General features: G+C 36.8%; 5 protein-coding genes across 5 annotated transcripts; 1 reads left to right on the forward strand and 4 right to left on the reverse strand.

Annotated features, from left to right (window-relative positions):
• Positions 1-16445: 16445 nt before the first annotated feature.
• LOC128195812 (protein FAR1-RELATED SEQUENCE 5-like) lies at positions 16446-20740 on the reverse strand. Its single transcript, XM_052874494.1, has 4 exons — positions 18587-20740; positions 18400-18494; positions 16808-17141; positions 16446-16721 (listed from the first exon to the last, which is right to left on the reverse strand). The coding sequence occupies exons 1-4, from the start codon at positions 20738-20740 to the stop codon at positions 16446-16448; spliced, it is 2859 nt and encodes a 952-aa protein (XP_052730454.1).
• A 907-nt stretch (positions 20741-21647) lies between these two features.
• LOC128195813 (uncharacterized) lies at positions 21648-23709 on the forward strand. The gene is made up of 6 exons (XM_052874495.1): positions 21648-21906; positions 21992-22128; positions 22225-22326; positions 22424-22489; positions 22580-22620; positions 23502-23709. The coding sequence occupies exons 1-6, from the start codon at positions 21648-21650 to the stop codon at positions 23707-23709; spliced, it is 813 nt and encodes a 270-aa protein (XP_052730455.1).
• A 2280-nt stretch (positions 23710-25989) lies between these two features.
• On the reverse strand, positions 25990-28859 carry LOC128195814 (uncharacterized). Its single transcript, XM_052874496.1, has 11 exons — positions 28827-28859; positions 28386-28741; positions 28115-28298; positions 27902-28027; positions 27309-27802; positions 27134-27215; positions 26957-27046; positions 26533-26661; positions 26364-26467; positions 26176-26266; positions 25990-26091 (listed from the first exon to the last, which is right to left on the reverse strand). The coding sequence occupies exons 1-11, from the start codon at positions 28857-28859 to the stop codon at positions 25990-25992; spliced, it is 1791 nt and encodes a 596-aa protein (XP_052730456.1).
• Positions 28860-33887: 5028 nt separating this feature from the next.
• Positions 33888-35650, reverse strand: LOC128195815 (uncharacterized). The gene is made up of 4 exons (XM_052874497.1): positions 35519-35650; positions 34262-34365; positions 34074-34164; positions 33888-33989 (listed from the first exon to the last, which is right to left on the reverse strand). Exons 1-4 carry the CDS (start codon positions 35648-35650, stop codon positions 33888-33890), a joined length of 429 nt encoding a protein of 142 aa, XP_052730457.1.
• A 29066-nt stretch (positions 35651-64716) lies between these two features.
• Positions 64717-65847, reverse strand: LOC108324670 (pectinesterase/pectinesterase inhibitor U1). The gene is made up of 3 exons (XM_052874498.1): positions 65484-65847; positions 65263-65359; positions 64717-65011 (listed from the first exon to the last, which is right to left on the reverse strand). Exons 1-3 carry the CDS (start codon positions 65845-65847, stop codon positions 64717-64719), a joined length of 756 nt encoding a protein of 251 aa, XP_052730458.1.
• Positions 65848-72089: the final 6242 nt, after the last annotated feature.

A 72089-nucleotide genomic window follows, 5' to 3' on the forward strand; every position in this document is an offset into this window, starting at 1 on the left:
TTTATAAACTTTATAACTTTCATTCCAGTAACTTCATATTCAACATCAACATACAGATTTATTTCATACACCATAACATCCATTTTTCATACGTATCAAACCAACATGCAGATCAAGCAAGATCAGAAATCATTTTCCATAACAGTAGTCGTCCATACAGCTCAAACATCATACAATTCATACATGCACATCAGATCATATAACATACAGTATAAATTAAACATATAAGCTTCCCTTACCCGGATTGGCAACCGAACTTGTCCTAGATGCAAAAGTGGCTTCGCCCAACTACGCTTTTCTTACGTTCTTGACTCTTCCAAAACAAATCTAACCACAGAATACAGAACACTGAGACTACAAGCTTGCATGCAACTATGAACCCTAGTTTTTCCAGAAACCTAAGGACGAGCTATGGAAGGGGACTTACCAGTTTCAGTCCTTGAAGCTGTTCGGTCCAGTGGATAGCTCTCAGTGCAACGGACGTTCCTACGGTGCTGGAAATAGGATCGGAGGAGAAACGTGAGGATTACAGTAGAGAGAAGTTTAGGGTTTCTAGAGAGAAGTTGGAGAAAACGAAAGGTTGGGTTCTGAGGAAGAAGATGAATGATGCAGGTGAGTGGAAGGGTTTTCGAAAAAAAGCTCTTTTGTTCCTTCCATTTCCAGACGAACGAGCGTCTCATTTTCGGACACCTGCACTCCCATCCTGACTTCAGAACCTTCCAACGTGACAAGTGGCATGCGTGCATGCAGAGTTTAATGCGCTTTTAATTCCTGCGCGTGTGATGTGGTGCTTTTTCAGTGCACAGCAGAGATCAAATCAGAGTTGGGAGTGGGTTTTAATGGAATTAACATTGATTGTGGTGCGTGCTAAGTGGTGAGGTGTCAGAATTTTCTTTGCTTAATTATCCAGGGTTTCACAATTTACCTTTCATTTACATTTAGAAAGAGAAAAACAAATACAGTGATAATAGGAAAGATAAAAAAAGTAATTGTATAATAAATATTTTAGATAAAAAAGAGCATGAATGTGTCATTGTCTTAAAAATTTATGTATCCAATATCAAGATAAATAATATCCTTTATTTTAAATAACCAACTAATGATATTACATTAACCAGTATAATAGATGAAACCATAATGATTATCAATTAATTTCTGTTTAATTGGGACGCTAATCCCATAGTTTCTTGTAGTGGGTGTCTTTGATGGTTTTGGACTAAAACGTGTCAATTATTTACTTAAACTTTGTCTCATAAGAATGAACCAGTTTATATGGTTAACATGAAGTTTTTCAATTAAGTTTGATGTATGGTCAATTTTGAGAATTTTTAATTAAGTCTATTAAATTTTTGTGATATATTGAGTCCTTAAATTTTTCAACTAAATCTGTTAATATTTTTTTAAAATTTAAAACATTAACTTTTCTATATTATATTTTTCAAAGGTATAAATAATAATATTATTGTAATTTAAATAATTAATATATATAAATTAAATTCTAATTATTAGTTATAAAAAAATTAACATATAAATGTAATAATTATTTTTAATTTATTTAATTGAAAATATTAATTAATTAATTAAAAGTTAAAAAAATACTTTATATAATTAAATATATTTTTAATATTAATTTATATGTATATACAAATAAACTTTAAAAATAAAAAATTTTTAAAAATTGAAACCAAATTAAAAAATAAAAATAAAAACTTTTTAAAAAAAGTGATGAGCTAACCCAGCCTAGACTGTCAATCCGTGCTGTGTGAAGCAAATTATCACTAATGGTCCGTTTTTGTTTCAAGGGTTAGTTCGACCATCCTTTTTTAGGAACCAATTATAAGTCTGACTTGCTTGTTTTGCCACCCTTAGTTTTTTGGAGCATTTATTGGTTTTGGATTTATAGAGTGATTACATCGAACATATGCATTCAATGATCATTCCAGAATTGGTGATGCATAGACAAAGGAGAGTGACTTGAATAGAAGAGGTGATTAATGTGTTTTGGTGGATGTGTACTGAAGTAAGGAGGATGAGGAAAGAGAACTCTCGGTGATTGGAAGGTAACTAGAAAAGGCCCCTAGTTTAGGCCAAGGATTGCATAGTAGGGTTGACATGCAAATTTTTGGTTTTTAGGAAACACCCTTAACCTATAAATAGAGGTGTCTCCTCTCTTGAAATAATCTTTAATGTTGAGTAACGTTATGCTGCCCATTTTTTGTCATACTACTTATCTTAAGATCAAGACTAGAGTAACTCATGAGACCTTTCCAGTCACCTTCCTCTTAAAGTTGACCTAACCTTTTTTTAAACTTTCAAACACCACACTACCACCACAACACCACCCTAGGTTGTGAGCTTTTTACCCTTGTCCATCCATAGCTTCCACATTTTGCCCATAATTTCCACACCATCATCACTAAAGGGACCATCTTCCATAACATCTCTTCTAACCTAGCTTGATGAGGTTTCTATTAGAAAGATCATTGGACTAGTCATTGCTTGTTAGTTTTGATTAACATCCACTCCACAATTGTGGAATGTGGTAAGTAAATATGTTGATATAATTAAAGGTTTAGGAAATATAGCTTAACTGAAATTGGTATATATGCTATGCATTGAAGTAACTAAAATAATGTTGATTAACAATTATAGAATCAAGATGAGTTGAAATAAGTTTCACACAGAAAAAAGATAAATAATTTAATAAATGAATACAAACTAATAGAAATTATGATTGTTAACTATATTTATTGCTAAATTTATTATTTTAACATCTCAACCTCTTCAAATATCCCTTCCATATTAATTTTTACTAAATTTCAATTTACATGAATTAAAAACATTAATTTCCTATTTTCAAAAATAATATTCCATAATGGTTCTTCAATATATCAGAACATAAAGTCCGTAAGTGAAAAATTTTCTCCCGAAAAGTCAATTTTGGATTACAATTTTTTTTTTCGAACAACTAATTCCGGAAATCAAAATTTTGTTGCTTCGGAATAGAATTTCCGAAATGTAAATTTTCACTTTGGGATTTTATTTTCCGCTACACAGAAGAATCATTATAGAACTTAGTTTCCGCATCACATTTAAATTACTATTATGTTTTCCATACTATTTGGGATAATGTTTTTGGGAAGTATTTTTCGGAAATCGATTTTCGGTAACGTCGTTACCTTCAACAACGAAATAACACCACAAAAATACCCATACTTAACTCACTTTCGCAAATGCCCGGAATGGAATTAAAATAAACGATGGGGTGCAGCAAGCAATAGTGTCTAAGTTGAATTGAATTCAATTGAAGTTTTACATAGCTATTTCACTCTTTTACATTCTGCGGGCAAGGGATACTATCTGGGCTTGAAGTTTAGGCTCAATTTTGTGAATATGTGAACCCAATTTATAATTGCATTTGTAACCCATTTTTAACTCTTCACACCCCCAATATTCAAAACTATTACCCTTCCTTCCCCAACTACATTACCGTTTCTTCATCTTCATTTTCAACCACTTTCATCTTATTTTCACCTATGCTTATCTATGTGAATTTTCAAATCCTTTCACCTTATCCATGACTTCTGCAATAATTGTTTCATTGCTTTTTTTGGGTGTGGTTAATTTGATAGAAACTTTCTATCTCTACAAGGGAAATTTCTTCTTCTCACCTCTTTTGTATTTCCTCACCCCTACGACAGCCATTGTTCTACCCTACCTTGCCCTCCTATTTTCCCATTCACCACCTTCATCTCTTTTTTTTAACCTTTCCAATTTTTTTCTGTTTGCCTTTGGTACTTTACAGTCTATATCTGCCTTCTTTTTTATGACACATTTGAAAATCTTAGACCCATTACTATTATTCCTATTAATGAGTGAAATATGAAGTTAATGGCACTACGTTCAAAGAATTCATTGTAAAATGAGAATTTGAAAAACATTATTTATTATGTCCATATATTCCAGATTGCTAATATATTTAGTTTTGGACATGCGCCTAAATGTTGTTGTGACTGGAAATTAACTATAATAAAAGTAGATTTTGAGTATTAGGGTTAGCGGAAATAAAAAGGATAAAAGTGTTTGCAAAAGTTATGAATAGCTTTATGTTATTTTTTCCCGCTTGCTATATAAATTAGAAACAACTATGTAAGAATAGTCATGGAAGTGTTTAGTAGTAAATAAATTTAGGGTAAATAGTTTATTAGTATTAACATATTTGTATATAGTACAAAATAAAAATAATTACAATTTTAACTCAAAAATCTAATTTCATTGTTTAATTTCTGTTAATAATCAAGCTAATTGAACACCTATTCGACCTTTAATAATTGTCATATACGTTTGTTAAAGTAAAAATTAACCACAATATACAATTAGCCTTGAAAGAAAAATTGAAGATTTTAAATTTACAAGAAAAAAAAACAAGTTCCTTTATTATTATTTACATGTTAATGTTAATTTATATAAATGGTAATCACTAAAAAAATATGTGTTTAATTACTTTAACAATTAATGGAGATCAAATAAAATTAACAAAATTAATATTTTTGTACTAAAATTGTGCTTTTTTTTTTCTTATTATATTAAAAATGACATATTCCAATTATGATTATATTCAACTAACTATTTATCGCAAAATTTAGACACAAGTCACTCTCATAGAAACATGTTTTATCTTATGCACAGAGAATTTATCATTAAATTAGTGTTATATCATTTTCACTATATTACATGTCATTCTTTAGAAGGCCTAAGTTAAATTATATCATTTTTCACTATATTATATGTCATTCTTTAGAAGGCCTAAGTTAGTTGTTAGAAAGGTAACACAATGCAGGACATTTTTTTGGTGGGATGGAATGGAAAGGGAAAAATATCCTAGGAGTTAAGTGAGATAAAGTGTGTTAGCCAAACGAAAGAAAAAGGTATAAGGTCAAAGACCAAGCATTATGAACATAAATAACATATTTAAAGTATAGGGATTGGAGAAATGTAGTAATAAAACTGGTTCAATGGTTAAGAAGTTTCACTGCATGTTTGAATGAGATTATTTTGAATTTTTTCATTGGTGGTGAAGCTTGTTAGTGTTAGGCTTATTTTCTATTAGTACTTACAAACAAATTTTCTATTTAGTATAGTGATATCATTCATGCAATCTTAAATGACATGCTAGAATATGTTTACATATTTCAATCCCCATTAACACAAAAAAGACATTTTACGTTTGATATTTTTAGCCTTTAACATTTGGTTTAGATTGAACGCAGATTTGAGAGACGTAAATTTACATTTGTTAAATAACATACCTTAATTTATGTTTGGTGGTAACATAACAAACGTAAAGGTTCATGTTTCTTTGCATGCCACCACACATACTCACCAAACAATCATAGACTAGATATGTATCTCAAAGAGCAACAACCAAACAAATATGCGTCACTAAAGTCGCGTAACTACCGTGCCTAGATTTGTAATACAATTGTGCCATCACTGTTTGAGCAATTACGAGATCCATTGAGTACACCTTGCCGAAAATGTATAGTAGTAACACTCATCATTGCGCAAGCTTCGTCAATCACCATGTAAGAAATAAGCACCAATAGAGGCCCTCCAAGATTCGTGGTATTCACATGATGTGTTCTCAAGGTGGTCTGCAATGTCTTCCCAAGATGGTTCACAAGCTTTGAAGAAGAAAGGGAAAACGAAAGTGGCGCAAGTGAAGGTTTGATATTAAAAGAATAAAAAGCAATAAAACAAGCACTAGTGGAATGCTCGCAATGGTCGTTAGCGTATTTTTTTCATGCTACTATGAAGAAGAAAGGGAAAATAAAGTGGTTTAAGGGTTACATATGAAGGGATTTACGTTTGACCCCCCTATGTGAGAGGTAAAATTTAATTTTTACATCTAATCATCTTTGGTCAGACATAAATTTATGTCTAAACCCTACCTACCACACATAAATTTATGTTTGACCAAAGGAAGTGAGACGTAAAAATCAAATTTTACATTTGACCTAGGAGGGTCAAACGTAAATTTTGAGAACTTATTTACAAAAATATCTCCGTGCTTTTTTGATTCTTGACATTCACTGAGTAGACATAAATCACATTATGTAACCTATTTTGTGTTAGTGCTACTAGCTTTGAGTCTTCACATTTCACTCTTGTTCATAAACCTCAAAGGTTCATTTATGATTACAATAAGCATTAAAAGACTAAGAGTGCATTCTTATAATTTGCATGTTAAGTTTTATGTATTGTGAGTTAAGTCTTACTTGATCGATTCTTGCTCTTATTGTTTTATTTTGGCATTTCTTATATTCATTACTTGTGATTGTATATTTTTAAAAATAATGTGTGTAGTCTTTTCTATGTTTTTTTAACTTATCTCTTCTGTTGTTTAATCTCCTTATGTAGCTTTAGATGCAATCTTGATTTTACTTTGATTTGATTTTGCACATTGATGCTTCTAATGTCTATACATCTTTCCTTTTAGACATCTTTTTTCATGTTAAGTGGGCAACTAAATGTTTTGTGCCAAGATAATTCTATGATCTTAATTTTCTAGTTGTTTAGACGTTTTATCTTTTACATTTATAAGAGAGTGTAATTTGTTCTATCATTATGCTCTTTTATATCTTTTACATTTATAAGAGAGTGTAATTTGTTCTATCATTATGCTCTTTTATATCTTTACATATTTGATTACCCTGGACTTTTTTGTTTAAGGTTGTTTATTAAACTTCAAAACCATAGATGCTTTAGACGATCCTAGAAACGGTCTTGTCATCATAGTGGCTAGAGGAGGCCACTTTGGTTGCTCTAGCCTAGGGTGACCTAATAAGAGTAATATGGTTCAAATTTGGTAGCATAACAATACTCTATTTCAAAGGTAATTACATGAAGGGGAGACACCTCTATATATAAGCTAAGTTGTCTCCAGATAGGCAAAAACTTAGACTTAAAAGAGCTACCTTGTCTAGCTTGGAGAGTAAAGAGAAATCCTCTCAAATAGAAGGGAAACAAGTGGTGAAAAATTCTCTCCAATGAGGGAGTAACATATGGCCACTACCTATGAAAATACTTTCCATTCTTAGAGTGACACGTGGCCATGAACGAGGAAGAAAAACTCTTCACTGGTAGGAGGGCACATGTCTTGACCATCCACCCTTCTCTTGTCTACCAACTTAGCTAAAAATGTTGATCCCTTAGTCAACCCATGGCTTGGACATCCCACCTTGATCAACATTGGGCCTTGATCCTTTGTTGACTTGGGTGGTCAAAACCCTATTCTACTTGGCCCAAAATACAAGGTCCAAAATAAATCCTACACTAATAGGCCCATAATACAAAGTCCAATTAAATCCTATACTACTTGGCCAAAAATACAATACCCAACATTATTCTTACTTTACTAGAAGCTTCATGATGCCCAAGATGTCCTAGGAGACATAGATCTATCTTCCACAGATGACTTTAACTCTTTCTGAATGTGCTTGGCCATTACTAGGGGATATGTCATCAGGTGCTCTATGATAGCTTAAGAGAAAGATTTTTGTTTCACCTTGCATAAATGATTGTAGTTCTTCTTGAATGTGCTTGGGCCATGACTAGGAAATATCATCAATAAATCCAACTTATTATGACAGGTGTTGGTAGACCTAACATTGTAAGTTGACATATACAAATCAAACTCTCATATTTGTAACGTTCTAACAAGGATTTCACAGGAGAAACAACTTGTGTTCACGTTCTAACAGGGATTTAACAGGAGAAACAACTTGTGTTCTTGCGTTGTTTTTCATGATAGAAGATTTTGGATCATCGAATGCATATATTGTGAGCCAAACTAACATCACCTTTGGTGTTCCCGAGTTATCTTCATTGTTAATATTGTTGCTTCCTATATTATAAATCCAATGTCAAATTTAACAATGGTTAAGTTTATAGTCTAAGACTTTATCACAAAATATTATTTAACTAAATTTATATATATTATTGTCCTTCTTTCTTGCCTTCAACTCTTTAACGTGTTGGGCAGTGTGTAAGTGAACTCTTGGTTGGTATGTAAAAAATATTGCATGTCTCTTGAGGTGCCTTGCCACATCACGTAGATCTCTCTCTGTCCTAGCTTTTCTGAGTGACGGTTTGACGTGACAACGATGTACTCGATCCAGTTAGATTTGTTGTCTTAGACCTTGCGTAAGTGTTGAAGAGGAAGTCCTTGAGAAAGAAAACTTTGGTTCTGAAAAGGAGGTCTTACCATAGCAACTCAAGTAAAAGAATGGTGAATTTTTTTCATTGTTGAAGGCATCACAAGTGGCTTAGATGAAGTTAATGCAATGATGACAAAGTCATCCACTAGTGCAGAAACGACTTTAGACATTTGTTATTTTGGACTTTTAACGTTTGCTCTATGTCCGACGTCTATATGGGTGATGTTAATGAGACATCAGACACTATAGGTCAGATGTCTATATAAACATCTGATTCATATAAGTCAGACGTCTCTGAGGTTGCTCTTGACTCATGGTGATTCGAGTTTACAACTTTATATTTTAGTTGAAGAGAATGTATTATACATTTTCTTATTGGATGGTTTTAAAAACGTGGTGGAGGGAATTGGAGAAGTGCAAAACGCAAGAAATCGCCGTCGAAGAACGCCGCCCAAGGACACGAGAATAACTGCACCAGAACCCAAAGAAAATGCATTTTAATCCGTTCAAATGAAAGATAATGCATCAAAAAGTGATGTAATCAGAGTAAAATTAATTTAAAACGGTGCAAAAGTGAGAAAACGAACCTGAAAAGCGTAACCCGTAGAGAGAAAATGCAACGAATATGATGAACAATGAGTGCGCGTAACGGTTGTCTCGCGTTCGCGGGGTTTTAATGTCGATATTTAGAAGTTGATTCCCCCATAACTAATAATTAGAATTTAATTTATATATATTAATTATTTAAATTACAATAATATTATTATTTATACCTTTGAAAAATATAATATAGAAAAGTTAATGTTTTAAATTTTAAAAAAATATTAACAGATTTAGTTGAAAAATTTAAGGACTCAATATATCACAAAAATTTAATAGACTTAATTAAAAATTCTCAAAATTGACCATACATCAAACTTAATTGAAAAACTTCATGTTAACCATATAAACTGGTTCATTCTTATGAGACAAAGTTTAAGTAAATAATTGACACGTTTTAGTCCAAAACCATCAAAGACACCCACTACAAGAAACTATGGGATTAACGTCCCAATTAAACAGAAATTAATTGATAATCATTATGGTTTCATCTATTATACTGGTTAATGTAATATCATTAGTTGGTTATTTAAAATAAAGGATATTATTTATCTTGATATTGGATACATAAATTTTTAAGACAATGACACATTCATGCTCTTTTTTATCTAAAATATTTATTATACAATTACTTTTTTTATCTTTCCTATTATCACTGTATTTGTTTTTCTCTTTCTAAATGTAAATGAAAGGTAAATTGTGAAACCCTGGATAATTAAGCAAAGAAAATTCTGACACCTCACCACTTAGCACGCACCACAATCAATGTTAATTCCATTAAAACCCACTCCCAACTCTGATTTGATCTCTGCTGTGCACTGAAAAAGCACCACATCACACGCGCAGGAATTAAAAGCGCACTAAACTCTGCATGCACGCATGCCACTTGTCACGTTGGAAGGTTCTGAAGTCAGGATGGGAGTGCAGGTGTCCGAAAATGAGACGCTCGTTCGTCTGGAAATGGAAGGAACAAAAGAGCTTTTTTTCGAAAACCCTTCCACTCACCTGCACCATTCATCTTCTTCCTCAGAACCCAACCTTTCGTTTTCTCCAACTTCTCTCTAGAAACCCTAAACTTCTCTCTACTGTAATCCTCACGTTTCTCCTCCGATCCTATTTCCAGCACCGTAGGAACGTCCGTTGCACTGAGAGCTATCCACTGGACCGAACAGCTTCAAGGACTGAAACTGGTAAGTCCCCTTCCATAGCTCGTCCTTAGGTTTCTGGAAAAACTAGGGTTCATAGTTGCATGCAAGCTTGTAGTCTCAGTGTTCTGTATTCTGTGGTTAGATTTGTTTTGGAAGAGTCAAGAACGTAAGAAAAGCGTAGTTGGGCGAAGCCACTTTTGCATCTAGGACAAGTTCGGTTGCCAATCCGGGTAAGGGAAGCTTATATGTTTAATTTATACTGTATGTTATATGATCTGATGTGCATGTATGAATTGTATGATGTTTGAGCTGTATGGACGACTACTGTTATGGAAAATGATTTCTGATCTTGCTTGATCTGCATGTTGGTTTGATACGTATGAAAAATGGATGTTATGGTGTATGAAATAAATCTGTATGTTGATGTTGAATATGAAGTTACTGGAATGAAAGTTATAAAGTTTATAAATTGAAAATCATATGAATTATACAGTATAGGTTTAAATGTTTGAAATCTGGAAAATTCTGTTAAGGTTGAAAAATCTGAAATTCATATCATTCCCTATGATAAATGACGCTCGTCACCGTACGGTCTTAGACCGTTCGGTTTTCCTTAAATTAACTTAGAAGGGAATCCTTTCATTTGGAAAGAATTCCGCTCGAGAATGAGCGTCCCCAATTTGGTGTCTGAGCGTTCGGTTCAGCTCAGTTATATAAATATTTGAAACTTTATAAATACGTAACGCTCGGTCTTTAACCGAAGCGTTCGTCCTTAATAGCGTTCGGCCTCATGTCGAACGTTCGTCCTTAATAGCGTTCGGCCTCATGTCGAACGTTCGTCCTTAATAGCGTTCGGCCTCATGTCGAACGTTCGTCCTTAATAGCGTTCGGCCTCATGTCGAACGTTCGTCCTTAATAGCGTTCGGCCTCATGTCGAACGTTCGTCCTTATTCTCAATTCTTTAACGAACGTAAATAGCGTTCGTCCAAATATTCAATATTCATTCTCTTACGTTCGTTCAAATACTGGCATCAGTTCAGTATATACCAAATTTTACAAAGGAAATTTCTAAGTCTTATTGAGTATTCTTCTTATATTAAATCTGGTCCAAGGTATTTATTTTGAAACCTTCTAAGTACCAATACACTTCAAATTGAGTCAGTGCAGTTAACTGGTCAAACAGAGAGTCACGTCTGTCCACCCAGTACTATATTTGAACGTTCGTCCTATTTCTTTAAAGGACTGAACGTTCGTTCTTTTGTACTCTTAAAGTTAAAGATGAGATTGATTATGAATTATGATAAATTACAGTGCGAACGTTATATCAAGTGATTTTATGATTATGGAATTTGAACGAGCGTTCCAAGGAGGAACGTCTCAGATGTATTAAATACTAAATTTGGTAAAGTATGAACATGGATAAGTTAGGCCAGGCTTGGTCCATCCTGATATTCCGTGATACTCATCTTCACGTAGAAGGGGGTAGTCATGCGTGGGAATGGCAGGAGGTTCTTCGTTCATCGCTTAGATATGGGCGAGGGATTAACCTCGAGTGGTAGCTGATTAGGTATATCCCGGCTAGTACACCACTCGGGTGCAAGGACGCTTGTAACTACATGGTTCATACAGTCCGGACGGTCTGTCTTATATAAGTATTTCTATGATTATTATTTGATAAGTTACATGTTGTATGTGTGAATCGAAATGTAAATGTATATGTTAATTGTATAAATTAAATATTATAAGCTTACCCTTGCATTTCCATTGTGTTGTCCACTGTCCATGTACGTTCGTCTTGTCTTGCAATGATCATCCGTGTGGATGTGAGCAGATGGTGGTGCATCTCTTGAAGAAATGCTGGAAGAAGAAAATTTGGAAGATGCAAGTCTGGTTGAGGTGGAAGTCAAGGCCGAGCCTTAGAGCACTCGTAGATGTTAGGGTGTAATTGTTAGCTCGTTTTGGACGTTCGGTTAATCCTTTTGTAAAACCGTTCGTTCTGTTTTAATTCCCTATACATTGTTACGCTCGTTATTTTTGTACTGCAGCCGTTCGGCTTTGAACCCTTGAGTTCTGTTAATACTAAAGACTGTTATTTTACTGTTAATTGTAATTAATCCTGATTTATGGTAATTACGGTATTTTGGGATGTTACATAAATCAATATTTTGAATTCTCACCAATAAAAAATGGACAACGTGACAGTTTAATAGTAAGGGATTGTAAATCCAAAACCTAGAAGCAACATATGTTTGAAGCATCAATTTAAATTATTTTTTTCCTTTTGTATCAACAAAAATTAATTAATACATAAAGCTGCAAAAGCTTTAGATTCAGTGATAACTGAATTTTTTTTATCTTTAAAAAATAATATTTATTTAATAATATAGAGTAGTATTATTGCGAAATTTATTCATGAATGACTTTTATTATTGTTGTTATTTTGAAGAAGGAAAATGATACTCGAACAACCAAATTTGACAACATTTGGACACAGCACACATGTCAGCGTTTGAGCGGTTGACGTTTTGGTTGGAAAAAGCTGCTGCAATCTGAGAAAGTCTGATAGAAACCTGCTTCTCCGCTGACGTGGCGAGGACGGGCACGGGCAGATTGGGGTGTGCGTTTCAAATTTGAATTTTATTTTCTCACTTCGTAGACAGAGAAGCGGCGCGAACAACCAAAACGCGACTTGTGTGACCTAGACAGAGAGACGAGAGAGTTGGAGAAAGGAGGGATCACGAGCGACAGAGAGACAGACCGAGTCCGCGCCGGAGTTCCGCCGTCCACTGTTGAAGGCCGTGTCGGAGAGATCGAACGCCTCCAGCTCCGACGTGGAGCGGTCGACGCGAACACGGCAGCCTGTGTCGTCCGTTCCGGCCCTGCGACCAAGGGAGGCGTTGAAGGTATCGCTTCGTCCCAGGTGGTGTCGTCCCTGTCCCGGAGTGCCGCCGGACGTTCGCCGGAGTCTCGCCGGAGTGTGGGCTGTGAGGTGGACCAAAAAGAGGGGTTTTCCGCACTGTGAGTTCCACCGACACCTTAGGCAACCGTCTCTGTTCCAACCGCCACGCGTCGTGTTCACTGAAGGTTGGTCTATTTTTTCATTTTTCAGTGGAATGAATGTTGAATACATGGATGATGTTGTTTTTGGATTGGATTTGGTTATGTAGGAAACGTCTCCCAAGTGGATGTTGTTTTGTTACTAATTTTTATACAAGTTGTCTGCTTAATCTTACACTGTTGCTGTAATTCTGTTGGATTCGTAGTCATGGTCCTAGTTGGCCTTGCTGTCAAAAAACTTGAACCCAATGACCCACTTCATTCGGGTTTGGTAGCAGTAATGTTGGTGAAGCAAGGGTCCTAGAGAATGTATTTTTATGGGAGACGAATTTGTTAATAAAATGTTAAGAAATTGTTCCGAAATTACTTAGAAGTAGCTGAAATGAGGTACAACAAACAAGCCACCCACAAATCAGAGTGATGGACGTAGTTGGCCTTGGTGTGCAAAAACTGGAACCCATGTACCCACTTATTTTGCCTGAGGTACCAGTCCTGTTCCTGTACCATGAGTGGTTGAAAATGTTGTTTTGTGTGGCACAAATATGTTAAAAAAATGTTATCCTGAGTGTTCCCAGATTGCTTAGAAGTAGGTGAAATGTGGGAAAACAAACAAGCCACCCCAAAATGAGAGTGATGGACGTAGTTGGCCTTGGTGTGCAAAAACTGGAACCCAGGTACCCACTTATTTTGCCTGAGGTACCAGTCCTGTTCCTGTACCATGAGTGTTTGAAAATGTTGTTTTGTGTGGCAGGAATATGATGAAATAATGTTAACATGAGTGTTCCCAGATTACTTAGAAGTAGATAAAATGAGGGAAAACAAACAAGCCACCCGAAAATCATAGGGGTGGAAGTTGTTGGCCGTTGTGAGCAAAAACTGTCACCCAGGTACCCACTTATATTGCCTAAGGAACCAATTATGTTCCTGTAGCATGATTGTTTGAAAATGTTGTTTTATGTGGCACGAATTATATGCATTCATAAATGAGAATTATATTTTGTTGTGTTTTAACATATGCTGACAATGTTTGTTATGATTTCCAATTTTTTGTTTTAGTTCATTGTGTTGGTGTAATGTAATTTAAGTTTTTGTGTTGCTGTAGTGTGATGGAGGAAGAACGTGGTGAACAAAGTGACAAAGGAAGTGATAGAACGAAGAAGGTACGTAGGATTGTATTTGATTTGCATACATATGTTGTTTGACTGTATTTAATTAGTAAGCATGACTTCCTATGCAGTTAGTGTTCAGACACTACTGCAGAAGCAAGATGATAGGTGTTTTGAACGAACGGTTGACTATTGAGCAGAAGGGATACATTGAGAAGAGTGTTTTTGGTTGGTTGTTATACTTGCCAAGTTCTATTAAGATAGGTAGGAATTTGTTATCTAAGTTATGTGGTGAATGGGTAGATAGCATGAGTGGGTTTTATTTTGGGGGCAAAGTTATTAAGTTTACCGAATTTGATGTGTGTCTCTCGTTAGGGTTGCCTGTTGTTGGTGAAGCGATAGATTTAAATAAAGTTGGGCATCGTAGTGTTTGTAGGGAGTACTTCCCTGAGGGGAAAGTGGATGTCAGGATGGTATATGAGTTTTTGTTAGAGGAACATCAAAATTTTCCGATAGAACATTTTTGCAGCTTGTATATATTGGTAGGCATATCAGAGTTCTTGGTTCCGAATCGAAGTTGAGTAGTATTCCCAATCATATTTGACCTTGTTTCGGAGTTTGGGAGTGTGGCTAAGTACAATTGGGGCAGTTTAGTTTTTCAGTACTTTGTTGAAAGTGTGTGTGGTGCTTCAACAACAATGAAGAATGAAACAACCAAAAGCCATATTCATGTTCAAGGATGTGCTTACCTGTTGTAGGTACGTGTTTGTTATGTAATTGTTAGTGAAAGACAATCATTGTTTATTGTTTGAATAATTTTTATTGTCTTAGTTGATGGATTAAACATTTGCAGGTATGGTTTTGTCACCATTTTGTGACATCGAAGTCCATTTACAGTACACGGGTAACAAAATTCCCAAGGTTGTTGAACTGGATTGATATGAATATTGGGGATAAGTTTATGAAAACTGCTTTGGCAAAGGGATCGGTGAGTAGTTGTTGATTACAGGAAGGTGCAAAGTTATTTATGATTTGTGTTATTATGAAACAAAAATTGTTAATGACATTGCAGGTTGTTATTGATGTTGGTGTGTCCAAAGAGGAGCTTTGTTATGGTATGGTGAAAGACGCTTGTGAGAAATTTGGTATTCCATTTAAGAAGCAAAATAGAGGAGATAAGGAAAAATTACTTATTGTTGTAGAAGAACAAACACGGGTAATCGCGGACATGCAAAGTAGTATTAACGATTTAAGAAAGTTGGTTGAAGCAAAAAATGAAGATAAGAATGAAGAATTTGTGGAAGAACCGTTGTGGGGAAGTGAAGATGGTTGTCAAAGTACACCGGTTCAGCATGACCAGCAAACCCCTGTGGTTGAACGTGGATTTCAAATGCAACAAAGCACAATGTATGATCGTATGAAAGCGCAACCCCGAATACGGGTTAAGAGTGTCGTAAAAAGAAGTCCTTATACTGCAGGTGTTAGAAGAAAAAAATGAGTACCTCAATAAGTTGTATTACATTACGAATTTCAGTTTTAGATAATGTTATCATGTTTGGAATCATGTTGAAATAGTTGTTTTAATTTTGAAAACATTGGTAATTATGCCTATCAAAAACGTGCCGTAAACCCTAGGTTCCTCCTTTATTAACATTGGAACTATATTTACTACTATAATATCCTGAGAAGCGTCCCCCGAGTTTCCCGCTAATCCTACTGTTGTCAGTTAGACGCTCGTTGCTGCTGTCACTTGTCCAGGACGCTCGTCCTCGTTCCGCTCGTTCGTCCTTGCTGCTTCCGCTCGCTCAGGACGCTCGTCGTCGGTCCTCGCTCAGGCAGCTCCACTCGCTCAGGACGCTCGTCCTCGCTTTCAAACGTTCGGCCACTGTCCTCTACCGTCCGGTCCCCTTCTCTCCCCCTCCTATATCTTCTTCTCTCGTAAACTCGCAAGGCCCTAACAGTTTTGATGTGTAAAAGGTTAAGAAAATTATAGTAATAAACCTTTTGTTTGTTAGAATGTTTTAGTTCATGTTCCAAAATATTATTTACTTCTCAATATTTATTACTATCTTATTCAGTAAATGGGAAATGTTAGTGATCATTTTGACAACAAATGTTTTATTGCAATGGTTTTAATGAATTAATTAATTTATTCTTTTTTACCTTAACAAATGAAGTTAAGTCAAAATTATTGAAGTTGAAGTACACAATTGTATGAAGACCAACGTGGTTCACAGAAATAAGTAATAATTGCATTTTCATTAGATCATAAAAATTCAAAGACAGTAACATGAATTCGTAATGTACATTATGGTTTACATTGAGATTGGATGTATCACAGTACAGGGACATCCATTAATATAAACTTCAACTAAAATGTCATTTCCAAGATTGTTAACCTCAAAGACTAGCACGTCTCCCTCCTTCAACCCATATTCCGTGCAAAATTCCTTCCATCCTTTGCCAAACTTTGTGGAATTGCGAGTGACAGAAACCAAAACACTACACATGACGCCGTCCTTCTGTCCAAGGAGCATAACCTGTGTCAAGCCTTTGCTCCGGATAAGATTCCCAAATGCAATTTGCAAGTCCTGTGGCAGTAACAAAAATGAAGTAAATCGCATTGTCCAATTTATGACAACTATATATTAGAAAAAAAAAATTAGTGAGGACGTACCAAATGACTTCCCCGTGCTTGTGATTTTGTCAACTTCACCGAAAACAATGATGTATCAGGATAATTGGTACCATCATAAATAAAGGATTCCCTACGCTCTTGGGAGCAAGCACCGAAATATATGGTGATATGGAAATTATTATTACCCACATAGTCGAAGCTTATGTGGGAATCGTTCAATCTTTCAGGGTATATGTTTCTCATTTGACCCCAACCATTAGTTATTCTTGGATTGACGGTATCCATGTTATAAGTCACCACATGCGTGTGACCATTGTTGTCGAGCAAGGACCATGTCGGTCCTAATTCATTTTGAAAGGCCGCAGCAAAGTGCCTATCAACGTACCCAATGTCCCGCACAAGTTTTTTCCAAGTATAAGGTGACTTTCATGAGAAGAAATTAATTAAGAAGAACATGCTTACCGAATGAGAAAAGTGGATGGATCCAAATTTCCACAACACTCGTAATGTTAGAGCGGAGGTTGAGGCAGCCATAACTTGAAATAGCAAAACCAATATGTTTGGCTCTTTCCATTTACCCAACCCTAAACCACAAATATATATACACAATGAAGAGGTTTGACGAAAAGTCAGAACAGTGCACCGTTAGACGTGTCCAATCAATTGGTAGAGTAAATTAATTGGTTGGTTACAAGAACGTTGAATGGCATTGGGAGATGTGGAATTTGAATTCGTTCCACGAAGCAGTAAATGTGTTGAATCGTTTCAACAACCATTTATTTCATAATAAATGAGTCGTAATAATTTATGACGTGGTGGTTGGGGTACATTAAATGGATAACAGAGGAATAAAAACCACATTAAGAACGAACGCTACTAACATTGAGAACGAACGTTGTTAAGGTAATATGAATATTTCGGAACGGGCGCCAAATAAGGACGGTCCTAAGAACCAAGTTCAGAAACCGAACGGCTCTAAAAATGGGCCGAACGGTTACCATGGATAACGAACGGCCTCTTCAGGAACGGCCTGTTAACGAACGGCGTCTTAACCAACGATATAAAAATGCAAAAAAGTGCATGGCAACGGTCAAATCAACGTAAACAGTACGTCAACTGCTGAACGTTCGTAGCCGTCAGGGAACGCTATGGAAGTTACCAACGAGCGCTGTGTAAACTAAATCTGTGAACTCGTTCGGCAGTTACTACGGCAGAGCGTTCGTTAACGCACGTTTTGTAGTGGTCCGCGTAAGTGGAAGCTTGAACTCAAGAGTGGGTAGTGATTTAGCGGTCGGTCGTTGACGGTTGTTCGTTGACGCTCGTTCGTTGACGTTCGTTTTGGAGGACGTTTTCGTTTTGGAGGACGTTCGGTGTCCATGCTTAGCGTTATGCGAATTCATGTGGACAACGTTCGGTATTCAACACACGGTTCGGTATTAAACATTCGTCAGTAACCATATTCATGAAAAATAAATGTAACCAAGTAATACATTAATGTTATTTATTTCAATGTAAGGATACACATAATATTGAACACCTTATACCCACAGTGCATGGGTTAAAGGTGTGTATAAGTATTTGGTGAAAAGTCATCATTGTGAACGATGTATTCTCCGGATGTCAATAAAGACATGAATTCTGATTGGGTGACTTGAGATTCAAACATATCCTCATTTGGAAGTTCCTGAACATTGTGGACGTCCGTTATGTCTTGGTTACTTGTATCCTGAAATAAGAGTAGTAGTTAAGGTTTAAATCAATGAAGTTGATTACTAAGAAAGTACATCAAAACAAACGAAATGTGTGTCTGTTACTGACATTGGAATTCCTTGCATGTTTGGTTTTAGTAGCATGGGAATTTTTCTTTTTTGTAATTTTTTCAACTGTTGATTGCAACCTTTTTGTCCTGGGTCGGCCTTTGCGTTTGACAGCTACAGGACTGCGCACAAGTAAGCCGTCAATTTCAGAACTAGGTCGAACGTCTTCATTACAATGCAGACGTCCATCCATGTGAGAGGCATCATTGACCATCGACAATGTCGTTGATGTACATACACCCAAAGTTTTGGCTATACAGTTTAAATCCGACAGCAAGTTATCAGATGCATTCTCAGAATCACAAGCAACCTCTGCGATGTCATAGAAACGCTTACACAAAGCTTGGTACCTTTGCATCTTACGGTCTTCAATGTTGTTGGTGTAAGATGCTTTAATGAGAGTATGTCTTCTACGGACGTTTTTGCTCCACCTATGCAAAACATATTTTGTTGGTACATTACGCACATCTTCCTGCCCTAGGACCAATAACGAATGTCTACACAAGATTCCCCTAAACTCAAATAGTTGGCAACTGCAGTGAGTGTCGGTTGTCACAGGATCAAAGACTACTACATGAAATTTTGAACGACACTCACCCTCCCATATGACGTCTTCTTTAACAGTGTACCTAGTTATTGTACCTTCTTTTGTCATGTTTTTAATGAAGCAGTTCATGCGTGACCGAAATTCGTTTTGAACTTCCACAAATTTGGCCTGTGTGTACTCGGTTTGGTATTGTCTTTCAATAAGAGATTGAGATCCGCATGGTAGAGTCGTATTCATTGAAGAAAAATCGGCCTCAAGTTCTTTTTGCGCTTTTTGTCGCAGGGCGTTATCGTACTGGTGCACAAATTGTTGAAGTGTTGTACTTGAATTTATGAATCCATCAAAGAATGCATTCATGCCCTCACTTCGTTGGGTAGTTGACATTCCCGCCCAAAATTGATGTTTCATATAACAAGGAACCCATCGTTGTCTATCTGCATACAATGAATTTAGCCAATCATTATTCTCTAACCCTTGACATGACATCAAATTTGCCCAGCCTAACTCAAAGTCTTCATAATTGACTGTGTCATACACAAGCCTCTTAAGTTCACTTTTGATTGCTTTATAGCATTTGTAGCCTTGCAACTTCTCGGGTATTTTTTTCATTATGTGCCACAAGCACCAACGGTGTTTTGTGTTTGGAAACACAAGATTTATGGCATTGGACATTGCCTTGCATTGATCAGTCACGATACCTTCAGGAGCCTTGTTTGACATACATCTAAGCCAAGTTGAAAATAACCATGTGAATGTCCTAGTGTCCTCTGCAGAAATCAAAGCACAACCCAGTAATATTGAATGACCATGATGATTAACACCAACAAATGGTGCAAATGGCATATCATATTTGTTTGTTAGGTAGGTTGTGTCAAACGACACAACATCACCAAAATCTACACATGCTGCGCGACTTCGTGCATCGGCCCAAAAGACACTGCTTATTCGGTTGTCGTCGTCCATTTCCATATCATAGAAAAAATCATTGTTTAATTCTCTCATTCTTGAAAAATATCTTAAAAGTGTTTGGCCATCACCTTCCTTACAAAGAGCTCTTCTCTGCTGTCCAATGTAATTACGGGCATCACATTCCACGAATTGCATATTTTCAAACCCACCGGCCTCATTCACCAAAGATATGAAACTTTTGTTAATGCGAACACCAGAATTATCATTCATATTAAGGGTGTGCTTCGCATGCATATTAATTCTTCGATTACCACGTATAAGGTTGGAGTTATTTGGACACATGTCATGGCTGTGTTCAATAACAACTGTTCTGACCTGCCATCTTCCTTCTTTCATAACAACAGTTATTCCAGCTGGACATTGGTTTTTCTGAGTTGGCTGGGTTTTCCATTCTGGAGCAATGGAAGTTAGGTACTTCCCTTCCCTAGAGCAAACTAATTTAAGGAAGATTAAGTCGTTGTTCTTATTTCTCCTAGAAGTCCTTATCCGAACACCAAAACCACTCCTCACAGCATAGTCAGTGTAAAAACTCTTAACCTCTTCAATTGTATCAAACCACATATGAATTTTAGGGACAATATCGTTCACATTGTCAGTGGAATCGTTGTTCACCGCACAAGGTACTTCTTCACACGCCATAATACGTGACAAACACATTCAAAAGCAACGCCTAGTCCAACATCACATGGACGTCAAAGGTTAATGAAATCAATCATTAAAACATGACAACAACATATTTCATATTCCGGCACCACTAATGTTCATGCCCACACTTTCTCATAACGACAAATTTGTTGTATTTGCAACTTTCAAACAATATTGTAACAAAAGCCAATATTTTTCTTTGTTCAATCAACCAGAAAATAACTGTTTAATACAACGCATAACATTTGAAATCAGTAAAACATTAACTTACTAAGAGAAGGAACGTCCTTTCACAACCGCTTCAATAAATGGCCTTCAATATCCCACCAAGGTCCAACGGCCAAGCTCCTGGGGATTAAATGCTCTTCAATGTCTGAACAACTTCCTGGGATTAAATGCTCTTCAATGTCTTACCAACTTCATACACGGAAGCTGTTGCTTTCGGCCATACACTGTAATTCTTGAATGACAAAAGGTGAGTAATGCGAACAAACAAATTAATGACAAAAGGCCGGGTTTATTTCGCTTTATACTGCATTAAATGGAAGTTCGTGGATGGGCGGGAAACTCCATCGGCTGGAACGCCTAGACATTAATTGCATGACAAGCCAATTAAGGGTTTTAGCTGGACAAACGTCATTTCAAAATAATATAATATTATTATATGATTATTCAATTGTTAAGTTATCCCTGCGTCAGTTGTGTGAAAAAAGTTTGAAGTGTAATTATGGCCATTTAAGTCAATATTATAATATTATATTCCTCTATATAATACAGCTTTCGATTTCCTATTGGCATACCTCTTCAAAGTAGTTTCGACGTCAGGTACAGTTGCTTATCCTTTAACTACAAGTTTCTTGTTTTCCCGTTGGGCCATGCATAACCTAATTCGTTTTCAACGATGCAGTTTGAAAGAATGGAGCCATGGGAGGGACTTGATATAGACGACAGTGATCTCAAAGCATTCTTAAAAAAGTGCAACTCAACTGCAACGTTGATACCAGGACCTGCTGGAAATGTACAAGCGGCCATGCTAAACAGGCAAACAGATGAACCTAAGTCAACACAGGAATTTGTTAATGACATTGCAAAGGCAACATTTGATCGAGATTTCAAATCTAATCCTTGGATATGGGCTGAGAAGTTCATTAAACACCATGGTGAACTTTTTCATAATCAGTGGACACGGTTATATAGTTTAAATGTTTAATGTTTTGAATAAGAATGGTATGATATTGTTTGCAGGACTTGTACAAGATGGCAACATTAACAACGTCACCCAGCTAGAACGCGTTAAGTCAATGCATGTCCTTCCGTTTGTAGCATGCATTGTTAAAGAGTGCAACCCAAATGGATTGGGTGACATGAAAATTGTTGTCAAGGTCTATCACTAACAGGATTGAACTACCACACTGTCTACATTGTTAACTTTGTTAAAAGCGTGGTATGTTAACTTCTTTGGTTTTCCTTCCTAACAGGATCAAAGTACCTCATTGTCTGCTTCGGTTCACAACAAAGTCCTTCTGCATCCAGAGTTTGGGCCCGATATAGGAGTTGGTGCTGTGTTATTATTGCAAAGTGTAAACCAACTACAACTTCTAATTATAACCTTTAAGAATCATGGACCACGTGAACTTATTCGTTGTTTTAAAATGTTATACATGTCTTTACGCACAGGTTGGTGCATTGAGTCCTTTTGGCAGGATTTACTATTTGAATATAACAGTCCGGAACGTTGTTAAGGTAATATGGTCAACTCATAAGTAAATCTTAATTATTTTGTTGTTTACGTACGGGCGTCGTATTGTTAAATTGATTTTAACCAATGTGTAGGTCTTCAAAGCTGACATAGGTGTTACCAATAAGGAGTATTGGTAAATCTTGAAGAAATTTGTTTTGATGATGCTGCAAGAAGTTTTAGTTGAAGAAGATATTAGAATTAGTTAAAAGCAATTTGTAGAAATTAAATGTAGTAGGAAATTCTTGTAAACTTTGTAAACTTGCATTTTTAACTGCAATAATCTATTATGGAATGACAATAATCGATTATCACAGAGTCATACAGGAATAATCGATTATCACATCATATAATCGATTATTACATTTTGAAAACCCTGTAACGGACTTTAATAATCGATTATCACTTTTGATAATCGATTATCAGTGGCAGTTGGGAGATGTCTTTTCAGTTTTTGACCCTGCATGAAACTAGGCTTATAAATAGAGGTCTTCACAGCTCTTAGAAATAACTTTTCAATTGAGAGTATTAGAGCTTTGTGCCTAAGGGAAGCTCTCTGTGAGTGAAAAGGATCTATGCCATTTTGAGAATACAGTTTGTCTGAGGAAGTTCTCAAAGTGATAGAGTGCTCTTGCCTGGTCTTGTGAATAGGAGAAGCTCGCGTTTTGTGTGTCAAAGGTCGGAGCGGTTCTCTTCAAGTTGGCTGAGCAGGTTCTTCCGTTCGTTTGTCGAAGGAAGGTGTTTTCTATTCCTTGCTTATTTTGATTATCTGATTGTAATCTGCAAACTATATTTTTAGTGAAAAAGGTTAATCACTATTTATAGTGATTAACGACTGGACGTAGAATCTTTTGATTCGAACCAGGATAAAAATTTTGTGTTGAATTTTCTTGCTCTCTATACTCTTTACTGTTCTATACACATCAACTGTTTGGAAATTTGTCTCTAAGTAAATTAAATTTCTAAAACTGACCATCTTATTAAGAGTTTGACTAAACACGCTTTCCGCTTTATAAGTTATTCCGCTGTGCAAAATTCTATAACGGTACCGATTGTTCCAACAATAGGTCCTCCAACTGAGGAACTACTTAACGCTTCATCAAGACCTGTGATTCGACCCAACCCATGTGCCGAAAACAACAACAAAGACAAAGATGTTGGTCCATCTGAAAAGGCTTGTCCTTCTCGCTCTAATAATAAAACAACAACCACCATGGAAGATTGATGAGCGTTTACAAATTGACGTTATGTTTGTATTTCAAGCATTAATTAACATAAATATTAGTTATGTTTTGTAACGTACTGTATGCACTTATTTCAATATCAATCAAGGTTACCTATTCACAATTGAAAGAAATGAATAACCATAATTTACGTTCGACATCATTGTCACCCACCTTACCTACCATTGCTTTGCTTTCAGCATTTGCTATTGGATCCATCCGACATCGTTCATGTCAAACAAATTGAGCTGAATTCATATCTAGAAGGTCTGTATGCAAGGACAACATACCCAACAACCAAGTCGTCCGTCCTAATCATCCCACAAAACCCCACTTCATCAAACGAAATAGACGACATACTAAGGAAACTTGTTAGTCCCTGATGCGAACGTTTTCTTGTTAAACATTTACGCACATTCTGTTTTCCGTCATGCTGTTTTCATTAAATTTTGGCTAATGTGTTCGACTTCTACGTAATTTCGAAACAATTTTTTAATCATCTCCACTGGTATCAATGGGTAAATTAGTGGGTACTTAAGTTTCACTTTTTGCACAGACATGCCAACTTCGTAGACCACAGTCATCAATGGGTAAATAAGTGGGTGCCTAATGTCCTCACATATCATTCGTTCTGTTTGTCATGAATTTGGAAACAATTATTTATTAATTTATTAACAAATTCATGCCACTGGAAGCTCAATTGCTAACGCTTATACTGCACCACCAGAACGGGTACCACAGGGTAAATAAGTGGGGACTTACGTATAAGTTTTTGCACACAAAGGTCAACTTCGTAGACCACAGTCATTTATGGGTGCCTAATGTCCTCACATATCATTCGTTCTATTTGTCATCAATTTGGAAACAATTATTTCTTAATTTATTAACAAATTCGTGCCACTGGAAGCTCAATTGGTAACACTTATACTGCACCACCAGAACGGGTACCACAGGGTAAATAAGTGGGGACTTACGTATAAGTTTTTGCACAGAAAGGTGAACTGCGTAGACCATAGTCATTTACGGGTGCCTAATGTCCTCACATATCATTCGTTCTGTTTGTCATGAATTTGGAAACAATTATTTCTTAATTTATTAACAAATTCGTGCCACTGCAAACTCAATTGCAAACGCTTATACTGCACCACCAGAACGGGTACCATAGGGTAAATAAGTGGGGACTTACGTATAAGTTTTTGCACAGAAAGGTGAACTGCGTAGACCACAGTCATTTACGGCTGCCTAATGTCCTCACATATCATTCCTTCTGTTTGTCATCAATTTGGAAACAATTATTTCTTAATTGCTTAACAAATTCGTGCCACTGGAAGCTCAATTGGTAACGCTTATACTGCACCACCAGAACGGGTACCACAAGGTAAATAAGTGGGGACTTACGTATAGGTTTTTGCACAGAAAGGTGAACTGCGTAGACCACAGTCATTTACGGGTGCCTAATGTCCTCACATATCATTCCATCTGTTTGTCATCAATTTGGAAACAATTATTTCTTAATTTATTAACAAATTCGTGCCACTGCAAACTCAATTGCTAACGCTTATACTGCACCACCAGAACGGGTACCACAGGGTAAATAAGTGGGGACTTACGTATAAGTTTTTGCACACAAAGGTGAACTGCGTAGACCACAGTCATTTACGGGTGCCTAATGTCCTCACATATCATTCCTTCTGTTTGTCATCAATTTGGAAACAATTATTTCTTAATTTATTAAGAAATTTGTGCCACTGCAAGCTCAATTGCTAACGCTTATACTGCACCACCAGAACGGGTACCACAGGGTACAGAAGTGGGGACTTAGATATAACTTTTTGCACAGAAAGGTCAACTGCGTACAACACATTCATTTACGGGTGCCTAATGTTGTGTCGGTCCGCTTGTTTAGCCCTTCTTGCTTCCACTCCCTCAGGACGCTCGTCCTCGGTCGTCGCTCAGGATGCTCGTTCAGCCCTTCTTGCTACCTCCACTCGCTCAGGAAGCTCGTCCTCGGTCGTCGCGCAGGACGCTCGTCTGCACTCGTTGTTACCTCGACTCGCTCAGGACGCTCGTCCTTACTTTGGCATAATTCTTTCGACACACAGGACCAATACGTACCTGGATAAAACGTTTTGCACGTTAAAGTCAAATAAGTTCAAATCACTTAATTTGAACTACCAAATATATTTCCTTCTCAAAATTTTCAAATTTCAGATTGGATGTGCAACCAATACATAAAGGAAAATGTATCAACAACTGTTCAAACATCATTAATCCCCTACATTCTACAACATGCCTAAATCTTCCAAGACTTCATTCCTCCGGACGTTGTCCACATCCAAAATCCATTGACATACATAATGCTCCCTAACTTGTTGTAGTTCTTCCTGCCAACACAATAATGCACAAAACATTAATCCAATGCAACATTTTTATCAACGACGCACAACATAGAAATATAGACAGCTTACAGTTGTGTAACTGGGCATTGTCTTTCTTTCATATTTGTCAATGCCATCCCACAACTCCATAATTTTCAAAACAATTACTCCACAATCAAAACTACATCAAAACAAGTCCAACAACGTCACTATCATATTTAACATATGAATTATACAATAAAATATTATACTTAAAAAAATGAAAATTACAAACATACTTGTTTGGTTGGATTGGAGTATGCAAGTGTTGTACCTCCAATGATGGTTTGTTCTCTTCCGCACAATTGAACAAATGTCCAAAAAGCAATGCAAGATTATGTGCCTGGAAACAACAAACTTCCCTTATAAATTTGGAATCACAAAGTAAACATCAATTACTATACATACAATGACATTGTCAATCTTTTGTCGTTCCTTTCTTTTGTGCCCAAAAGAGTCCAGTGCAAACATTTCCAATGATGGAATCTTCACAGCGTAGCACCACCAATGGCCGTCATGGATAATTGGGACAAACAACTACAACAAAAATAATATCACACCATCAACTACTAATAACCAAAAACATACTCTCCAAATAACTTAAATGAAATGTAATTGCACTAACAAATTATGCATTAACAATGTCATCAAATCCGATGATATTAGACTGGAAGTAGTGAGAGTAGTCATTCAATGTCCAAACTTTCCGATTACTCTTTCTCTTTCTTGACTCAATTAAAACATGGGTCTGCAAGGAAGTGACACGGTTAGCTTTTCATTTCTCATGTTAATAGATTATTAGGAGCATAAAACAACTAATATTTTAACCTACCGCATATAATGGACTAAAACATATCCTTTTCACTACTCCAGTGGTCCTTCTTTCAAAGAACATGAACACTGATGTGGCAAACAAAATCCCCTACAGAACCAACAACTTCTTAATACTATACAATTCAAATCACATATAAAATAAATCATAAATTCACACATCAAATTTCAATATTACCGTGTTGCCAACCTGCATCCTAGGTCCAAAAGAATAACACTCTTGGCTTCCAAATGTTTGACCGGAAATTTCAGAAACAACCCTTCAAACAAAAATATGACATAAGTCAACATGTTTCATCATCACACTATTAATAAATGGAATTTAAGAATTGTCAAAGTGAGAAATTCATTACCTCCAAGGAAGTTTAAACGGAATCACCATGTTGTACAACTGTGTTCGATCTACATTCAATAAATTATCATCGTCAGTGTCATCATGTAGTGGCACAGTGCTTACAACAGGTCCAATATCCATAACGTCCTCAACGTCATCCTTCAGTCCTGAGCAACAACCACCCACATCACTATACGTGAATGTTTGAAAACATTGCCCTGCCCCACCATGACCATGAACATCACCATCCTCTTCTTTACCATCATTCCCTTTCTCATAATCTTCCTTCCCAACACCGACCAATGTAGCCAAACTTCTTAAATCTTTATCCATTGCAACCATTTTTCTTTGGTTGTCTTCAATTTTCTTCATGAGCACTTGTTCCCAACTTAACCCTAACTCATCTCCATCATCTCCATCATCTTCCGCTATTGACCCTTCTTCCAAATGAAGGGCCGCACAAATCATTGAGTTTTGACGGTCCTCGTCCCGCAAAAACCACTCCCAACATATCTATAAACATCCTTATGTAAGTAATCATTTAATAACAAAAATACACAATTCATGTACTACATATCAAAAAAATGTCAATTAAAATAACACCTAACTTACCTCTTTCCGTTTAAACAATTCCTCTATTTTGTTACACCTTAACTTAAGCGAACGCCAATTCATTATTCGCGGGAAGACAATGTCATGTGCACCGTCCGCTAAACCCAAACGTTCGACCGCCCATAGCTAAAAAATAAATATTCACCAAAACATTAATCATATAATAAACAAATTATGCCCACATCAAACGTAATAAAATATTGAATTTCTTACCTGCAACACGGCAACATTCCCACTAAGACCGAGGTCCCTTATGTCACCTTGCCTTATCTTCCTTGAAGCATTTCCTAAACTATTTAGGACAAATGTGTGCACAGCTTTTGCCCAATTATATTCGTACAAATTATCAATGTTATCTAATACTCTAAAAGGCATGTTACTAACTGCCTTTGAATGTCTAGGAAAGTAGAAAACAATAAAACAAACTAAAATATACAAACGACAAACACAATCAACATCCGTCTCATTATTTTGTATTAACAACTTTATCCTATTTATGACATCTTTTACAGTGAATGACTTTGACGAAAATTGATGACAAACAACAGCATCAAAGTCATCATCAAAATTTACATCTAAACCACCAACACCCAACCCTAAACCCATGCAAACATCGCCTACTGTAAATGGTACCATTGTTTGCTTCAAAACAAAACATTCGTTGCGGCTAACCCAACGTCTAACCATTTCCTTCAACAAAGGAGTGCAGAAGTCAATTGGACCGTTCATATAAACACACCACTTGAACGGAGTCATTTCGATCCGTGTCCTATGACTGTCGCGTAGTATGGAATTAAGGTCCACTATCGGTTTTGTGTCACTCCATGCCCGCAACCGCAACTACAATTCATTTTCAAACTATTAAAACCATTATACCCTGTTTTGAAAGAAAGGTTAAACTTTTCGTATTGTTAAATATACTTACATTCTTGTAACCTTCTTCATTATTGCAATCCATGACTACCAATCGAACACAATTACAGCAACAATGTAAGATTAACCACAACACTTGTATAAAAATGAGTAACAGAAGAACACCAAATCCAATCCAATAACAACATGATCCATGTATTCAGCATTAATTCCACTGAAAAATCAAAAAGCAAACCAACCTTCAGTGAAGACGATGTGTGGCGGAAAACCCCTCTTTTTGGACAAATGTGTGACAGCCCACACTCCGGCGAGACTCCGGCGAACGTCCGGCGGCACTCCGGGACAGGGACGGAACCACCTGGGATGATGCGACACCTTCAACGCCTCCCTAGGTCGCTGGGCCGGAACGGAGGAAAGACGATGCCGTGTTCGCGTCGAGCGCTCGACGAAGGAGCTGCGGCGCCGTCAAACGGAACGGGCTGGAGGCGTTCGATCTCTCCGACACGGCCTTCAACAGTGGACGGCGGAACTCCGGCGCGGACTCGGTCTGTCTCTCTGTCGCTTGTGATCCCTCCTTTCTCCAACTCTCTCGTCTCTCTGTCTAGGTCACACAAGTCGCGTTTTGGTTGTTCGCGCCGCTTCTCTGTCTACGATGTGAGAAAATAAAATTCAAATTTGAAACGCACACCCCAATCTGCCCGTGCCCGTCCTCGCCACGTCAGCGGAGAAGCAGGTTTCTATCAGACTTTCTCAGATTGCAACAGCTTTTTCCAACCAAAACGTCAACCGCTCAAACGCTGACACGTGTGCTGTGTCCAAATGTTGTCAAATTTGGTTGTTCGAGTATCATTTTCCTTTGAAGAAAGTGAGAATGAAAACAAAAAAAGCAATAAAGAATTATATACAAAAATTCAAAGTTATAGAAAAGTTTAGGGTATTATTAAGTTTTAAGTTTGATGAGATTGATTCGTAAAAATTCTTTCAAAAATTCATTTATATATATAAAAATAGTAATTAAATGTGGACTGGGAATACCTTTCAATAGATAATAGTTTATTAGTTGGCTAGTCTTAAACTTTTGAATAAATAAAATACTTTAATTTTTTTGTTGTCGTTCTGTCAATAAATAAAGCAATTTACGCTTATGAAATTAAATAACTATAAAGTATCTTTCCTTCATTGGCGGTAATAATAATAAACATGAAATAAGATTTTATGTTTTATCAGTAGCAAGTTGAAGTAAAAATTACAAACTGAAGGGAATTTTCTGAGGAAAGTGAGGAAATTATGAGAAGAAAAGGAAAAGGACGTAAACAGATCCGTTTGTTCGTAGAAAATAAGTTATGAATAAAAGATGTGAAAGTTATGATGTTAAAATTGACGTTTATAAGGCAACAATCTGATACAAAAGAAGGTGCAAATGCAAAGAATTGTTAACAAAAATATGCCTATCCTTTATATTACCAGATCTATTGCATAAGACAGTGGCAACAACTAAATGGACAAAAACTAGGAAATAGTTTAGAAATATACAAGTTAGCTTTTGATTTATAGAAAATCTAGTACAATGAGATCAACAATCAACATAGATGCAATGTAAAAAGACAACTTTTGATTTAGCGAAAAACCTGAAACAGTGTTTCCCAGTACACAGTTGAAGGTGGTGTGTGCCCAAAATTTCATCATCAAGCAAGATTTTCAGCTTGTGTTTCGTTTTTAAAATAACTAGCATGTTGTACAACGCAAAAGAGAGAGATATTTGTCACCAGCAAATTATTTAGATGTGTAGTTCTTATTCTTATCATAATTTTAAAAAATCACTCATCTTATGAAATTAAGTAAATATTATGTAAATATGAATTAAGTCTAACTTACATAAAAAATTAGCATTATTTTTAAACAAAAAACTTTTGAGACAATGAATTTAAGGATGTGATATTATTTGTTGTGTTGTATGATTGTTAATCGTCTAAGTTGATTAATAAGACGAATAATTGACTCTCATAATTTATTGGAAAATGATACTTGAACAACCATTCTTGACAACATTTAGACACGCTACACGTGTCTAAATTTGAGTGGTCCAGTTGGAAAAATTAAATGAAAATGAAATATGACGTGGAAAGGGAGTGGTCAGGGTTTGCAGGTTCGCGTTTCAAATTTGAAATTGAATTTGGAACAATTTTAGAAAGAGAAGCGCCAAGGTTCAGAGATAGAGAGTGTAACCTAGAGAGGCCGAACGACTTGGAGAAAGGGAGTTGGAGAGAGAGACGTCCGACGGAGTGCTTGCCGGAGTGTTGCCGGACAACGTTGAAGGCTGTCTGGGAGCTATCGAACCCCTCCAAGCGATTCCGATTCACGGCCGCCACAGGTCTGACGTTGGCGAAGGAAGAGAAGACGCCATCATCTTCCGTCCGGTCCGGCCCAGCGAACTAGGGGCGCGTTGAAGGTCTTGCGTCGTCCCACCTGCTTCCGTCCCTGTCCCGGAGTGCCGGCGGAGTGTCGCCGGAGCATCGCCGGAGTGTCGCCGGAGTGTGGACTGTTCGGTGGACCAAAAAGAGGGGTTTTCCGGGTTGTCAGTCCCACCCACACCTTTATCTTCGTCTGTGTTCCAACCGCCGCACCTCGTGCTGAGTGAAGGTTCGTTTTTTTTTTTTTATTTCAGTGGAATGAAGGTTTCATACATGCATGATGTTGTTTGTGGATGGTTTTGCTTATGTATGAAATGTCTCCCAAGTGGACTTTGTTGTGTTACTGATTTGTATATTTGTTTGCTTAATCTTACATTGTTGTTGTAATTTTTTTCGATTGGTAGTCATGGACCGCGTTGGCCTTGCTGTGAAAAAAAACAGGCCACCTCAAAATGAGAGTGGTGAACCTAGTTGGCCTTGCTGTGAAAAAACTTGAACCCAATTACCCAATTCATTCGGCTTTGGTACGAGTTATGTTGGTGAACCCAGGGTCCTAGAAAATGTATTTTTATGTGACACGAATTTGTTAAGAAAATGTTAAGAAATTGTTCCCAGATTACTTAGAAGTAGCTGAAACGAGGGAAAACAAACAAGGCACCCCAAAATGAGAGTGGTGGACGTAGTTGGCCTTGGTGTGCAAAAATTGGAACCTAGGTACCCACATATTCTGCCTAAGGTACCAGTTATGTTCCTGTTCCATGAGTGTTAGAAAGTGTATTTTTATGTGGCACGAATTTGTTAAAAAAATGTTAAGAAATTGTTCCCAGATAACGTAGAAGTAGATCAAATGAGGGAAAATAAAGAAGGCACCCCAAAATTAGTGTGGTGGTCGTTGTTGGCCTCGGTGTGCTAAAACTTGAACCCAGGTACCCAGTTAATTTGCCTTAGGTACCAGTTCTGTTCCTGTACCACGAGTCTTACAAAATGTATTTTTATGTGGCACGAATGATATGAATTAGTAAATTAGTATTATTTTTTTGTTCTCTTTTTGGTTGTCTTTTAACAAATGCTGACAATGTTTGTTATCATTTCCATTTTGTTCTTTTACTTGATTGTGTTGGTGTAATGTAATTTATCTTTTTGTGTTGGTGTAGTGTCATGGAGGAACTTGGTGAACAAAGTAAAGGACGTGATAGAAGGAAGAAGGTACGCAGGATTGTATTTGACTTCCATAGATTTGTTGTTTGACTGTATTAAAATTTATTTTAACCAATGTGTAGGTCTTCAAAGCTGACATTGGTCCTCCAACTGAGGAACTACTTAACGCTTCATCAAGACCTGTGATTCGACCCTACCCATGTGCCCAAAACAACAACAAAAACAAAGATGTTGGTCCATATGAAAAGGCTTGTCCTTCTGCCTCTAATAATAAAACAACAACCCCCATGGAAGATTGATGAGCGTTTAGAAATTGACGTTATGTTTGTATTTCAATCATTAGTTAACATAAATATTAGTTATGTTTTGTAACGTACTGTATGCAGTTATTTTAATATCAATGAAGTTTAAGTATTCACAATTAAAAGAAAAGAATAACCATAATTTACATTCAACATCACTGTCACCTACCTTACCTAGCCTTTGCTTTGGACGAGCGGCGGAAAAGGGAAATGAGCTGGACGAACGGTACAAGAGAGAAGAGTGATCAGAACGAGCGGTAGACAAGGAAGAGTGATCAGAACGAGCGGTAGACAATGGGAAGTGGTTAGAACGAGCGCTAGTTGAGAAGAAGACGATCGATCGGTCGCACAGTGTAGAGGACGAACGGTCACGAAAGATAGAAAGTGAACGAACGGTCGTGCAGTGGGAGGAGCCGAACGGTTGCATAGTGTGCAGGACGAACGAGATAAAGATATGGAGAATAGGAATGATCAGGACGAGCGGTAGATGAGAGAGAGTAACCGGGACGAGCGGTAGAGTCCGAAAAGCCGAACATCTATGCAGAAACGCTCGTCGCCAGGAGAACGAACGCTCGCCCTCTGGACGCAAAAGAGGACGCTCGTCCAGCGAACAGGAGTTGACGCTCGTCCTTCAAGCAGAAATGGACGCTTGTCTAGCGAGGACGCTCGTCCGGATCAGTGGACGCCCCCCCCCCCCCCCCCCCCCCCCCCCACTCCCCCCCCTTTTTTTTATTTTTTTTTATTTTACACTCATGATGAAAATAAATAAATCTATTTGTCATTCCGGACGAAATTGAGTGTTGATACACAGGCTAAATAAGTGGGTACTTAGGTTAAACTTTTTCCACACAAATGCGAACTTGGTACACCACACTCATTCAGAGGTGCCTAATGTGTTCTCCCTCATTCGTTGTCTTTGTCATTAATTTCGAAACAATTATTTGTCAATTTATTAACAAATTCGTCCCAATCCAACCTCAATTGGTAACGCTCCAGGTGCAGGACCAGAACTGGTACCAAAGGCTAAATAAGTGGGTACTTTGGTATAACTCTTTGCACAGACAGGCCAAGTAGGTACTTGGATAAAACGTTTTGCACATGAAAGTCAATTAAGTACAACAAACTGAATTTTAACTACCAAATATATTTGTCAACAATTTCTGAAATCAGATTGGATGTGCAACCAATACATAAATATGAAATGTAACAACAACTATTCTTTCATCAATAATCCCCAACATTCTACAAAATGCCTAAATCTTCCAACACTTGATTCCTCCGCATGTTGTCCACATCCAAAATCCATTGACAAACATATTGCTCCCTAAATTGTTGTAGTTCTTCCTGCAAAGACAATAATGCACAAAACATGAATCCAATGCAACATTTGTATGAAAGATGCACAACATAGAAATTTTGACAGCTTACAGTTGTGTAACTGGGCATTGTGTTTCTTTCATATTTGTCAATGCCATCCCACAACTCCATAATTTTCAAAACAATTACTCCACAATCAAATCTACAACAACACAAGTCCAACAACGCAAGTATCATATTTAACATATCATTTACACAAGAAAATATTATATTTACAAAAATCAACATTACAAACATACTTGTTTGGTTGGATTGGAGTATGCAACTGTTGTACCTCAAATGATGGTTTCTTGTCTTCCGAACAATTCAACAAATGTTCAAAAAGCAATGCAAGATTATGTGCCTGGAAACAACATACTGATGAATCATTATTTTCTTCACTTCACTTAGTTTATTGTGCTAGATTTAATTAGGGAATTGTGCTTAATTTTCCAGTATTTTCCCATTTTTCTTGATTGTGCTTAATTCGATCAGAAATTCTTATTTTAATTAATTTGAATTATCTGAGCTAATTATTTGCATTAGTAATTGCAAGGAAAATTTTGAAAATATAAATTGGGACATTTGGAAATACATTCACACATTGTATTTGAAAGAAGTTGTACTGGATTGATTTATTTTGTGTGTTGATTAGTATAAATGATGGAATATTTTTCTTAAATTTGTAGAAGCAAAATTTCAATTGGAACTCATAGACTACACGACCATTGCTTGGAATCTTTTAAGAAGTAAATCAATTGGAATGAAAGAAGGGGACCATACGTTGCAAGTGCTCACGGTGTTGGAGAGAATAATGCAAGCACATTTCTTTTGTTTTCATTTTGGTTTCTTGCTTGGAGGGGGCCACCACTCATGGTTTGGCAAAGTCACGGCACATGAAGAAGCTCCAAATTGCAAAGTACTGATTTATTGAAGTATATAGCACATTGCCCCTTCTTCTGGAAAAAAATTATACAAATGCTAAAGGAAACAATGAAACAAGAGTTGGGACCACCACATTGTTTTGTTGGCTGGAACGTGATTTACAATTGGAGAAGTCACCTTAAATAAAGAAGGAAGGGAAGTGGCCACATAGAAAAGAAAGTAATGGCCTATGGGGTCCATCCACTACTCACGGTTTTGCTTGGCAAAATTCTAAATTTTAGCTTATGGCCCACGTAGTACATTCATTTTGGCTTGCATGCTTTGGAATAAAATTGAAATGAAGCCACGGCCATGGACAAATATTTTAGCAAGCATCCAACAAAACTTCTTTTGGAACCAAAGTGGGAGCCGCACACTTTCTTGGTTTGGAGTGTGATTTCCAATTGGCTTAACCATTAAATGGAGAGTAGCTCATGGTGCAGCAAGAAGAAGCATCTTGGCTTTTCCGTAAGCACAAAAAGAATGTCCATAGGTGCATGTGAAGCAGCTCATTCACGTCCAGACAGCAGCAAAGCTATTTTTATGGTGAGCAAAGCTTTGGTGTAAACGGTGCAACAACTGGAGGAGCTCACGGTTTCTGTGAAAGGCATGGCAGCAGCTATGTCCAAGGGAAAGGTCCACGGAAAGAAAAGAGATGGCACATGCAGCAGCTGCACCATCCAGCAAGCAACATCTTCACGTTCAAAGCAATCCAGCAGCCACATTCACGACTGTTCTTGGAGGCCAAAAACGGACAGCAGTAGTTGTTGAAGAAAGAGCAGCACATCACCGATCCACCAACACAGCAAAGACAACTTGGTTGGAGACAAAGCAGCAGCAAGAGAGGTGATGAGATTGGAGAAGGAGGTAGCTGGTTGTTACTGGACGTATAGAGGGTTGTGACGGCCTAGAGCTGGTGCAGCCACCACCTTGGTTGAAGCACCGTGATGCATATAAGAAGGTCTTCAAGTTGCTGCCATGAGTTGGAGAGGAAGAAGATGTCCAGCAGCTTCAAGTCTTCCAAACAGGAGAAGCAGTGAGTGAAGGTTTGGTCCAGGAGTTGATGTCCAGCTGAGTTGGAAGAAGAAGTGAAGCACCTGAAGTCTCCAAGTTGTTGCTACCATAAGTTGAAGAAGTCAGCAAGCTAGGGAACAAAAACAAATTCACGGGTGCCAGAGACAAAAGACAAAACAATCAAGCTGAATTGGAGGAGAAGTGACGGGAGGATGTTCTGAGTTTTGGTTATAAATTGGCAGCAGCAGCAAAGAAGAAACTCATTAGTTTTAGGAGTAGAAATTAGCAGACGTTCTGGCTTTAATTTTCTCCTCCCCTATGGGGGAGGTTTTGTGTTTCTTTATTCCAGTTCAAGTTGAATGTCAATTGTAATCTTCATTCTGCATTTTCCAATCAATCTTGTTGAATTCTATTCTCATCTACCTATTACGGTTCTTTTACAATTCCGTTTTCAATTTTAGATTTTGGATGCAATTACTTTCATTTTCTGTTCTATTGTGAATTTTAGTTTTGCATTTTAATTTTGTCAAAATTTCATTTCCAATTTATAAAGTTAAATTCCATTTTTACCATTTTCCCAAATTTATCGTTTTTTTTTGTATTTACTTCATTGTTGTCATTTACGTTTTCTGCACTGCTGTTTTTAATTCTAATTTATTTTTCCGCACAAAAAAATATTCTCAAACCCCCCCCACTTCGTGTTAAATTTGAGACTGAACCCACAAAATTGGTCCTTGAGAGACGACCTAGGAGTCACTTCCTAGCTTATACTGCATTAATTTCGTGCAATCAAATTTGTATGACCGCGAGAGTCTTACCACATACTTCCCTTATAAATTTGTAATTACAAAGTAAACATCAATTACTATACATACAACGACATTGTCAATCTTTTGTCGTTCTTTTCTTTTGTGCCCTAAAGAGTCCAATGCAAACAGTCAAACAACAAATCTATGGAAGTCAAATACAATCCTGCGTACCTTCTTCCTTCTATCACGTCCTTTACTTTGTTCACCAAGTTCCTCCATGACACTACACCAACACAAAAAGATAAATTACATTACACCAACACAATCAAGTAAAAGAACAAAATGGAAATGATAACAAACATTGTCAGCATTTGTTAAAAGACAACCAAAAAGAGAACAAAAAAATAATACTAATTTACTAATTCATATCATTCGTGCCACATAAAAATACATTTTGTAAGACTCGTGGTACAGGAACAGAACTGGTACCTAAGGCAAATTAACTGGGTACCTGGGTTCAAGTTTTAGCACACCGAGGCCAACAACGACCACCACACTAATTTTGGGGTGCCTTCTTTATTTTCCCTCATTTGATCTACTTCTACGTTATCTGGGAACAATTTCTTAACATTTTTTTAACAAATTCGTGCCACATAAAAATACATTTTCTAACACTCATGGAACAGGAACATAACTGGTACCTTAGGCAGAATATGTGGGTACCTAGGTTCCAATTTTTGCACACCAAGGCCAACTACGTCCACCACTCTCATTTTGGGGTGCCTTGTTTGTTTTCCCTCGTTTCAGCTACTTCTAAGTAATCTGGGAACAATTTCTTAACATTTTCTTAACAAATTCGTGTCACATAAAAATACATTTTCTAGGACCCTGGGTTCACCAACATAACTCGTACCAAAGCCGAATGAATTGGGTAATTGGGTTCAAGTTTTTTTCACAGCAAGGCCAACTAGGTTCACCACTCTCATTTTGAGGTGGCCTGTTTTTTTTCACAACAAGACCAACGCGGTCCATGACTACCAATCGAAAAAAATTACAACAACAATGTAAGATTAAGCAAACAAGTATACAAATCAGTAACACAACAAAGTCCACTTGGGAGACATTTCATACATAAGCAAAACCATCCACAAACAACATCATGCATGTATGAAACCTTCATTCCACTGAAATAAAAAAAAAAACGAACCTTCACTCAGCACGAGGTGCGGCGGTTGGAACACAGACGAAGATAAAGGTGTGGGTGGGACTGACAACCCGGAAAACCCCTCTTTTTGGTCCACCGAACAGTCCACACTCCGGCGATGCTCCGGCGGCACTCCGCCGGCACTCCGGGACAGGGACGGAAGCAGGTGGGACGACGCGAGACCTTCAACGCGCCCCTAGTTCGCTGGGCCGGACCGGACGGAAGATGATGGCGTCTTCTCTTCCTTCGCCAACGTCAGACCTGTGGCGGCCGTGAATCGGAATCGCCTGGAGGGGTTCGATAGCTCCCAGACAGCCTTCAACGTTGTCCGGCGACACTCCGGCAAGCACTCCGTCGGACGTTTCTCTCTCCAACTCCCTTTCTCCAAGTCGTTCGGCCTCTCTAGGTTACACTCTCTATCTCTGAACCTTGGCGCTTCTCTTTCTAAAATTGTTCCAAATTCAATTTCAAATTTGAAACGCGAACCTGCAAACCCTGACCACTCCCTTTCCACGTCATATTTCATTTTCATTTAATTTTTCCAACTGGACCACTCAAATTTAGACACGTGTAGCGTGTCTAAATGTTGTCAAGAATGGTTGTTCAAGTATCATTTTCCTAATTTATTAGTGCATTTGTTTATAGGATATGTGACTTAATTCCAACCCATATAAAGATGTCTTTAAAAATTATATCACTTTTAACCTATTTTTTTTTCTTATATGGTTTTAACTTTGTTAGTTTTATCTAACATGGAATTTGTACTCCAACTTTATTATTCTTAATGGTATACAAAAATTGAGGAAGTAATTTTTAGGTTTAATTGCTTCCTTTATCCCCAGTTTGGTTGAATTGTGTCAAATTTATCCTCATTTTTAAAAAAGTTTCATTGTCGTCCTCACGTGGTGTAAAAGTGTCAATTGAATCCAAACATAGAAAAAATTTGTGTCAATGTAGTCATCTCCGTTAAATACACACTAACGGTGTTAAGTGGCTGATTATTTGGCACTAGAGAATTAAAACGTGGCAAATGAGTCACAGTAGTGGTAATGACGTGGCAAATGAGTGCAAAACCAAAAGCTTCTTCTGCATGACGATTATCCATTTGTATATCTGGAACAGATTGCTGCTCTCTTTTTGGTTCTGGTTGTCTCTCTTTCTCTCTCCTAGCTTTTTCCTTCAAAACATTTCTATATTTCTGCCAATCAAATTCACAATAATATTAATTATCATGCATAAAAAATAGTTCATAGCAAAAACTAAGCAATTATAAGCTTTGATCAGTAGTAAAAAACTATATCTGCATAATCTATGAACCAAAAATTTACCTACTTTGAACAGATGCAAGAATGGAAAATCAAATGATCTAAAAAACTAACCTGCAAATGGCTTGCAACATGATTTCTTGTCAAATAAGGCGTATCCATGAGCTGCTGAATCTTGTTTGGCACAGGATCTGACAGAAGTGCGAAGTGTTGGTACTATGTGGATTGGGGTTGGGTGAGAAAGCTTCGAATGGAACCCACTTCGCACTTCCAAATACCCCACGAACAATGTCAAAAACGCTTCCAAATCACCAAACGCATTCTGCTTTCAAAAGCCCCAATTGCGATTTTTCACCCTTCCTCAACTCAGAAACACTCTATTTCAAATATCTCAAATGCCCTAATTAGTTTTCGTTCACAAATACAAATACCCTAAATGAATTCTGATTTTAATTTCCCCAATTCAATAACCTATTTCCATGTTCTCAAATATCTCATTGACACGTCATTACCACTACTGTGACTCATTTGCCACGTTTTAATTCTCTAGTGCCAAATAATCACCCACTTAACGCAGTTAGTGTGTATTTAACGGAGATGACTACATTGACACAAATTTTTTCAATGTTTGGATTCAATTGACACTTTTACACAACGTGAGGACGACAATGAAACTTTTTTAAAAATGAGGATGAATTTGACACAATTCAACCAAACTGGGGACAAAGGAAGCAATTAAACCTTAATATTATAAAGTATCTATTTTTCTATATTTTTGATGTCATAAAATATATTTTTAAGATATTTGAAGTTAATATATTATCATGTAATAATTTATTTTTATATTATTATGATATATTTATAAGATATTATAATAATAACTTTAATTGATTATATAATATAGTTAAGATATAATATATTTTTATTTTTAAGGCATATAATTTATTTCACATATTTTTCTATTTATTGTTTAGGAAATTTATAAATACACGTTATAATTTGTAAACACATGTGTCAATCTATCTCAAAAACTAGGTTTAATCATTCACTAAGTCCCTATTTTCGCATGGAATCTCAATTTCGTCCCTTTCTTTCTGAAAATATCAATTGGGTCCCAATTTTATGAAAATTGCAACAAATCGATCCTTTCCGTTAATTTGGCTGGACGGCGTTAAAAAAATTGATGAGTGAATGCTGAGATGACGAACGAGCGCTCGTCCACCAGCGAACGAACGCTTGTCTAGCAGCGAACGAACGCTCGTCCAGCAGCGAACGAACGCTCGTCCAGCAGCGAACGAACGCTCGTCCACCAGAGAGCGAACGCTCGTCGACCTCTTACTGCTGGACAACCGTTCGTTCCACACTGGACGACCGTTCGTTCGGTGGTCGACGAGCGTTCGTTCGCTGCTGGACGAGCGCTCGTTCGTCATCTCAGCATTCACTCATCAATTTTTTTAACGCCGTCCAGCCAAATTAACGGAAAGGATTGATTTGTTGCAATTTTCATAAAATTGGGACCCAATTGATATTTTCAGAAAGAAAGGGACGAAATTGAGATTCCATGCGAAAATAGGGACTTAGTGAATGATTAAACCCAAAAACTACTCACTAAATTTGATAAGAAAAATATTATTTATACATAATTTCTTTTTGAATTATATATAGTTAATTCTTGTTACTTGCATGGTATATTTTTAACATTTTATCTAAACACGAGGGATTTTAAATTATTCACTAGGTAGTTTTGTATAACAATTTTATATTTAAAAAAAAAACAATATGTTAAATTTATATTTTTTAGTTTTGAAAAGATAAATGATAACATAACTTTAACTATATTATAAATAAATAATTTGTTATTAAACGTATATTATTTAAATTTTATAGAAATCAATTTGAATAATTTTTAGAATGTGAAAACGTTAATCAAATTAAATATAAATCAATAAAATCGCGTATTAATTACAAATAATAATTATTTTTACTTTATGTTACCAATTTAATTATATTTCACCAACATTGGTAAATAGTGAACATTTAAAAAGAGTAAGGAAGGAATAATATATATATATATATATATATATATATATATTTATTTATTTATAATATTTGATAAAATATTTATAAATATATTAGTATTAAAGGAAAAATGTTTTCTTTACTAAACTTATATGCAAACAAAGAAAAGTTTTATAAAAATAATTTTATTAATTTTTGGTTTCTATAAATATATGTTTTTTATTTTAAATATTATACATATTTTTTAAAGTTCAGTCTTTAAATTTAACATAAAATATATTTTTTGAATATTAAATATTTAAATAGTATCATTGTATAATATTTTAAGAATTTTTAAATTATACTGGTAGTAGATTCTTTAATTATTTATTTACACTTAATTACAAAATCTATCACTAATTCATTAAAATGCTATAAAATATATTTTGAATTTACTAAATAGTACAACTTTCAACATAATTTGTAACATCCTGATTATATAATAATAAATATTACATAATAAAGACGTCATCATTCCAATATAGAGAACAGTCAGAACACGACGTGTAATTTAAGTGTGAAATTACAGCCATCCAGACATATAGAAACAGAAATTTAAACTTAAACAGTTTAAAGAGTCGAACACTACACGTGTTCAGATGTGAAATTCCTAAGAAAACTACTCTGCAACATCAGCAACCTCCAGCTCTTGATCCAAAGGACTCTCCTCGACAGCATCTGCTCCCATCCAAGCGGATGATCATCGCCAAAGAAATATATCCAAATTGGCACACAACACAAACAATGCAAGGGTGAGCTAGATATAAAAAGCATGTTATACATACCGCACATTTAATTCATGCAATCATTCATATATTCATATAAAAGAACAATTAAAGCATACTCATTGATCCATATTTCACACCCTTCCATGACATGTAAACATTCATCCACACATGGTAAACTGACATCACAAGACTTGTTACTTTATACCCCGACTTGTTCCTTTATAGACCGACTCGTCCGGACTAGAATGATTACCGAGCTATGGCGGGTCTTGCACTCGTGGTGGCTTTATGAAATTTGGGCACTCCCGCCCTGGCACTCCCGCCTTGTGAAACTTTAGGCACTACCGCCTGGTGGAACTTTAGGCACTACCGCCTGGTGAAACATTTGGGCACTCCCGCCCGGCCACAATCACGAGGTTAATCCGTTATTACTCACCTTGGATCATATGGAAGCATCCAAGACTAGGACCTCCTGCTACTCCTCACCACATGTTCAATCCTCTCTACATGAAAAGAAAGACCATTGGAGATTCAGGATGACCCCCAAAACTGAGCTACCATGTAATCATTCTATACAATCCCAAAACACCACCATGTATCCTCTCCTTGAGGATCATGGAATTACGTTCATGAATCATACTGTTACTTTAAACCTTATCCCAAGTCATGAATAACCAGATACCTCCATAATATCACATTAAATCCAACGTATTTCATACATTCACATAAATCCCCTTTACAGTATATATTTTCCAAACATTTTGCACATAATTCAATTCAAGAGAAATGACCTTAAAACCATCACCATTTGCAGACCATTGGATGGACGAACACTATTCACCGAGCGTTGTAAACCGAACGCAAACTATGCCAATTGAACGAACGCTCAGACAATTTGGACGAACGCTAAAACCGAACGCTGAATCATTAGGCTGAACGCTAAAACCGAACGTCATATTGGATTCAACACTATGTGGCCGAACGCTGATTGATACTTAGGACGAACGCTATTTACTAACAGGCCGAAGGCTATTTCACTGATCACACCATTAGGCCGAACGCTTATATTGACACTTAGGACGAACGCTAATAGATTTAACAAAATTTGACCGAACGCTAAAACCGAACGCTTGAACACAATTAGGCCGAACGTCATATTGGATTCAACACTATTTGGCCGAACGCTAAAAACCGAACGTCCTATTGGATTCAACACTTATTTGGCCGAACGCTAAAATATCAAGGCCAAACCTCATTTGGACGAACGCTCTCTGCCGAACGCTAATTCCTGAATACTACAAGAACGGACGTTATCAGTTCCTAGGCCGAACGCTCACATCACAATCATACATATGTCGAACGCTCAAGAGGGAAACCTAAGAATACTAAATTAAGAACGAACGCTTATACTGTCTAATACACCAAAGCCGAACGTTTACGATTCAAACTTAGAATATCAAATGAAGACCGAACGCTACACTCACTAATTCACCAAAACGGACGTTCAAGCTCTTAAACTAAGAATATCAAATTATACTAATACACCCAAAGGCCGAACGTTCCAGATTTACACCTAAGAATATCAAATTTAGATCGCACGCTTAAATCACTGAAACCTCAAAACCGAACGCTCAGAATTGCTAATACAGAAACAAGACCGAACGCTCATTAATCCACTAAAACCGAACCTTTTAAATTTGAAACCTAAGAATTCATATCAAGGACGAACGACTGCAATCACTAATATCCAATACCGAACGCTCAAGATCACTCTCTGTAATTACTGATTTAGGGACGAACGCTCAGGATTGAAATTTAATTTTACCAATATAAGAACGAACGTTCACACTAATATACCAAGACCGAACGTTCGGGATTACTTCATCAGAATACAATTTTGAGGACGAACGTCTAAATTACTAATTCCTGTATACAGATGGGACGAACGTCTAATATATCACTGTAAACGAACGAACGCTCGTTTACACAGAACCGAACGCTCAGGTTATTTAGGCCGACCACTAATTGGTCGAGCCATTTGGACGAACGTCCAATTTGGAGCCAAATTGGACGAACGCGCGATCTGCAGAATTCTGCAGAATCGTACCAGATTTCCAGAAAACCCAGAAATCCAAATTTTTCATCCCTTCCTTCCCAGATTTGCATCAAACACAACATATATCATCAATCAAACAAAAGATCTAGCTCCCCTTACCTCTTGAAGACTTTCTTGAATATATCTCCAAAGGATTTGATCCTCCTCCAACTCCAAAAGCTCTCTACTTCTCCTCTCCCAGAACTTGCAGTACCAAGGCCTTCTCCCAATTCCAGAACTCTCAACTTCACCTCTCACAGAATTTTGCAGCAAGGATAACACTCTCTAAGTGCAGAACCCATACCCCTTTTATCTCCTACGCGTGTGCTTGTTGAATGGTGCCAGCAAAGAGGAAGAAAAACTGGACGTTTGACTCCCTTATTTTCCACATAAAACAAAACCTACCTCCCTCTATGTCAGCTAGTGCTCCCCAGTCATAAATGCTTCCCCACTCCTTTTAAAATAAAGATAAGAAAACATGGTCCTTACATTCTCCCCAACAACAAAAATTTTCGTCCTCGAAAATTAAGCCTACCGGAACAAGTCGAAATAATTTTCTCTTTGTTCAAACCATCTGTTAACATAACCTTACCTCTAGATTGCCACTATAACTCAAAACCACAGCTCAAATAGTCTCCTTCGCCCATTGACCCACTCTTCCCATTCCAAAGCCATTAATACTTTCTCACTTTAAAGTTGATCCTGTAGCTTGCAACCGAAGGCTCACTTATCTTCCTTGCCTGATACATGTTTCTTTCACACCTAAACTCACTTCTGACTCTTGAAGATTACTAAACACTCCTAACTCATGCTCATATGACAACACCAATACTGTTTCAAAGAACTCGTTCCTCACAAACTACTAATCCACAATTTTGAAAGCTCTTCATGCATACCTATTATTGACAATAACATGCTCACCATCATCTGCTGCGCTACTCTGCTCCTCATACTTCCTTACTCACCAATTTACTTAAAATGATACTTCCTTCATGACAACTGTAACCAGTAAAAGATCACTCTCGAAGAACCTTTCTCAGAACTTTTATGACCTTACCAAAACTCTGAAAACTCTTCCCTTGCATAATAGCCTTGTCATTCCATTTCCTCAACACTGTTTTCTACTCCACAAAACGACCATGCCTGAAATCACTCCTGATTGTCAAGACTTATACTAGACTATGCCAACATGTCCTCTATTTCTCTTCTGCGATTCCTCAACCTTGTAGTTCTCCCTATGATTATACTGAGTCCAAATATTATTGCTCTAACTCGACCTCCATCTACCTCTTGCACTACACGACTTAAACAGGAGCCACCCAAAAATTCGGACGCTGGTTTTGCCTAAGACCTCACTCCAAAGTGAATTCCACTTCTCCAAGTTATAAAATCCCATACTTGTTGCAGAAAACCAATCAAAATCCTTCCCTTGAATCACACCTCAAACTTACGAAAGAACAACATCATCTCTTCTTCATTTACAATTTGCAGACATCTTGAATTCTCATAACACTTGCTTCGATCTTTCGCTCAACTACACTTGATGCACCACCTTCGTTCTCCTTCCTTGTCAAGAAACCACTCCATATAAACTTCAAACTTGAGCTCTTAGATTAACTCCACAAACGCCACATCCCTCATAATTCTTCTTGCACTCATCCCGTCCAAATTAACTTAAAACCTTCTTCTTCAAGGATTGTCCTCTTCAACTCGGAGTCGTCAAAATACAAACCCTATCTTTAATCCTCTAAACCTCAAGATACTCTTAACCAATAATACCAATCCTCTGACCTTATCTGAACTTACTATCTTACTGCCTTCTGCATTCCATCATTCAATATCCACTTCTTTCTTGATCAAACTCAGCCGAACACTAAACATCACCATAAAACCATACCCAAAGAAAATTAACTCTATCACAACATGCAACTTCATAACTCTAAACATCTCAACCAACCCAAACTTCTCTGATCATTCTCGATACCCTCTTTAGCAACTTATACTACAACCACCCTTTATCATCTGTTCTAAAACCTTTCTTCTCCTTAACATATAGTTGAGCCAACTTTGTCATAGACATTCTCAAATCAATTGTCAAGAAGTGAGCACTCTTGGTCAATCGGTCCACTATTACCCATATTGCATCATGCTTCCGAATAGTGCGTGGCAAATGGGTAACGAAGTCCATCGCGATGCTATCCCATTTCCACTCTGGAATCTCCAACGGTTGCAACAAACCTCCAGGTCTTTGATGTTCTACTTTTGCCTTTTGACAAATTAAGTAAGAAGCCACAAACTGTGCCACGTCCCTCTCCATACCCGACCACCAGAAGGACTTCTTGAGATCTTGATACATCTTCGCCATACCTGGATGCAGGCTAAAATGGCTTTTGTGACCTTTTTCCATGATTAACTTCTTCAATCCTGAGCTGCTAGGGATACAGACTCGGCTTTTAAATCTCAAAATACCGTCGGTCCCCAAGGCAAAAATCTTTTCCTTGTTCAGTTCCAATCAAACTAGCTGACGTCTGGAGTTCAATATCCTTCGACTGCTCTTCTTTAACATTCCTCAACAAGTCATTGGATACCACCAAATTACTGCATCTGATGCTGTCAGCTTCAAATTCTACTTGTAACCTCAAATCTCTGAAACTTGCTACCAGCTCTAATTCTCTGATCATCAATGAAGACATATGTACTGCCTTTCTGCTCCATGCATCTGCCACTACATTGGCTTTCCCAGGATGGTATAAAAGATCAAAGTCATAATCCTTAAGGGACTCCATCCATCTCCTTTGCCTCATGTTAAGCTCCTTCTGATCAAAGAGATATCTCAGGCTCTTATGATCACTGAAAACCTGAAATTGCGCACCATACAGGTAGTGTCTCCAAATCTTCAAAGCAAAAACTACAGCTGCCAACTCCAAGTCATGAGTGGGTTAATTCTTCTCATGAACCTTGAGTTGTCTTGATGCATACGCCACTACCTTCTTCTCCTGCACCGCATGATTTGAAACTTGAGTCGCTTCCATAGGTGATAACACTAAGAAGCAACCATCATCATCTAGGAGGTCTGGTCTCAAGACACTGATTGATAGAGACATACCTTTGTCTTCATCATTTGAAACCTTTCATCTTAGCCTATGCTCAAACCTTTCTTTTGTGTGAACTACTAATCTTGAAACATCCAACTAAACTTGATTCTGAATCATCCATTTGTTGAGAAAACTTGATCATCTCCTTCAAATTTTCACTTAAGATCCTAACAATACATCATTCTTCTTCAAAGACCTCATGTTCTGCCTTATCTGACTGCCTCTCGAAATATTCTCCTTCTACTTCCTTCTTGATACTTGTTCCCCTTAATCCACTATAGAATTTCCTATTCCTTTCTTAACTTAAACTTTAGGTCATCCACCACCTTCTTATTCAGATTCCAACCATCACTGATACCTAGATTCATGTTACCAATCTCTCACAACGTCACTCCCTTTCTCACCCACACTTCCCTTTCTTCTGACTGCTGACGTCACTGATATACTAAACCCAACTCATTTTTCAAACCTTGTTACAACCATGCTTATCCAAAGCTTCTCTAAATCTAACCTCTGAACTTCTTGCGAACGTACGATATAAGATCTTCTGACTTTGTTTTCTTGAAATTTTCTTCACCCATAACATTACTTCTAAACTCCAATATCTTCACTCGTCCTCCGAAGCTTAACTTTTAGTCTTCTAACTCCTATCTTCGAGACAAGAACTTGTCTCAAAGGCTTAAACCAATTCCAATAAAGGTATACAACTCAAGTTGCCCTTGAATATGCATTCCTCTACTACTATCGAGCACAATACACTACCACAAAAGCAAGAGCAACACAGGAATTACTACAGGAAACAACACTAAAACTCTAACTCCTTCTTACCTCAAACCTTCAGATTTAAGAAAGGAAAACCATCTATGGTAAAAGTCATGAGTGTGCACCCTCATTACTCTTATCAAGACATTTTCTGTTCTCAAAACTTCTAGTTAGATACACACCTTACTATATAGACTCGGGGGAAATGGTAAGTCATACCATTTACACTCAATTCTTCACACAGAAGACATGGCAAACCCACAACCTATAGGTTTCTAAGGAAGAACTGCTCTGATACCATTAATGTAACATCCCGATTATATAATAATAAATATTACATAATAAAGACGTCATCATTCAAATATAGAGAACAGTCAGAACACGACGTGTAATTTAAGTGTGAAATTACAGCCATCCAGACATATAGAAACAGAAATTTAAACTTAAACAGTTTAAAGAGTCGAACACTACACGTGTTCAGATGTGAAATTCCTAAGAAAACTACTCTGCAACATCAGCAACCTCCAGCTCTTGATCCAAAGGACTCTCCTCGACAGCATCTGCTCCCATCCAAGCGGATGATCATCGCCAAAGAAATATATCCAAATTGGCACACAACACAAACAATGCAAGGGTGAGCTAGATATAAAAAGCATGTTATACATACCGCACATTTAATTCATGCAATCATTCATATATTCATATAAAAGAACAATTAAAGCATACTCATTGATCCATATTTCACACCCTTCCATGACATGTAAACATTCATCCACACATGGTAAACTGACATCACAAGACTTGTTACTTTATACCCCGACTTGTTCCTTTATAGACCGACTCGTCCGGACTAGAATGATTACCGAGCTATGGCGGGTCTTGCACTCGTGGTGGCTTTATGAAATTTGGGCACTCCCGCCCTGGCACTCCCGCCTTGTGAAACTTTAGGCACTACCGCCTGGTGGAACTTTAGGCACTACCGCCTGGTGAAACATTTGGGCACTCCCGCCCGGCCACAATCACGAGGTTAATCCGTTATTACTCACCTTGGATCATATGGAAGCATCCAAGACTAGGACCTCCTGCTACTCCTCACCACATGTTCAATCCTCTCTACATGAAAAGAAAGACCATTGGAGATTCAGGATGACCCCCAAAACTGAGCTACCATGTAATCATTCTATACAACCCCAAAACACCACCATGTATCCTCTCCTTGAGGATCATGGAATTACGTTCATGAATCATACTGTTACTTTAAACCTTATCCCAAGTCATGAATAACCAGATACCTCCATAATATCACATTAAATCCAACGTATTTCATACATTCACATAAATCCCCTTTACAGTATATATTTTCCAAACATTTTGCACATAATTCAATTCAAGAGAAATGACCTTAAAACCATCACCATTTGCAGACCATTGGATGGACGAACACTATTCACCGAGCGTTGTAAACCGAACGCAAACTATGCCAATTGAACGAACGCTCAGACAATTTGGACGAACGCTAAAACCGAACGCTGAATCATTAGGCTGAACGCTAAAACCGAACGTCATATTGGATTCAACACTATGTGGCCGAACGCTGATTGATACTTAGGACGAACGCTATTTACTAACAGGCCGAAGGCTATTTCACTGATCACACCATTAGGCCGAACGCTTATATTGACACTTAGGACGAACGCTAATAGATTTAACAAAATTTGACCGAACGCTAAAACCGAACGCTTGAACACAATTAGGCCGAACGTCATATTGGATTCAACACTATTTGGCCGAAAGCTAAAAACCGAACGTCCTATTGGATTCAACACTTATTTGGCCGAACGCTAAAATATCAAGGCCGAACCTCATTTGGACGAACGCTCTCTGCCGAACGCTAATTCCTGAATACTACAAGAACGGACGTTATCAGTTCCTAGGCCGAACGTTCACATCACAATCATACATATGTCGAACGCTCAAGAGGGAAACCTAAGAATACTAAATTAAGAACGAACGCTTATACTGTCTAATACACCAAAGCCGAACGTTTACGATTCAAACTTAGAATATCAAATGAAGACCGAACGCTACACTCACTAATTCACCAAAACGGACGTTCAAGCTCTTAAACTAAGAATATCAAATTATACTAATACACCCAAAGGCCGAACGTTCCAGATTTACACCTAAGAATATCAAATTTAGATCGCACGCTTAAATCACTGAAACCTCAAAACCGAACGCTCAGAATTGCTAATACAGAAACAAGACCGAACGCTCATTAATCCACTAAAACCGAACCTTTTAAATTTGAAACCTAAGAATTCATATCAAGGACGAACGACTGCAATCACTAATATCCAATACCGAACGCTCAAGATCACTCTCTGTAATTACTGATTTAGGGACGAACGCTCAGGATTGAAATTTAATTTTACCAATATAAGAACGAACGTTCACACTAATATACCAAGACCGAACGTTCGGGATTACTTCATCAGAATACAATTTTGAGGACAAACGTCTAAATTACTAATTCCTGTATACAGATGGGACGAACGTCTAATATATCACTGTAAACGAACGAACGCTCGTTAGCACAGAACCGAACGCTCAGGTTATTTTGGCCGACCACTAATTGGTCGAGCCATTTGGACGAACGTCCAATTTGGAGCCAAATTGGACGAACGCGCGATCTGCAGAATTCTGCAGAATCGTACCAGATTTCCAGAAAACCCATAAATCCAAATTTTTCATCCCTTCCTTCCCAGATTTGCATCAAACACAACATATATCATCAATCAAACAAAAGATCTAGCTCCCCTTACCTCTTGAAGACTTTCTTGAATATATCTCCTGTTACTATGGGTCTCGACAAAGCTTGGGTCTCGACAAAGCTCTTCGCGGTCGGTCGTCCTACGCGGTCGGTCTCGACAAGCCTTCCGCTCGGTCTCGACAAGTCCGCAGTCGGTCTCGACAAAGCTCTCCGCGGTCGGTCGTCCTACGCGGTCGATCTCGACAAGCCTTCCGCTCGGTCTCGACAAGTCCGCAGTCGGTCTCGACAGGGCCTTACACGGTCGGTCTCGACAAGGTGTTACGCGGTCGGTCTCGACAAGTCTTCACCGATCAGCCTTGATAAACAACTAAGAAGATAATGATCGAATGCTCCCATGAGTGATTGGCAAATAAGTGAAGGAGAAAGTGGAGGGGTCTCCCGTTCATCTAAAGGGGTAGCAACTGCGAGTGGTGGGTCCCTTCACCTCTAGTGCGCCAGCCATTACTAAACACCATCATTACCCTCTCAGTGGACTGTGCATAAAAGAATGATTAGGGAATATTCCCTAAAATCAGATAAATAAGAGAAGGTATGCATCTATTCTGATAAGAATGATAGACTAATAAAAACCCATTCTGACTTGAGCGTCGGAGTTTTCATTGCAGGTCCACCCCCCATTGCACCAGAGACCGGCAGCAGGAAGAGAAGCGTAGAGGCGAGGAAAGGAGCATCAAACCGCAGGAGAAGGAGTGTTTCAAGACTGTGGCGGCAGGAGTCTTCCCCGTTCCAGTTCAGCAGAAACATTTTGGCGCCGACTGTGGGGACGAGGAAAAACTGAAGACACCCAATGGTAACCACAAGAAATATGGAGGAGCAGAGCAGCAAAGATTTAATAAGAGAGTTGCAGGCCCAGATTGAGGCACAGGCGCAGATTATACAAGCGCAGGCACACGCTCAGCAAGAGATGCGACGAAAATATGAAGGGGAGATGAGGGCGCTAAGGGCCGAACAGGCACCTCCCGAGCGGTCTGCTTCCAATCGGGAAAACGCCAATGAGGCGAGCCAAAATCACGTCACCCCGAACGGTCGGGCTAGAGGAGAACCAGCGCCCCTGCAGACCGCTCGGCCAACCAGTTTATTGCCGTTCACGGCGACAATCATGCAAACACCGATGCCAGAAAAGACTCCCCCCGTGTTGGATAAATATGATGGTTCGACTGATCCGGATAATCATTTAAGGACGTTTGGTAATTCAATGGCATTCTACACGAACAGCGACCCTATCTTGTGCAGAGCTTTCTCGTTGTCACTTAAGGAAGAGGCATTGGAATGGTATAATACCCTTCCTCCCAACACAGTAGATTGCTTTGCTACTGTGGAAGACCTCTTTAGGAGGCAATATGCATCCAACCGAAAACAGGAGGTAACACCGGTAGATTTTGTTGGAACAATCGGTACCGTTATAGAGTTGCGCAGCGGAATAAAATACTCAGAAAGCGTGTTACGGTCACAAATCAAGTTTCGATGGTCCGTTTTAGAAAAACAATTTTCTTAGAGAAAATTTATCAAACAGTTGATGTGCATAAAACAATAAAAAGAGTAGGGAGTAGAAAAACTGATACACTGGATTTTTATCCTGGTTCGATTCAAAAGAATCTACGTCCAGTTGTTAATCACTATAAAAAGTGATTAACGTTTTCACTAAAATCAGTTTCACCAATTACAATAAGAGTGAATAAAAAACAGAGAGATAAAACCTTCCTTCGACGAACGAACCGGAAGATGACCACCTTGCCAACTCGAAGAGAACCGCTCCAACTATCGACACACGAAACGCGAGCTTCTCCTATTCACGAGACCAGGCAAAGCACTTGAACTAGCTTTTTAGAACTTCCTCAGACAAACTGTATTCTCAAAAAGCTCAGAGTTGTCTTCTTAGAGTTTTGGAAGAACCTTATATAGCCAACTATTCTAATTTCGCAGATATAAATTATAACTGCCACAGATAATCGATTATTGTTAGTGATAATCGATTATTCGAGTCCGTTACAGGGTTTTCAAAGAGTGATAATCGATTATATGATGTGATAATCGATTATTCCTGTATGACTCTGTGATAATCGATTATTGCCATTCCATAATCGATTATTGCAGTTAAAAATGAAAGTTTACAAAGTTTACAAGAATTTCCTACTACATTTAATCTCTACAAATTGCTTTTAACTAATTCTAATATCTTCTTCAACTAAAACTTCTTGCAGCATCATCAAAACACATTTCTTCAAGATTTACCAATACTCCTTATTGGTAACAGATTTAATAAATACTAAGCAGGAGAAAGGAGAAACGTTGAAGGCTTTTATGAAGAGATATACTGAAACCGCGCGACGAGTCAGAGAGGTAGATCAATCCTTTATTATTAACAATCTGCCTTCGTGTATGAAACCAGGATATTTTGCGGAAAAATTATACGCACGACCACCAAAAACAATGGAAGAACTCCAAGAGCGAGTAGCTGAGTTCATCCGTATGGAGGAAATGCGTCTGTCACAGAAGAAACGACATTAAGAGGGTGATGCGGGTGGAAGTGGAAAGTGTTAGCAAAATGATGAAGATGAAGTTTTGATGATGTCCAAATCAAGTCAAGAGAAATCAAGATTCAAGATGTTATGAAGACTTATATTGTGATGGAAAGCTTTTGTAATACTCTTAGAAATATGTATAGGACTTAGATTAGAAAAAGAAAAGTGTTTTGTAAAATTACTATAGTAAATCATTGCAACAAAACACTATAGTACTATTCACATGAATAGTAACACTATTCACGTGAATAGTGACGGTTAACGGTAAGAGTATCGCACTTAACACGGACGTTGGAGAAACTAGTCGTTGAAGAAACTAGCCGTTTATGACCGTTGGAAAAACTAGCCGTTTATGGCCGTTGGACAAACTAGCCGTTTATAGCCGTTGGAGAAACTAGCCGTTAAGTTTGTCTTTTAGTGAATGGAAGAGCCTTTGGATGAGTCTATAAATAGACTCTCATTTCCTCTCAAGAAAAAAAACCAGAGACACAGAAACTCTTCCCTTGTGCTCAAAATACTCAGAAATTCTTGAGACTTGTGTGTTCTTGTTCGGCTTGTGAAACTCTTGTCTGTGGAGCTGGTGAAGTGCTGCTACGGTGACAGAGGAAATAGCCGGTTCATCCTTGGTGTGTCTAAGGAGGTGTTCGGAAGAGAATCATCCTTCGTGAAGTATTCGGAGGAGGTGTTCATCCTTCGTGAAGTATTCGGAGGAGGTGTTCATCCTTTGTGAAGACTCAAAGGAGGTGTAGTTTCATCTCTTGTGGTATCAAGAGAGGTGGTTTCTAAACTCTTACAAATTGTTTCTTTGTGATTGTAATTTGTAATTGTTTTGTGATTAGTGAATTGTTTATCTTGCTTTGAGATAAACGACTGGACGTAGGATTGGTAAGATCCGAACCAGGATAAAATCATCTGTGCAAATTTCTCTCAACCTTACTCTCTTTATTTGTCAATATTCATTGCTAAGTAAGTTTAATTGAGTAGAAATTAAAAGGCACACGTTTGAATTAAAAACCCTCTTGGTTTGTTATTCCACGCTAACCATTCCGCTGCAGCCGCTCCTGACAATTGGTATCAGAGCTTGCTTTGATAGTCATTCAAATGGCGGGATCACATCAAACCTTTGCAGAGGGTGCTTCTATCAATAGACCACCACTATTCACAGGTGAAAATTACGCATTCTGGAAGGTAAGAATGCAAATTTTTATGGAATCTATTGATATAGATATTTGGGATGCTGTTGCATTTGGTCCTTTTGTTCCAACTAACAATATGCAGGAACCAAAGTCCCGTGACCAATGGACCATTGAAGAAAAGAGAAGATCTCAGAATGATGTAAAAGCCCGGAATATCATTGCGTCAGCGTTGACTGTTGATGAGTTCTACAGGGTCTCTGTCTGCAAAAACGCTAAAGAAATGTGGGAAACTTTAAGAGTAACTCATGAAGGCGGAGATGAAATCGGGTGTGCTAAAACGAATACTTTGATCATGGAAGAGAATAATTCAAGCTCTTCATCAAGCACAACATCAAGTATGGGTGATTCTGATGAGCAAGCATATATCTGTTTAGTAGTGAACGATGACGCTGGAAGCCAAGTAAGTACCTCTAGCGATTCTGATGATTCTGATCATATTGATGAAGATGAATTGCATGAAATTTATGCTGCTTTAATAGTAGAATCTGAAAAACTAGATCTTGCTCATAAGAAATTGAAAAAGGATTTCAAAATTTTAAAATTAAAATTTGAAAATATTTCTGAAGAAAATAAAAATTTGAAATCAGATTTTGAAAATATTTTTGAAGAAAATAAAGATTTGAAAAATAAAGTTTTATTTTTTGAAAAGGGTAAATTTACAAGTAGTGATGAATGTGCTTCTTGTGAAAATTTTAAGAAACTACTAGAACAAACAACCTCAAGAGAATGTAGTAAAAATAATGAAAATAAGGTTGTTAAAAATAAGTATGTTCCTAGAATTAAAAATAAACATAATCATAGAACCCGTAGAACATGGGTAGAAAAAGGAACAACTTATAGGAACACAAATGTTGTATCATGCTTTTATTGTATGAAAAAGGGTCATACTTCAAATAAATGTAAAATTAAGCATTATGGTGTTCCAAGTGGTAGATATGTTTGGGTTATAAAATGATTTCTTTTTTCTAAATCTAACCCAAAGGACCCATACAAAATAGTTGGGTACCAAATGTTTCATATTTAAGAATTTTTTTTTAAAAAATGTTTTTGCTTTAAAACATTTGAAATAGAAGAATGTGTGCATGTTGTCTTTGATGAAATTGCAGACCTTGAGGCAAAACCTCTTGAGTCAGTTGAATTACATACAGGCTATGATGAAGATTTGTAGAAGACAACAAATGAAGCAAAGAAAATGACAATTCTCAAGATGAAGATCTAAACAATGTTTTATCAGCTCTTTATCCTAAAATTATTTGCTTTAAATATCCTATTGTGCATGTTTGAATGAATCTTTAAATTTGAAATATTTTTAGCTCATATGCATACATGCTTTTATTAAGGGGGAGTATTATCTTAGGGGGAGAACATCAACACAACTTTTTAATTATGATCAAAAAGGGGGAGAAAATGTTTAAAGCTTATTTGCCTATTTGTACTATTTGTGCTTATTCACTAATGCACTCTTTCTTCCATAAGTTGTGTTTTAAATACAGATTATTACCAAAAGCTTTAAATCAAGGAGATTTTGATCATCATCAAAAAGGGGGAGATTGTTAGCAAAATGATGAAGATGAAGTTTTGATGATGCTGGTATGAAGATGAAGACCGAACAGTAAATCCCGCTCGGATAAGAGGTAAATTCCTCTATAAATATTTGAAGACCGAACGGTAAATCCCGCTTGGATAAGAGGTAAATTCCTCTATAAACATTTGAAGACCGAACGGTAAATCCCGCTCGGATAAGAGGTAAATTCCTCTATAAACATTTGAAGACCGACGATAAATCCCGTTCGGATAAGAGGTAAATTCCTCTATAAATATTTGAAGACCGACGGTAAATCCCGTTCAGATCAGAGGTAAATTCCTCTATAAATATTTGAAGACCGACGGTAAATCCCGCTCGGCCTCAATCTATTCTATGGCCGCTCGGCCTCAACATATTATCGGCCCGCTTGGCCTTAATGTATCCTCGGCCGTTCGGCATTAACGCATTCAATGGAAGACTGATTGATATAACATTTCAAACCCAACGCAATATCATAATTTTGCTAGGGCTTGGGGGGCTTATGTTACTACCCTGGTCGGATAACCGACCGAAAGTGGGCACACAATATATCCGATCGGACGACTTAGTACAGTCTTAATAATCAGACGCTCGGTTTCTACAAAGCAATCGCGGTCGGTCTCGACACAGCCACCGCGGTCGGTCTCGACACAGCCTCCGCTCGGATAAGAGGTAAACTATAAATATTTGAAGACCGACGGTAAATCCCGCTCGGATAAGAGGTAAACTCTAACAAATTAAAGCACCAAGATCAAACTCTTTAAAACAAGGGGAACAAACCTCAAACTCATAAGTCTTATAGTTAACCGTTCGGCTAAAAACCAAACGATTAACTCAGACTTGGGGGGCTTATGTTACTATGGGTCTCGACAAAGCTTGGGTCTCGACAAAGCTTGGCTCTCGACAAAGCTCTCCGCGGTCGGTCGTCCTACGCGGTCGGTCTCGACAAGCCTTCCGCTCGGTCTCGACAAGTCCGCAGTCGGTCTCGACAGGGCCTTACGCGGTCGGTCTCGACAAGGTGTTACGCGGTCGGTCTCGACAAGTCTTCACCGATCAGCCTTGATAAACAACTAAGAAGATAATGATCGAATGCTCCCATGAGTGATTGGCAAATAAGTGAAGGAGAAAGTGGAGGGGTCTCCCGTTCACCTAAAGGGGTAGCAGCTGCGAGTGGTGGGTCCCTTCACCTCTAGTGCGCTAGCCATTACTAAACACCATCATTACCCTCTCAGTGGACTGTGCATAAAAGAATGATTAGGGAATATTCCCTAAAATCAGATAAATAAGAGAAGGTATGCATCTATTCTGATAAGAATGATAGACTAATAAAAACCCATTCTGACTTGAGCGTCGGAGTTTTCATTGCAGGTCCACCCCCCATTGCACCAGAGACCGGCAGCAGGAAGAGAAGCGTAGAGGCGAGGAAAGGAGCATCAACCGCAGGAGAAGGAGTGTTTCAGGACTGTGGCGGCAGGAGTCTTCCCCGTTCCAGTTCAGCAGAAACATTTTGGCGCCGTCTGTGGAGAGCACGCCACCTCAGCGACGCACTTGGACGACAGCAGTGCCCGACACCCACTAACGAGCGCCAGCTGTTGCACGTGGAGCTGAGTCAGGAATTGGAAGTGGAAGACACGTGGCGACTGCGGAGTGGACGTCCAGCATGGACTGTCGGGAATCTGGAGTGCAGAACGTGCGTCCAGTGTGGCTGAGTGGGAATGTGCGTTGGCTGAGTGGAGAAGTGCGCTGGTGAGGTGGAAAGCAGATCTGAGAATTCTGAAATATTCTCCACACTCCACACGCTCCACCATTTTTCATTTCTGGAAATTCTTTCTCCTCCTTCTCTCTTCATTTCTCTGCACCTTCCCTCTAAGTGTACACCTTTCATCTCCTCCTTTCTGTGTTCCGGCACCGTAGAAGGACGCACTGCATCGAGGACTACCAGAGGAAACGTTCGTCTGGAGAAAACGAAGTCGTTTGATTAACGAGCGTTGACGAGCATAGGACCTATAGTGGAAAAGAGTGGTGGTGCATCTGTGAACGTTCGGTCATTCCAAGTAAGGGGAAGCTTATTTAATTTAACTGGTTTGATGTATGTGTGTGAACGTTCGTTATTCAATTGTATGGAAATGATGCATGATGTTACTGTGATTGATTTGCATGGACGTTCGTTGTTTATTGAATGGAAATGAAATATGACAGAGTTACATATGATGTATGAGATATATGAATGGGATGGTTTTGGTATGAGCGAATGAAATTATGAGATTTGCATGTTGAAAATGAACTGGAATATAAATGGATTGAATAAGAGTTTTCCCGTAATAAAGAACGTTCGTGCTGAACGGTCTTTGACCGTTCGGCCTCCCTATTTAACAGTCAAGAAATGGGATTCGGTCATTTGGATAGAACCCTGTTGAGGACGAGCGTCCTCATGTTCTAAAGCTTTGTTTGAGCGTTCGGTCAATTACTGTGGTGTTCGGTATTCTTTGATAAATCACATTCCTTTACATTTATATGCAATAGTATACTTTACCATTCGTAAATACTTCGAAAATCCCTTAGTATGGTTATCAAAGTCTATTCTTTTAAGACTATTAACGTTCGGTCTCACACTGAGCGTTCGTCCAAATGTTGCTCGGTTTTGAATTGAGCGTTCGTCCAAATGGTGCTCGGTTTTGAATTGAGCGTTCGTCGAAAATGGTGCTCGGTCTCACACTGAGCGTTCGTCCAAAATTGCGCTCGGTTTTGAATTGAGCGTTCGTCCAAATGGTACTCGGTTTTGAAATGAGCGTTCGTCCTAAATGGGGGCTCGGTCTTATACTGAGCGCTCGTCCTAAATGGTGTTCGGTTTTATACTGAGCGCTCGTCCTAAAATGGGGCTCGGTCTTATGCTGAGCGCTCGCTCTAAATGGTGTTCGGTTTTATTGAAATAGCGTACGTCCAACTTCAGATTTACCACGTTCGGTTATTGATTCACGAGCGTCCGTTCATGATTCTCAAAGTAAATAACGTTCGTCCAATGAACAGTATAATATGTATTCCCGTACGTCATTGAAATCCTGCCGTTCGTACTGTGATTCGAACGAGCGTCTTTTGGTCTTGCTCACAGCGTTCGTCCTCGGTCTTATTGGGGACAGAACGTTCGTTTTTGATGGTTTCCCTATGAATGATGAATAGTAAATGATGTACAGTATATGAAATGAAATGAAAGTATGAATATTGAACGAGCGTTCCGGGGAGGAATGACTCTTGGATGATTATGAGAATTTGTAAAGTATGACCGTGGCCAGACTTAGCAGGCGATTCGATCCTGATATTCCGTGACTACTCGTCCTCACATAGAGAGGGTATGTCATGCGTGGGAATGGCAGGAGGTCCCCGTCACATAACAGTAATTTGGACGGAACCGTCACATAACAGTAATTTGGACGGAACGGACTAACCTCGGGTGGCAGCTGATGAGAGTGCCAGCTACTACACCACCCGGGTGCGCGAACGTCGTAGCTACACGGGAAATCATACAGTCCGGACAGTCAGTCGTGTGTTGAGTTTTCTATTATGGGTGTGTTGAAATATACATGTATGATGAACTGTTTACTTGAATTTGTATGTTGATGCATGAGTTAAATTACATAAGCTTACCCTGCGTTTTTCCTTGTGTTGTCTCGTTTTGTACGTCCGTCCTGTCATTGCAATGATCATCCGTGTGGATGTGAGCAGAGGGGGACGAGCGTTTGGAAGAGGCATTGAACGAAGAGAATCTGGTTGAAGTTGAAGTGAAGACCGAGCAGTAAGAGGTTCGGCTAGTAGTGTAGCAGTGTGCTATAATGGTCGTTCGATCACTTAGCTGTTTTCTTTTGGTTTGTACGACCGTTCGGTAATTTCCGTGTAAACCGTTCGGTCAAGTTTTAATTGTACGTTCGGCTGAAATTTGTAACTCTTGTGAGGACGTACGGCTTTGCGCGTTCGTTCGTTATTAATGTAAGACTGTACTCAAGGACGTTCGTCCTTGAGCTTTCGTTCGTTCGATTTTATTTTTAGTTGGAAAACTGTTTTGAAGTATTATTAAAAGTGATTTTCTAATTATATGGTTTATGACTGTATTTTTGGGATGTCACAGCATGATTATGTCTTAATTGATTTGTTTTATTCTTTTGAATATTAAGGTTTGATTTATCTTAAATTTGAAATAAATATTATTTTTATTCTCTAATATCTTTAAATACTTAATCTTTTCAATTTAAAAAAAAAAATACGCATTTAAAACAGTTTTATAGGTTAAAAATATGTTTTCCAAAAATCATTTAGTTCGTTAAATATCTAGAACAATAGAATGCATGTTTTTAAAATTGTAAACTAAAATATATATTTTTTAAAATTCAAGGAATCAAAACAAAAATCATAAACTAAATACATATTTCAAAAATTTAATTTAATTATAAATTTTCGTGTATAATAAAAATGAGGGTTACTTAACGATGCAAATTTCACTTTTACGTAAATTTGAAAAAAATAAAAAAATTACATGAAATGAAGAAGTCATGTATTCCCAACAGGACTTCAAATTAAAAAGTTGTATACCTCTTACACCAATTTTATGCTGACACAGTTGAAAAGTGAGAGTCTTCAACTTCTCCAAATGTAATGTAATTGATTACAATGCATACGTAATACATTACATTAAGCTAATTACAAGTTACCAAGGGAGAGAGAGAGTCGGACAACACGATTCCAGGCTGAAAAGACGAGCTCGACCAGAATGATGTTTTCTTGGAGAAGTTGTTTCCTTGTATCCGGCCAGCATCTCATCAGACTTTCAATTACATCACTGAACCACCGATGTCTTCATTTGGAACAAATGGAACTAAGGATTTCCTGCCTCCGCCACCACCTGCTATCCCATCAGATGTAGTGCCTATCAAAATGGAGCCGGAGAAAAAGAAGGTCTAGCCAGGCGTGGCCTTGGCTCTAAAGGGATGAAATTCCAACTTCTCACTAATCACTTCTTTTTCTAAGGCACTACATCTGATGGGATAGCAGGTGGTGGCGGAGGCAGGGAATCCTCAATTTCATTTGTCGCAAATGAAGACATCTACTGCACAAACATTATACGATACGGCATTATATGACAGATAACATAGAATAATGTTTATATTTTGAGACTTCACTCAGAAAACTAATTAAATTTTCAGACATTGGCATCATGTTAATGAAAAAACGAATTGGTAAAATAAGGAGGTTGTTCTTCACTCACTGGAAAACCTACTGCACAACCACAGCTAGCTAATAAGAGAAGGAGAAAGGGCATTTAGTTTGTGTCTGAAAGTAAGATTTCTCCATTTGCATGGCTTCTCAGTGTGAGAGTGTTGCTACTTAACCCATTTCATTCTCTCTGGTAAGGGCTTCTGGGCGATCCCTACCACCACAAGGGGCAATCCAGACTATCTGTGATCCATTCCTGTACCAAAAGTCCAAGATGACAGACATTTCACCAATTAATAACCATTACATACAAAAAATACTATCTAAAGTAAACATGTCCACTACTGTTACTTCCTCTTTCTTTTATGATCTAAAAACGGAACTCAATTTGATGATTATGGTTTCAAAAAAAGTGTACTAAGGGATTTGACTAATAAACATGCACTATAATTCATATGCTCTGCATAAAGTGTACTGAGACATTGGATGATAATTAAGAACCCTATTTAATGTCTCTAATTATTCATAAGGAAAAAAAACAAGGTAATTGAGTTCAAATTTTTATAACTAAGGAAAATTCATTCTCCCCTATGTGATAATTAAACTAGAATCAATTCCTCGCTATCATAATTCGCACAAAATCAATTCCTTTCATATATGACTTATACATAATTCATTCTGAAAAACTTAAAGAAAAAAATGAAATATTTATCACAGAAAGAATCGTTTCTCTTATATCTTATAATATATATACTATGATATAAGAGAATAGTATTTTTATATTATAATATATAATATAATAGTAATAGTAATTTCAAAATCTTTTATTAATTATTAATTATTAATTATGTTAGGTCATAATATTTGCACCTATGGTCAAATTTAAAAATCAGGTTGGTGTAAAAATAATTGGCTGAAAGTTCAATTATATATTTGTTCTCTTTATATTAGTCTATTATTAGACTATTCTACTTGTCACACGTCTATTCCCTTTTGTTAAAAAAAACTATTAATATTAAATTAACATTTCTCTAAGATATATTTTATACTAAGAAAAGTAAAAATTTCTACCACAAAAAAGTTGAATAAATAAAATTCAATCCGTATCCCATGATATACAAATTCTCATTAATGTTACCAAATTCATAAATATATTTATTTAAACTCAAATACATTCAACAATATATACCAAAGCGTGTAGTAGAAATTTGACTAATGACTAAGTGTCATTTTACTAGTTATTACAATGATTTTTGGATACAACTATTGGTGGTCTAAATAGAGTACATTTTAGCTATCGACAAATATGAAAAACTAAAGATTACTATCTATAAAGTGAAATCAAATATATACTATAAAGAATAATTCATGCCCCTACTAGACTAGACCTATGGTGAAGATAGAGAAGAAAAAGAATTTCTCTGCAAAAATAGTTAAAGAAGAAGGTATATATATATATATATATATATATATATATATATATATATATATATATATAATAGAAAAAGGAAAAAGTAGTGCTATTATGACTAAAATGAAAATAAGGAAAATGAAGAGTCAGAACATTGTCCATATTTATAATTGTATTAATAATAATAGTATCCAAATATTAGTCTTGGTTGTTGAGATATTTTCCCTACATGAATATGTGTTCTTGCTAAAGAATTTGAAGAAAAATGTAGTAAAATAACAAGATTATTGTAATGTGGTGTTGCCATCTATTAGACAATTAAAATTTGTTATTATTATTGAATCAACTCACATCAATATAGTTTTCCATTAAATGATTTATTCAGTGTTATTTGAAAATTTTAAGAAAAAATTAAATTAAATTTTTTCATTAATTATGTTTAAGATAAAAAGAAACATCAACAGAACAATCAATTCGCATAAGAAAAATTCGAACACAATTATTTTCAAATTAACTTTTTATTTCTATTTTATTTTAAAATTAATTAGTACAAGTAACTTATTCTTTTTTATTTTAAAATTGTACAGTTTCATGTCTTTAGGACTTTCTTTTGATGCACAAGCTTTGATAAGTATATGAATGTGTTTGATTATGGGAAATCTAATAATAAAAAATGCATATTTGCTACTTAATGATTATGGGAAATCTATTAATAAAAAAATAAGTTAAATTTAAAATATATATTCTCCAACAATTATATGCATATAACTTACAGATCAATTTTATTTATATATATTTATTTGTTCATTAGTTTCAAATTTTAAAAAGATATCAGTTTTAAATTTAATGGCTGATTTAACATTTTTAATCACTTCCAATTTTTACATAAATTGAAATAAAGTTAAATTTAATTGAATGTCAACATAGAATCCTATTAATTAATTTCTTTTCCAAAGGGGTAAGTAGAAAAGTTACTACACCTTTGACATGACAAAATAAATATTAATTGTGAAAGTAATAATTGTATTTGGTTCTGACAAGTTAAAAGTAAAGAAGTAGATAAAATTAAATATTTTGATTCTAGTGGAAATAATAAATATAATTATACATTTATTATATATATATATATATATATATATATATATATATATATATATATATATATATATATATATATATATATATATATATATATATAGTGTAAACCAACTGTCAGAGCTCATGTTACTCATATCTTTCGTATTTATATCACCATTAAACTTTAGAGGAGATAATTTCAACTAAAATTAAAAAATTATAATACATATAAGTCGTATTTGTAAGACCAAATTCACACAATTTTAATTAATTTTTTTAAAAATTATGACATGAAGTCAAACCAAATTAATCCGAACTTTTTCATAATGTTTTAAAAATTTTGCCCCAAAATTACATATACTGCCTTGTAGGTGATGGAAGAGTAAAGCAAGCTTTGTAAAAGGTTTTGAAGAAGATGAATGACCGTGAAGACTGAGAATTGGTTATGAAAATTGAACTAGAATCAATTCCTATATGATAAAACAAATGTTCTTACTGCTTTGTGTTAGATAAAATTATATATAACCAGAAAGAAACACCAATATGATAAAACAAATGTTCTTACTGCTTTGATGTTCTTACTGCAAAGTTAAATAAACATATCCAAACATAAATTATTGTCATAGTTCCACCAATCTATTTGATGTTAAAAAATCAAATAATTAAGAGACTAAAAAAATCAATTTGATGTTAAAAAAATGAAAGATTAAAGTTATCTGGTGAAAAAAAAAAACTTAAAATATTCAATACAAAATAAGTTAATTTAAATGCACAAATTATTATAAATTTCATACCTAATTAATTATGCTTCAAATTGTTCACACGTCGTCTTCAAGAGATTAGTGTGGGTTATCAACTCACATGCTACAGACAATTTTGCTCAGACGTATAGAATTGAAACCCTAAATTGTCTATTGATTTATTTTACTAAGTCATATTATATATATATATATATATATATATATATATATATATATATATATTATAATTTACAAGTCTAGTTTATAAGGAAAAATTTAACCATTCGAAAAGTTTTTCGGAGTGAAAGGTTCGGCCTCAGCAGCATCAGTGATCACTTTGAATCCCTTCCATTTGACTCTATTAGAGGTTTGAGCACCAGGTCCAACGTTATTATACTCTCTATAGAATAAGGTGTCGAGACCAAAATTAGTGCCCTGCCACTCTAACCAGACAGTTGGGTCAATTATATAACTTTCCATGACAATAGTTCTCGAATACTTCTTCCATGGCTTCCCTAAATATGTTTTGAATTTCTCTTTGACGCCTTCAAACTCTTGAGTGGCACCAATCCTACAATTTTGGATTACAATTCCACCATCTAAGTTATTTTGTCTTCCTTGAGCGGTTATGACATTCGACTGGTTTGTGAGGGAATTCTCACTTGGATTTCACAATCTTGTAATACCACTTGTCCCACTTCGCCAAAAATAAAATCTACTGTTCCTTGAATAAGACAGTTCACAAAAAAATGTTTACCCTGCATAACATATAGGGTGTCTTGATATCCCAACACCTCACAGTTATAAAATGCAGAAAAATACCCTGTTAACGCTAGGGCAACAGCTTGATAATTTGAAGGTCCTGCTGCATTCTCGAAAGTAATGTTACTCGCCAGAAATAGTGTATGAGTTTCAACAACTGCATCATCACAACAAGATTACTTTTAAAATTTTTTATTTTCTTTCTAGAAACATATTTAACCATGGAAAGTCACATTTAAATAAATTAAAACGAAAGATATAACTAAACATGATAAACTCACCTACAGTTGCAGTCTCCAAGGTATTGTAACCTGCATGTCCGTTTTTGGTTCCGGTAATGATAGTGATGCCTTTTCCATCCCCAACCAAAAAAATATTAGTCTTGTTAGCGGGAAAGTTTAGATTCTCTTGGTATTTGCCCGCTTTTATTTTTATAATAATGATCCTAGAAGCCAACACAGGAATAGCTTTTATGGCTTTAGAAATGGTAGTGAAATTACCACTACCGTCTAAAGCTACAACCATATCATATTTCAAGATCTCTAAGTCTTTTTCATCCTCTAATAGCTTCCGGCTCCACTTTGGATGATTAGTAGCATTGACAATTATCAATAAGGTGACCAATACTAAGATCAAGTTCTTCATGGCTAGAAACAAGAAAAATGGAGCTTGTTAACGGGAGATATATAGCAGTGCAAATAAGGAGGAAAGTTAATGAAAAGCCAAATGGTAAAATGGAGAAACAAAATATGCAGCTTGTGTAACATATTTCTGTACAACAAAAAATAACAAGTATACAAAATAAACACCTTAAAGGAGGAAAAACAGATAATATGTAACACCCCGAATTTTTGGCGCTACATCAACAAAAATTTTCCGTACAAAAATAAATGTAGAAATTTTGAAATTTTAAACTTCAACATAGACAGAAAATAGTACATTATTTATTACAATCGATTCTTCCGAAAATAAAATGTCCACATAGTCAGGATCGAAATAAATTTTTAAAACACTAAAATCACAATCCCAAGTCTTCTATCCCATCTCTCTTTCGACCTTTATGCATGTTCAAAAGCGTCAGCCATCGCATCTGTAATAACATCTGCTCCCGTATAACATCACGCATTATACGATCATCGCATTCATATGCACACACAAGCAAGGGTGAGCTAACAATTCAATACAATAACCATACCCCGATACCAAACCATACTATACTCACTTTACTAGATCAAATTACATAAACAAATATGAGTTACACAATATATATCAAACACCAAATCAGAATGCATACACCAATATGCATCATGCATACACCAATATGCATCATGCATACACCAATATACATCATGCATACACCAATATGCATCAAACACCAAATCAGAATGCATACACCAATATGCATCACGTCCATCCATCCCAAAAGTCATACAAATTGACTATATCGCATACATTCACATATTTTCCACATAAATCACATCATTATAATTCACAATCATGTTCAGATGCATAAATTCAAATCTAATAAAATCCAATTATTTCAGAAATCATACAAACTGAATATATTCCAACAAGATATATTACACAATAATTTAACAGTACATAATCTGTTCAATAGGATTTAAGTTAAAAACTTGTCGAGTAGACTTCCAAGAAAGAGAGGTGCGTCACCATGGACAACTTAAGTACCAAATCTTTCCTTAGCCAAAGCGTTCCTCAACTAGTTTTTAACAAATTTCTTATTTACAGATTTAAAACAACAGCATATAATATCAACACCGAAATTTAATATAGATATAAAAAAATAGAAATTAAGCAATATTGAGATCCCTGAGAAGATACGAAATTAATATCTATAAATCTGTAACTCCGATTTCAAATCTGAATGGTCACAATAATTCACTATTTGTTAGAAACTACATATTAAAATTTCAGGTTGATCCAACGGTTAACTAGATAGATATTGAGGTTTTACCGAGGTAACTCAGGTGCAGAATTTTAAGTGGTTTTTTTGGTTATACTCAAAATGCGGAACTAATTTCCCTAAGCACAGACATTTAATTTCAAATCTGAACGGTCAAAATGACTTAATATGTCTTATGAATTACATACTAAATTTTGGGCTCAATCTAACGGTAAATGAAATATATATAAAATTTTTACCATGATAACTTAAGAACAGAAATATAGTGTTCATCAGATTTTTCAAAACTTAAAACTTATTTTCTCCAACCATAGACTTTCAATTAAAAATCCGATCGGTCAAAGTGTATTAATATATCTTAGGAATCATATATAAAATTTTCAAGTTGATCTAATGGTCAAATGAGTCATAATATATATTTTACCGAGATGACTAAGTAACAGATCTACAGGGGTAATTAATTTACTCAAACATGCAGGATTTATTTCTCTAAGTACAGACTTCTAATTACAAATCCAAACGGTCAAAGTGAAGAAATAGGTCTTAGGATTCATATATTAAAATTTTAGTTAAATCCAACGGTCAAAATAATTAAAAGAAAATTTTTACCATACTAACTCGAAAATAAGAAAATTATAATCATAAAAACTAAATTTATATAAGTGAATAGATAACTACCATTACCAAAATTTTAACATACTCATAACTCATATTCATTATCATAACATAGATAAAAATCATATACAAGAAGGATTAGCTCCTCTTACAAAATATATATATATAAAGTGTACCCCAACCCTTCATAAAACTTATACCCAATATAAAGCTATACACATGCAAAACATTTAATAAAGTTATACCCCATGCATTAAACATATCAAAGTTATACCCCATGCAACATATATATTAAGCTATACCCCAAATAAAACATATATCAAAGTATACCCCAACCCAATATCAAAGTTATACACATGCACATATATCAAAGGTATACCCCAACTCTTCATAAAATGTATACCCATGCATTTTAAAGATGAAACTAACACCATTACCTCATGCTATCATACTCCATAGATATACCCCTTACCTACAACAACTAACATTTTTCATGGTCACTCCCCCTTACATGCATATACTTATTCCCATCAAATATAAACAAAGAAAAGTAGCCCCCCCTTACCTCTTAAATGTAGAGAATCTTCCAATGGGTTCTTTGATGTTAAAACTCCTCCACTCTTGTTCCTCTAGTCTTCTACTTCTCACTCTCACTTCACTTATGATAATAAAAATATGTTCTTTCTCCCCCCACTTTCATGTGTGCAAAGGTGCTTTTAAAGGCTAGAATGAATACCTTAGGATGACTAATGAGACAAATGAACCCCTCTCAAGATACCCAAAAGTCTTGGCCAAAGAGTTAATATTCCATATCAACCAAAAATGCACCAAACAATAAGGAAAATAAGGAGTAATAATACCAAACAAAGGTGCCAATATTTCTTCTACAAATTTATGTAACCCCAAAAATAACCTTATACCAACCAAGAGTATATAATACAATTTAGAAAAAAAAAAGAAGAAAACAAATAACTCTAACTTCCCTTAAGTAACCAAGGCATAAAAAAATTTAAACTTACCATCACATTTCCTATTCATGTACCATGCAAGGAAGGAGTTAAGAAAACTAAAACCAAAGAAGAGAAAACTTCTCCTCTGCAGATTTTACGTGCACCACAATATTTTCTCTCTTTCATGCAAGATATGGGACCCACATACCCACCAACCAAAAATGTGAAAACAGTGGGAATCGAACACAAGGTCTCAGTTACCCTTTCCACATGCACCTACCACTAGGCCATTATCTTTTTTGCTGACAATATAATGCGAACAACACTATGTAATCTTGTTTTATGCATTTTCGAGGATTAAAAATATTCATTTTCTTAACACGTTTTACACACCCGTAATTAAATATTTTGGATAATTAACTAAAATGAAACTTATTTATATTTTTCTATTCATTATTATTACTAATAATAACGCTAAAACTTACTTCTATTTATTAAAATATATATTTTTCATGAGTCTTACATTCTCCCCAACAACAAAAATTTTCGCCCTCGAAAATTGATTATTCAACAAAAAGATATGGATATTCTTTTCTCATTAATTCCTCTAATTCCCAAGTCATTTCCTGTGTATCTTCATTCCATAGCACATTTATCGTGCGAATGTCCTTTCCTCTTAGCCTTTTCATTTGAACATCCATTATTCGTATTGGTCGAACTTCCGTCGTTAAATTCTCTTTGACCTGAATTTCGTCAACTTCCAACACATGTTTTGGATCTGGAATATACTTCCTCAGTTGGGATACATGAAAAACATTATGTATATTTGACAATTGAGGCGGTAGTGCTACCTTATAAGCTACTGGTCCAATCTTTTTGAGAATTTGATATGGTCCAAGAAATTTAGGTGTCAATTTCCTCATCTTGATAGTTCTCCCGACTCCTGCAGTTGGTGTTACTCGTAAGAATACATGATCTCCTTCCTCAAATTCCAACGGCCTTCTCCTTTTGTCAGCATATGACTTTTGTCTACTTTGACTTGCTCTCATTCGATCTTGGATCAATTTTATCTTTTCTGTTGTTTGTTGCAATAACTCTGGTCCTACTATCAGTGATTCCCCATCTTGGAACCAACATAACGGTGTTCTACATCTTCTCCCATATAAAGCTTCATATGGCGCCATCCCGATGCTAGAGTGATAACTATTGTTGTATGTAAATTCCACCAACGGTAGGATATCACTCCAACCTCCCAGATGATCCAATACGCATGCTCTCAGTAAGTCTTCTAATGACTGAATAGTCCTCTCAGTCTGTCCATCTGTTTGAGGATGATAGGCTGAGCTCATTCTCAACGTTGAACCTAATGCCTCCTGCAATAACTGCCAGAACCTTGAGGTAAACCTTGGATCTCGATCTGAGACAATGCTTTTGGGTACACCATGCAATCTTACTATTTCTCGAATGTATAACTCCGCCAACTTCTCCATTGACATCCTTAGGTTAATTGGCAAAAAGTGAGCGCTCTTCGTCAGTCGATCAATTATTACCCAAATGGAATCATGACCCTTCGATGATTTTGGTAAATGAGTTACAAAATCCATCGAGATGCTGTCCCATTTCCATTGGGGAATATCCAACTGCTGCAACATTCCACCCGGTCTTTGATGTTCTGTCTTTGCCTTCTGACAAGTTAGGCAAGCAGAAACGAAGTCTGCCACATCCTTTTTCATTCCAGTCCACCAGAAAGAATCCTTTAGATCCTTGTACATCTTAGTCATACCAGGATGTATGCTAAGACGACTCTTGTGTCCTTCCTCAAGAATTTGTCTTATCAACCCTGAATTTACAGGAACACATACCCTACTTCTGAATCGAAGAACATCATCAGTTCCCAAATTGAAGTCCTTTGCTTGTTCTGTCCCCAATGACCTCACTATTTGTTGTAAACTTGTGTCTTCTTTCTGCTTAGTTCGTATACTTTCCAAGAAGTTATTTGTGATTTCCAAATGGCTACACCAGATGTGATTTTGGCCCAATTGTACACCCAAATTCATATCTCTGAACTTCTCGATCATTTCCAGCTCCTTGACCATTATTGTCGACATTTGCATCTGCTTTCTACTTAGAGCATCTGCAACAACATTTGCTTTTCCCGGATGGTATTGCAACTCAAATTCAAAATCTTTCATGTACTCCATCCATCTTCTCTGTCTCATGTTTAATTCCTTCTGATCAAAGAGATACTTCAGGCTTTTGTGATCACTAAAGACTTGAAAACGTGAGCCATACAGATAATGTCTCCAAGTCTTTAAAGCGAAAACGACAGCCGCTAACTCAAGATCATGTGTCGGGTAGTTTCTTTCATGCACCTTCAATTGTCTCGACGCATATGCCACTGGTCTTTTTTCCTGCATCAACACACAACCAAGTCCTTGATATGAAGCGTCACAAAATACTTCAAAAGCCTTTGAAGTATCTGGGATCGTTAGCACTGGAGCACTTGTCAGTCTTCTCTTCATTTCCTCAAAACTTGCTTCACACTTGCACGTCCAAGAAAACGGTTGATCTTTCCGAGTCAACTGTGTTAATGGACCTACAATTTTTGAGAAATCCTTGACGAACTTCCTGTAGTATCCAGCCAGGCCCACGAAACTTCTTACTTCCGATACTGACTTCGGGCGTTCCCACTTCAACACCGCTTCCACCTTTGCGGGATCCACTGAGATTCCTTGAGCAGAAATCACATGACCCAGAAATTGTACTTCCTCCAACCAAAACTCGCACTTGGAAAATTTCCCAAACAATTGATGCTTCCTGAGCGTCTCCAACACTGTCCTCAAATGCTCTACATGTTCCTCCCGATCCTTAGAATAGATGAGAATGTCATCTATGAATACAACAACAAACTTATCTAACCAAGGTCGGAAAATTCGATTCATATAGTCCATGAATATGGCAGGAGCATTGGTCACTCCAAACGGCATCACCACATACTCATAGTGTCCGTAACGTGACCTGAAAGCTGTCTTATGACAGTCTTCGGGTTTGACCAAGATCTGATGGTACCCAGACCTCAAATCGATTTTTGAAAACACGCTAGCGCCATGCAACTGATCCAACAAGTCTTCAATTCTCGGCAGTGGGTACTTGTTCTTAATAGTCAGTTTATTTAACTGTCGGTAATCGATGCATAATCTTGAACTCCCATCTTTCTTCTTCACCAATAATACTGGTGCTCCCCATGGCGACACACTTGGTCTGATAAACTTCTTTTCCAACAAATCTTCAATTTGCTTCTTTAGTTCAGCCAACTCTGCCGGAGCCATCCTATACGGAGCTATAGATATTGGTCCAGCTCCTGGTACCAAATCTATGGAGAACTCTACCTCTCTGCT

This window comes from Vigna angularis, chromosome 3, assembly GCF_016808095.1.
Source record: "Vigna angularis cultivar LongXiaoDou No.4 chromosome 3, ASM1680809v1, whole genome shotgun sequence".
Classification (NCBI taxonomy): Eukaryota; Viridiplantae; Streptophyta; class Magnoliopsida; order Fabales; family Fabaceae; genus Vigna; species Vigna angularis.

What these genes read in the sequence shown, in the direction of transcription:
- LOC128195812 (XM_052874494.1), bottom strand. Translation starts at nt 20,740, where the DNA reads ATGGCGTGTGAAGAAGTACCTTGTGCGGTGAACAACGATTCCACTGAC. An exon ending in GTCACCCAATCAGAATTCAT is followed by an intron (nt 17,142 to 18,399) that starts GTCTTTATTGAC and finishes GTACGTTGATAG; the next exon opens with GCACTTTGCTGCGGCCTTTC. An exon ending in AAGCACGGGGAAGTCATTTG is followed by an intron (nt 16,722 to 16,807) that starts GTACGTCCTCAC and finishes TTACTGCCACAG; the next exon opens with GACTTGCAAATTGCATTTGG.
- LOC128195815 (XM_052874497.1), bottom strand. Translation starts at nt 35,650, where the DNA reads ATGTGGCTGCTGGATTGCTTTGAACGTGAAGATGTTGCTTGCTGGATG. An exon ending in CCATGCCTTTCACAGAAACC is followed by an intron (nt 34,366 to 35,518) that starts GTGAGCTCCTCC and finishes TGTTGTTTCCAG; the next exon opens with GCACATAATCTTGCATTGCT. An exon ending in ACTCCAATCCAACCAAACAA is followed by an intron (nt 34,165 to 34,261) that starts GTATGTTTGTAA and finishes GTGTTGTTGTAG; the next exon opens with ATTTGATTGTGGAGTAATTG.
- LOC128195813 (XM_052874495.1), top strand. Translation starts at nt 21,648, where the DNA reads ATGCAGTTTGAAAGAATGGAGCCATGGGAGGGACTTGATATAGACGAC. An exon ending in GAAGTTCATTAAACACCATG is followed by an intron (nt 21,907 to 21,991) that starts GTGAACTTTTTC and finishes TATTGTTTGCAG; the next exon opens with GACTTGTACAAGATGGCAAC. An exon ending in CAGTCCGGAACGTTGTTAAG is followed by an intron (nt 22,490 to 22,579) that starts GTAATATGGTCA and finishes ACCAATGTGTAG; the next exon opens with GTCTTCAAAGCTGACATAGG.
- LOC108324670 (XM_052874498.1), bottom strand. Translation starts at nt 65,847, where the DNA reads ATGAAGAACTTGATCTTAGTATTGGTCACCTTATTGATAATTGTCAAT. An exon ending in CTTGGAGACTGCAACTGTAG is followed by an intron (nt 65,360 to 65,483) that starts GTGAGTTTATCA and finishes GTGATGATGCAG; the next exon opens with TTGTTGAAACTCATACACTA. An exon ending in GTTGCCCTAGCGTTAACAGG is followed by an intron (nt 65,012 to 65,262) that starts GTATTTTTCTGC and finishes CCAAAATTGTAG; the next exon opens with GATTGGTGCCACTCAAGAGT.
- LOC128195814 (XM_052874496.1), bottom strand. Translation starts at nt 28,859, where the DNA reads ATGGATTGCAATAATGAAGAAGGTTACAAGAAT. An exon ending in AATTGTTTAAACGGAAAGAG is followed by an intron (nt 27,803 to 27,901) that starts GTAAGTTAGGTG and finishes GGATGTTTATAG; the next exon opens with ATATGTTGGGAGTGGTTTTT. An exon ending in GGATGCAGGTTGGCAACACG is followed by an intron (nt 27,047 to 27,133) that starts GTAATATTGAAA and finishes TTGGTTCTGTAG; the next exon opens with GGGATTTTGTTTGCCACATC.